This window comes from Acomys minous, assembly GCF_964271855.1.
Source record: "Acomys minous genome assembly, chromosome: 4".
Taxonomy (NCBI): domain Eukaryota; kingdom Metazoa; phylum Chordata; class Mammalia; order Rodentia; family Muridae; genus Acomys; species Acomys minous.
Genome location: NC_140486.1, coordinates 68,936,997 through 69,009,085, shown reverse-complemented (window position 1 = coordinate 69,009,085; position 72,089 = coordinate 68,936,997).

The window sequence follows — 72,089 nt, the reverse complement described above, 5'->3', positions numbered from 1 at the left end:
CTGTAACACCAGCCCCAGGGATCCAACACTAACCCGCTTTTAGTTTCCTTGGGATGTGGCATCCACTAACACGACACATACAGATAATCTACTTTAAAAGAATGCACATCTTATATATCTTTACATTAATTAAAAGCCAATTATATGAGGAAAGGGAGAAAGAGAGATATTAAAACCCATTGGTATAGTAAAATATGAAAAATGTCCTGACAAATTTCGATCAGTCCATAGTACATGAACCAAATTTTCTTACCACAATATAATTTAGCAGAAAATCAACAATGTTAAGTTATAGTAGGTGTCTTGGTTACTTTTTTATCCCTGTGATAAAATAACCATAACTAAAGTAAAGCCTTTAATTTGAGGCTTGCAGTTTCAGAGGGCTGTAGTCCATGAGGGTAGGACAAAGGCATGGCAGCTGGAGTAGCTGAGAGCTCACATCTTGATCCACAAGCAGGAGACAAGGAGAGAGAAAGAATGGGTAGCCCTCGAGGCTGCCCCCAGTGACGCACCTTATCCAATAAGGCCACACCTCCTGATCCTTCCCAAACAGTTCTGCCAGCTGGGAACCCAGCATTCAAATACACGAGCCTATGGAGGTCATTCTCATTCAAGCAAGCACAGAATACTAAGGAACACACACCTGAAAACTAAAAACTGGGCCTTTAATATAAATGGATTTTTTTTTTAATTAGAAAAGAAATCACTGGAAGAAACTAAGACCTTATGCAATATGGCTAAAGTAATTATTAAATTTAAATACATGTGTATCAATTAATGACCAAAATGCATTGTATAAATGTATGAAAATTTTCCAAAACAAAAATATTTTTTAATTTTGTTATCAATAATCTGCTTAATAACTAATCATTTAAATCAAGAAAGTAAATAAAGGACCCAGAAGTCCACAGTGAAATCCACAAAGAAGACAGCAAAGGCAGAAGAGGCCATTGTGGAGCAGAAGCAAAGTGGAGGCCTGCGAAAGGCGGACCGAAGGGGAGGCCTGTGAAAGGCAAGCTGGCCTTCAGGAAATAAGACCTTAAGATAATACTGAAACAAAGAGAATCTAACCACAGAAGAAAACGTCAAAAAACATTTAAGACATTTGAATTAGTTTATAATAGCAAATAATTTTATCCAAAAAAATTACTATTTCCAAGCATTAAAGAAACAGAAAACCAAGGAGAACCAATAAAGTCCATATAGAAGACAAAGAGGAAAGGTTGGAGTTGGGGGAGGGGAAGGAGGAGGAAAGAAAGAAATGGCCAAAATTTCACACCCACATTCTTTCCCCTCAAAAAGTGTAACAATTTTATAGATGACGTTCAATACACTTTCAACAAACTTTTTGTTGCCTTACATAGAAATAAACCCATGAAAGTGAGCCAATTAAATTCAGATTACTACACACACACACACACACACACACACACACACACACACATACACACAAACACAGCATCATAAAGGAAAGAAGAGCAAAAATGTGCAGGAACTCTTGACCATTTAGCTCATTAAAATAAAATATTTTCATTTGGAAAAACAGAAAACCCAGAATAGCTAAAACAATCTTGTACAATAAAAGATTTGCCAGAGGAATGAATCTCCATACCTGATCTCAAGCTGTACGATAAAGCAACAGTAATTAAAACAGCGTGGTACTGGCACAGACACAGGCTGGTTGATCAGTGGAATCGAATCGATGACCCAGATATGAATCCACACACATATGTCACTTGATTTTTGACAAAGAAGCCAAATCTATTTGATAGAAAAAAGATAGCATCTTCAACAAATGGTGCTGGTCTAACTGGACATCTGCGTGTAAAAAAAAAAAATGCAATTGGACCCATATTTGTCACCATGCACAAAACTCAAATCTATGTGGATCAAAGACCTCAACATGAAACTAGAGACACTAAGTCAGTTAGAAGAAAAAGTGGGGAAGAGCCTGGAACACATTGGCACAGGAGACAACTTCCTGAGCAGAACACCAACAGCCCAGGCCTTAATGTCAACAAATGGGACCTCATGAGGCTGAATAGCTTCTGTAAGGAAGGAGACACTGTCAACAGAACAAAGTGACAGCCTACAGACTGGGAAAAGATCTTCACCAACTCTACATCTGACAAAGGTCTAATATCCAAAATGTATAAAGAACTCAAGAAATTAAACACCACCAAACCAAATAACCCAATTGAGAAATGGGGCTCAAAACTAAACAGAGAATTCTCAACGGAGGGATATCGAATGGCTGAGAAACACTTAAAGAAATGCTCAACCTCCTTAGTCATCAGGGAAATGCAAATCAGAACAACTCAGAGATTCCATCTTACACCCATCAGAATGGCTAAGATCAAAATTTCAAGTGACACCACATGCTGGCAAGGATGTGGAGAGAAAGGAACACGCCTTCATTGCTGGTGGGAATGCAAACTAGCAGCCACTTTGGAAATCTCAGTAGAAGAATGGATAAAGAAACTGTGGTAAATTTACACTGTGGAATACTACTCAGCTATTAAAAACAAGGAATGTCTGAAATTTGTGGACAAATGGATTGAGCTAGAAATGATCATAATGAGTGAGTTAACCCAGAAGCAGAAAGAGTCAATGGTATATACTCACTTATATCTGGACACTAGCCCAAAAGGCATGTCCCAACAAAGTCTTCGCTTACCAGGAAAGTGGGACAGAGGTGAAAACTTCCTATTGGGACTCTAGGTGAGAGAGTCAAGGGAAAATGGAGAAATAGAAGGATCCAGATGGTCCTAGAAACCTACAAGAAGAACATTATGATGGACAGATCTGGGCCCAGGGGTTCTGCTCAAACTATGGCACCAGCCAAGGACAATACATGCAGTAAACTTTGAACCCCTACCCAGATCTACCAAATGGACAGGACATTCTTCACAGTTGAGTGGAGAGTGGGGTCTGACTTTCACACGAACTCTGGTGCCCCATATTTGACCATGTCCCCTGGATGGGGAGTCCTGGTGGCACTCAGAGGAAGGATAGCAGGCTACCAAGAAGAGACTTGATACCCTATGAGCATATACAGGGGTAAGAGGTCCCCCTCAGTCACAGTCATAGGGGAAGGGAGTAAGGGGAAAATGGGAGGGAGGGAGGAATGGGAGGATACAAGGGATGGGATAACAATTGAGATGTAATATGAATAAATTAATAAACTATATTAAAAAAATAAAATAAAATAGTTTATGTGTCAAAAGGTGTCATAAGCGAAATGAAAAATCTCTCCCACAAAAAAACTTTTGGAAGGAATTAACTGTGAGTCTACAACCTATAAGCAGTAACAGAAGTTAGCTGTGGGTTTATAAACAGTAACAGAGTGCACACAAGTCACACAGACATGGACAATAGGTAAAATCAGTACCCAAAGAAGCCACAGAAGAGGAAACCAGGATTGGCAATGTTTAATCTCATCACTCATCAAACAAAGGCAGAGCAGGGAAAGACGCCATTTCATTTGCAGCATGGCAGCAAACCTAAAGCTTTTGTGGTGCTGACCTAGAGGACAATATCAAGAAAGAGCACACAGAGAAGCAACCAACGGTCACACTGCTGTGGGGCAGCAGAAACAACTCAAGTGGCAAGAGTACTGGCTTTTCTTCCAGGAGATCCAGCTTTGATTCTTAGCACTCACAAAAGTCTGTAGCTCCAGTCCAGTGAATTTGATGGTATTTTCTGATCTCCGTGGGCACTGCACACAGGTGACACAAAAGATGCAGGAAAAATACCCATATATATCTCAAAAGTAAAGAAATAATTTTCAAGAAGAAAGAAAGATCATACCCTCTGCTGGTGGGTAGTTCTTCACCAAAGCAGCCCCTAGCAAGGACGGTGTGCCCACCTAGCAGTGCAGATCAATGGGGACGTCCCTAGCAAGGACAGTGTGCCCACCTAGCAGTGCAGATCAATGGGGCAGTCCCTAGCAAGGACAGTGTGCCCACCTAGCAGTGCAGATCAATGGGGACGTCCCTAGCAAGGACAGTGTGCCCACCTAGCAGTGCAGATCAATGGGGAAGTCCCTAGCAAGGACAGTGTGCCCACCTAGCAGTGCAGATCAATGGGGACGTCCCTAGCAAGGACAGTGTGCCCACCTAGCAGTGCAGATCAATGGGGACGTCCCTAGCAAGGACAGTGTGCCCACCTAGCAGTGCAGATCAATGGGGACGTCCCTAGCAAGGACAGTGTGCCCACCTAGCAGTGCAGATCAATGGGGAAGTCCCTAGCAAGGACAGTGTGCCCACCTAGCAGTGCAGATCAATGGGGACGTCCCTAGCAAGGACAGTGTGCCCACCTAGCAGTGTAGATCAATGGGGACGTCCCTAGCAAGGACAGTGTGCCCACCTAGCAGTGCAGATCAATGGGGAAGTCCCTAGCAAGGACAGTGTGCCCACCTAGCAGTGCAGATCAATGGGGAAGTCCCTAGCAAGGACAGTGTGCCCACCTAGCAGTGCAGATCAATGGGGCAGTCCCTAGCAAGGACAGTGTGCCCACCTAGCAGTGCAGATCAATGGGGAAGTCCCTAGCAAGGACAGTGTGCCCACCTAGCAGTGCAGATCAATGGGGCAGTCCCTAGCAAGGACAGTGTGCCCACCTAGCAGTGCAGATCAATGGGGCAGTCCCTAGCAAGGACAGTGTGCCCACCTAGCAGTGCAGATCAATGGGGCAGTCCCTAGCAAGGACAGTGTGCCCACCTAGCAGTGCAGATCAATGGGGCAGTCCCTAGCAAGGACAGTGTGCCCACCTAGCAGTGCAGATCAATGGGGACGTCCCTAGCAAGGACAGTGTGCCCACCTAGCAGTGCAGATCAATGGGGACGTCCCTAGCAAGGACAGTGTGCCCACCTAGCAGTGCAGATCAATGGGGAAGTCCCTAGCAAGGACAGTGTGCCCACCTAGCAGTGCAGATCAATGGGGACGTCCCTAGCAAGGACAGTGTGCCCACCTAGCAGTGCAGATCAATGGGGACGTCCCTAGCAAGGACAGTGTGTCCACCTAGCAGCTCCAGTCCTTCTCGTATGACTCTGATCAACTCTTTGGCACATGTGACATGCTCAAGAATGATCATTGCAGCAATTTTTGTTGTGCTGGGGAAAAATTGCAAACAATTTAAATGCCCATTTAGAGAAAATTGGATAAATAAATTTGTAGTATAAATATACAAAGGAATTTTCACAGCAACCAGAATAAATGAATTAAAGCTGAAATTACCAGAATAAATAAGTCTCAAAACCATTAGTTTTAGGCTTTAAAAAGTTGCATAACATATACAATATATTACCAGCATAAAAATTAAAATGTACGAAATAGCACCATTCATGATATATGTTGATATTCTAATAATAATATCAAAACACTCATAGAAATTTTTTTAAAAACAGTATCAAGATAGAGCATGTGAGATATAAAAACTAGGCTTTACTTGTGTGGGCATATCAATGGATGTGTAGGTAGGTAGGTTAGAGAGAGACATGGATCATAAAGGATGGATAGATAGTAGTTAGATAAAATATAAATAGATAGATAGATAGATAGATAGATAATAGATAGATAGATAATAGATAGATAACAGATGATAGATAGATAGATAGATAGATAGATAGATAGATAGATAGATAGATAATAGATAAATGAGAAAAAGAGAGAATCAATCTTTTATTTTCCAAAAAAGTAAAACCAATGCAAATGAGGGAAAATGTTAATACTTTGACGTTTTCATAGTTGGTAGAGAACTGTCTTAGGCATCACTTAGTCTCACTTTTCTTCATGCTTGGAGTATGAAGCTTCACGCTTCATAATAAGAAATGCAGAATGAAGCAGGTGGCAGGGAAATGGCAAGGTGGAGGGCTAGGAACTCAGCAGGTAGCAGAAGCAATGAGGTTAGAACTGCTGAGAAATTGAAAGAAGGAAAACAAAAGCACCTAAAGCAACCAGGAAGAGCTGAGGAGACAAGGAAAGGGCTCAGGAGAGAACAAAAGTGAACAGGGGCTGGAGTGTGCGGTGGTGAAGGAAAGTTGTGCCCTTCATTTTCCCTCCAGCCCAGACAGGGATGCTGGTGGGAGACAGCCATGTTGCTTCCAGCCCAGTGGTACCTCTGCGCTCATAGTCCCACCCATGTTGAGAGAAGGAACGGGGGAATGGAGAGTAGAGTTTACTGACATGCCTCTACCTAGGCACAATCTTGTCCACAGTTCCTAAAATTTAAACAACCAGGCAGAACCACAGCCCTAAGACTACTATTTCCTGGCACAGTGAATTGCTCCCTGAGAAACATCCACTTTAGAAAACTACCAACCATTTACTTCTCGGAAACAAAAGCTTTTATTTTTCCTCTTAGCAAAAATTGCTGTGTATTTGCACGCTATTGTGAGGTTCGCCATCTTCGGTTCAAACCCTTTTCCATTGCTCTTTTGCTGTGTGGTATCTTGCACCACCTCCCTCATTCTCCAGAGTCAATGAGTGGTCAAGTATTCTTATGTGTGTCCCAAAGCTCTGGTCAGTTGTGACAATCTAGCCTGAGCTGCTCCCTGGAACCAGCATCCGAGAAAGAGTTGGGAGAGCCCAGCTGATCACCTGTTTCCACAGGAAACACAAGCCATACGTGAACATGTAAAAAGAGCTCAAATCCTGTACTTCTGTCTTCCAGTGAAGCCTATTCTGGGCTCGCTTCCTGCCTTCAGCTGTCCTGCTGGCTTATCCTCAAACAGCCCGATCGGTTTTCCATCTCTGAACACTTACCTTAAGAGCTTCGTCTACTCATAGGAAAAAATCTTAAATTTTATATAGAAGCACAAAAAGCAAAGGGTAGCCAAAGCCATCTTAACAAACGGTACTGATGGAGATATTGCCACACCTTATTTCAGGTTATACTACACAGTGATAGTAGCAAAAACAGTAGGGTACTTGCCCTCAAACAGACATATAGATCAATGGACTAGAATAGAGGACCTGAATATAAAATTCATGAAACTAAAGCTATCTGAGTTTTGACCAAGATGCTGAAAGTATGCAATGGAGAAAAGACGTTCTCAATAAATGGCTCTGGAAAACCTGGGTATTAACGTGCAGAAGAATGAAACTCTAACCCTTATCTCTTCCTTCATCCAGTTCACATTCAAGTGGATCAAAGACCTCAACACAAGACCTGATTCCCTGAAAAAATTTTGGGGAGCATGCTTCAACACATAGACATAAGATCTTCTGCAAGGACCCCATGTAGAACAGGTAATGAGACCAACAACTGACAAGTGGAATCTCATGAAACTAAAAAGCTTGTCCGCAAGTGGACAGGCAGCCCGTAGAACGGGAGTAATAGTCATAGCCATAATTTTAGAGAGGATAAATAGCTAGAATACATAAAGAACACAAAAGGATAAACTCCAATTAAACAACCTAATTAAACACTGGGATATGGAACCAAGCAGAGATGTCTCAAAAGAAGAAGTACAAATGGCTGGAAAGTACTTTGAAAATTATTCAGTTTCCTTACTTCAGGGAAATGAAGATTATAACTACTTAAAATTCCACCTCACGCTGGTGAGAATTACCATCATCGAGACTCCAGAAGACAGCAAATGCTAGTGTGGACATGGGGAAATGGAACTCTTATATGCTACCTGTGGGGGTGTAAACCAGTGCAGCCATTTTGGAAATCAATCTGGACATTTCTCCAAAAACTAGAAATAAAAGTACCACATGACCGAGCAGTACCACTGCTGGCACTTACCCAAAGGAATTTGTAGCCAACTACAGAGACACTTGAACATCCATGTTTATTGAATCTCCACTTACAATGAGTAGTTTCTTACTTAGCGTTTCTATTGCTATACAACAACAAAAAAGAAAAAAAAAGAAAAAGGAAAAAGAAAAAAACACCATAAAAAGCAACTTGGGTCAGAGGGGTTTACCTCATCTACGCTTCCATAGTCCTTTGCTGAGGGGAAGTTAGGAAGGAACTCAAGCAAGGCGGGAACCTGGAGGCACAAACAGAAGGAATGCAATCAGCCTAAAGGTCCATCAAGAGATCAATACAAAATGAAAATCTGATATACGCACAGTGAAATTTATTCAGGTATGAAAATGAACTTATAAAACTCATAAGTAAACCTGAATAAATTCTTTAAATAAAAAAAATTCATGGGTAAATGGATGAAACAAGGAAAACTATTTTTATGGAGGTAACAGGCCAGGAATGACAAGGGCTGTGTGTTCTTTCTCATGTGCCTTAACTCTGCTTAGTTTGTGTGTTTAACTTGGAGTGTCTTCAGAAGACAGAAGGCTAGAAATGAGACAGAAAAACATAGACAAAACTAAAGATGGTGAGCTGGGATCCTGGAGGCAGCAATGTTCAAACAGGAAGAGGGGCGGGAGAGTGAGGGAGACAAGAGTCTGTATGAGGGTTGGCCAACCCAAAGAGGGGTATAAAGAAGGCACATGGAAACCTGCCACATGATAGCCCAATTAAAAAACATAAAAGAGAGCTTAGAAGCAGATTATCCCACAAGGCTAGACAATGCTAGACCTGGAAGTAACGGGTCACTAAAAAGAAACCCAATGCCATCTTCATTGGAGATGTTTACGGGGAGGTTATAGAGGCCATCCCAAAATACAGGCTCTTGAAATTCATCTTCATTACCTACTGGAACTGGTCAGTAAGACCCTGTTTCTGAAGATACCACACACCTTGAATGCAAGACATAAAGAAATCAAGCTGGAATGAAGCTGAAAGCTTCCTCCCTCCTGGCTGACTTCCATGGACTCCATGGTGCTAGCCATGCTCTTTGTTGGGAGAGTAACAGTGTCAATGTCGATAACAACTTTATGAACTGTGATACCAACTTTCCAAACAAAATGTGCCCACTGCCACCATAGCGGCAAAACTGTTATGGGGATGACCAATGGCTCTCTGATTGGCTGTCAGGCCTGCATGACAAGAGGGAATCTATGTTTAGCACAGTAAACCACTTTTAAAAAACTTGTGACTCAGGAAGTCTCAAAGTTAAGAAAAGAATCTACTATGCCTGCTTAGCTAAACTGGCATAATAACAATCACTTTTTAAGTATCTGTTTATAGACCCAAAGGCCAATAAAAGTCTTCATCAGAGAAGCCTCTTTGTAGTAAGTGGAAGTGAATTTAGAGACCCATGGCTGTTCAAGATGCTGGGAAGACATGATGGCTGAAGTGTCACCTCTAAGCAAGACATTTATACCACCACTTAAGTGTCAAGAAACATTGTAGAAGATGAAATGGACAGAATAGCTGAAAATTTGAGAGGAGGACTACAAAACGCCATCTTTTACGTCTGACACGTTAGGAAACTCATGAACTCACAGAATCTGTGCTTACTTGCATTGGCTCTACACAAGTCAGACCCACCTAATAATTATGGCTGGGGAAGGGCCATGGGGCCATACTACCTGTTGCTGAACTACCAGCAACTAACACCTTCTAGAACAGGGTGAGGTATAATATCTAGTTGTGTACCACTGTGTCCATGAGGCTCTGATATAGTCAAAAACCCATGGTCACAGAAAACCCTAGTTGAATATGAGGGTCATGAAACAAAACCAAAAGTCAAGCATGTGGTGAGATGTGTAAGGAAAAACAGGGCCTGGCGGTGGGAGGAAGTCAGAGACATAGAGAATAAGCAATAAGCATACTGCATTGCTTACACGTGAAAGTGTGAAAGAACAGAATTTAATATTAACAATAGGCTAGCTCCACCTGCTTCCTCTCTTCCCTCCCTATTTAGGGAGATCTAATCCAGCCTAAGGTCAGGCTCAAATGCTGCCCAGTCCACCATGCCCTCTCTCAAGCAGGCTAAAACAAGCCCTACCTTCCTTCCGACTAGCACTTCATCTTGCGATGTGGCTAGACAGGGATTACCAAGTGGGTGCTGTATCAATGTGATACACCCTGCCTTACACAGTACCTTACATATAACAGATGCCCAGCAATGACCAAATGAATACATGTAAACGAACACTTGTACTATACCTTTACAATGCAAAATGTGATATAGCTATAGCCTGAACTTGTGTAAATTACTGCATAAATGGGTAATGAAGGGGGAGGTGCTTTCCCCTGGCCACTCTCCAATAGGCTGAGATGTCATAAGCCACTGGCCACTACTACCAATTGCCTTATATTCTTGCCAACGCCTTTCTTCAAGTTCCTCAGAGTATATTTGTAAATTCTAAGAGTAATAAATGTTAATCCTACTTCAGTGCAGCTCTAAAGGAAAGACACAAACTCAAGAGTGTGTGCACATATGTACGTGTGAGCTGCACCTCACAGAGACACAGACAACGCTAATCACAAAATGTGACATCCTGTTCTTTCTTCTTTCACTGGCTACTGAGCCCTCTTGCCTGAGTTGATTCCTTTGGATTTGTTGAGAGCAAGCTGTTGAAAACGGCCCCTAGTGAACCACAGCCATTTGATTTAAGAAGAAAAACACATAGCCCTCCAACTCCTTTCTAAAGACTAATAACACATTTCTCTGCAAGTGACTGCTACTGGTTATTAATTCACACTTTCTTGGAGTGCTCTACCTTTCATTTATAATTTTTAAATTAACCCAAATATTTTTGACAGTGAGCTCTGAAAAGCCAACCAACAAAACAAAACATAAAAAACACATTTGTGTTACTTAATTTGTTACTGAAAGGAGTTGGGAAGGCATGCGCTGACAGAAATTGACCCTGAAATCAACATGTCCTCGGTGCCCTTTACAGCCCTTCTCCCAGAGGAGGCTTCATGGTGATGGGCATACAGAGCCTCTAGCACCCTCTTGCTTCTGCCTCTCCACCTGAGAAAATGACTCTGCAGAAACAGACCTCAATTTCTAACAATGTCAATCAACTGATATTACCTTCAACGTAATATTTTCACTCACACAGCATTAAAAATATATATGCACTAAGCCCTCAGTCGGCTTGAAAGGAAGCTAACAAAGTTTCACTCCATTTCAATAAGAGTGAGTCAATTTATGGGCCTTTGTTGTGTCTAGAGGCAAGATTTTCCTCTTGGGTTATCACAATACTGGGGGTGTCAATCAAAGAGCCACACTCAGAGGACCAAGAGAATATCACATGAGATCCATCAACGGGCTGAATTTTGGCCTGTATTTGTAAGTGATTTCCTGAGCTGGATCATCAATCACAAAGTCATCTGCATGGAGAGCATACTTCATTATTGTTCTACGGGGCTCCAATTAAAGAGGACATGACAAACAGTTATCAAGTTGACAGTTCATCCAAGTATTCAGCAATTACGGCAAACCATGGCCATGAGAGGAAGGGAACATGGGCCTCTCTGTTTCCTTCTCAGGTGAAGGCTGTCTTGGATGAAAGATTCCCTTCAAATAGGCTTCTGAGTGTCTTGCTCGTCAGTCAGCAGTGTTTCCTTGTAAAGCAATAATAGGTCCCTGATCCTACGTGCAATGCAAAATCTTCAGGAATATACGTTGATTTAAAATAACATGTAACTTATTATAGCCCAAAGCAACAACTCCTCCATGCAAAAAGGATGGTTGCACTGCTGGGGGGGATGGCTCAGTCAGTGAAGTGCTCAATGCACAAGTGTGAGGACCCGAGTTCTAGCCCCATGTAAAACATGGAGCATAGTGCCACAAGCTTCGGTAGTGAGGGGGCAAAGATGGGGTGGGGGTGGGGGGGATTCCTGGAACTCGTTGACCAGCCAGTGTACTCCATGTTCAGTGGGAGATCCTGTGTCAAATAACCACAAAGATAAACCACAAGCAGGGTGGGTAGCAACCAGGAAAATATCCAAGGCTGGCCTCTGGCTTCCATAGGGACACACATGCACTTGCACACATATGAACACATGCACACACAGAAACAGCAACAACCAAAAGATAATCACATATTTTATTCACTCCTACAGTTTTTGAGAAAACATGGTAAACACTGAGGAGATTTTTAGATCCAAGGTCGAAGAAGGTATCAGGTTTAAATATGGTCTTAAGTGAGAGTACAAATCATGGACTTGATTTTTTTCAGACTTATACAAGTGTGTCCAGTCCCTGTCAGGTCTAGGGGCCCAGGCCACTCCACAGGAATGATATTGGTCTTTGAATCTTTGGGGAGTGCAGCATAGTGGCCTTTAAGCTGCCTTTGATTGACTTAGGTGATTTGATTCCCACTAATAACTCACAAGAGCTGTTAGGGAAACTGGACGGTATTTATCACTGTAGTTTGTTGTACTCTGCAACTGTAGGAAACGGCATTGTGGTAAATATATTGAAATGTCAGGGTTATCACTTGCCGCACAAAGTTTGTTTCACTTTTCCCACACTGAACAAATGCCAGCAGCTTAGCCCGCTGAGCCCAAGCTTATGTGAACTAGTGATCCAGGCAGCCTTTGGCAGTTCCGAGTGGCCATTTGGCCCACCCCGGCGTATGCTGCATAGATTCCCTGGGATGGCCTCCAAGTTCTGGGTAGTGGGAGACTTTTCAGTGCTGCTGAGGCCCCGTGTCATCCCTCAGCAGCAGGCTGCTTCCTAAGAAGCTGGCTTTTCTGGCTGTTCCGGGAGGAAGATGAATACTGTCTTGGCATCTGTGCAGAAGCATCTTCTCTCTCCCCCACGGCTTCAGAAACTTTCACAAAGTGCTAGGAGCACTGGTCTGGAATCTTCATCTAGAACAACTTTGAGGAAAGCTGGCCTGGAATTTGGGACTGACTTCTCTGGCTAGCTCTACGAAGCTGGCAGATGCCATTTCTCAGTACAATGAGAATATTATGCATGTAGGGGATGTGACTCCAAGGACAGCATCCAGGGAACGGCATCTCAGATGGTCCAAGTTTCTCCCATCGACAGAACTTCACTCCTGTAGACCCAAACCTATCTGTGTTGCAACACAGTGACAGGCTTCAATCCCAAGATGCTGCAGGTGATGTCATTATAGTACATCTTTGCTTAAACACATTGGCTCTGTGAGAGATCCGTGTTACACTCCTATGAGATGCCCATTTCTGAAAATGAGAACAGGTGTGAAAAAAGGAAGCCGGTCAACCAGCCAAGACAAGAGATTTGGCCTTCCACAAGGCTTTCCCCCATCAATCGGAGCTCAGGCCCCAATGCCTTAGCTTTCCAGGTCTACACAGATCTGGTTCGCTATACCATTTCAACTTGAGTCCAGCTGCACTGTAAGGCAAATGTTATTTTGTTAATTTATTGTCTTCATTTTGCTTTTAATTTTCTCATTTTGTTTTGCTTCAATCTCGTGTTGTATATACATAAAGCATATTCACACCTCTAAGGTCGATCTTACAAAGCTGCTCCTGAGAGTAGCCATTTTGATTAGATGCTGTGTTGTGATTCCATTGTCTGAGTATAAACAAACATATTTGTATTTTCCTATCCTGTATATTTCTTTGGTGCAAAGTATTTTATCAGATACGATGCTTTTTGTTTTGCTATGTCCAGCTATGAAGATCTCTCCGTAGCAATGTATAGATAGTGGGCGTTTTTGTACAGCTTCCTTGGACTCCATCCTGTCCCTGGAAGATAGTTTATTAGTCTAGTCCCTTGTTGGCAGGCAGTGGGACTTCATGTATCCAAAATCGCAAGCCTTTCTACAGTAGACAGCTTTGTGTGTATCTGCTTTGATGTTTTTTTTTTACCGGTTTCTCTTTGAAATCGACTCCTAGACTGGGAATTGTTAAGTCGATGAATGATTATGTGTTCACATCCATTGACTGAGAAGCCCCACAGTAGGGTCGTTGTGAATATCGTTCAGCTAGGTCATGCACAATTCCCTCCTTAGGGTCCACACAGTCCTCCTTACCACCTGCTCTGCATGAGAATGCCCATCATCCTAGACTCACCAAAAGACTGGGTGATCAACTTTGGGGACTTGTTTGCCAATTTGATAGCAGTCTCCCTGGTCCTAGTTATCAGAACCAACTTCCTGATTCATGAAGAAAAAGCGTTGCTCTCACCTGAGTGTCCACATTTGAGAGAAGCTCAGTGGTGTCATTACCAAACCTTAAACCCCCCTTTCATCCAAGAAGCACCTTATCTCTGCAGGTCCCCAAGAGACCAAGATAGGAATCCACGAAGCTATAACCATCTGATTGTTGACAAAGATGCCCAAAATACACATTGGCAGAAAGACAGTCTCTTCAACAGTGGTACTAGGAAAACTGGGTGTGTAGGAGAAGAAAATGAGATCTCGAGCTATTTTTTTCTGCCCACACACACACACAAAAACAAAAAAATACCAAAAACAAGCAAACAAACAAAAAACAAAAACAAAAAAACCCTCCAAATGCATCGAAGACCTTGGTGTAAGACCTGCACCTCTAAAACTGTTACAGGGACATGTGAAAAAATCACTTCAAGATGCAGGCATAGCTAAGGGCCTTGAATAGGATTCTGGTCACTAAGGAAATAAGATTAACTGTTTACAAGCAGGACCTTTGGAAATTCAAAAGCTTTTGTTATAGCTAAGAAATTAGCTGAGAGAAGCAACAGCCCACAGATAGGGAGAAACCCTTTTATAGCTCTCCATATAGCAGAAGATTTATATAGAGAACACACAAAGACCTCTCAAGCTAAACAAGAGGTCACATAACCCAATCAATAAATAAACCAATGAAATAAGCAGACAGTTATCAAACGAAGAAATACAAATAGGCGATAAACAGAAGAAACTGCATGACTTGTTTTGGCATCAAATCGATACAAATCAAAACTACATTGAAATTCTATATCACCCCAGTCAGAATGGAAATCATTAAGAAAATAAATACCAGTGGGTGCTGGTGAGAACTCAGAGGAAAGGGAACCCTGCTACACTACAGGCTACTTCAGCCACTATGGAAATGAGTGTGCAGGTTCCTTCAACAGGAACAATAGGCCTACCGTATGGACTGGCTGTACCACTCCAGGGTGTCTACCCAATGGGCTCCAAGCCAACGTATCTCAGAGATACTCTCACATGGGTGTTTATTGCAGTGCTGCTCCTAGTGGACAACCTAGTCCAACAACAGTGTCACGGATAAATGAGGTTGTTTTTTTAAGCCACAAAGAAGTTATGTCATTTGCAAGAAAATACATGCAGCTGGAGATAATCATAATCAGTGAAATAAGTAAGTCAGTCTAAGAAAAATAAATATCATACAATTGCTCTCGTTTGGGGCTCCTAGATTTTGCATATATAAAACAATGTATGTACAAATGAGATGAAAATTAAGACTGTCCGAGGCGGGGAACAGGACCAATGGTAGGGAAGTGGGGAGGAAAGGAAGCATTGGGAGAATGTGTTCAATATACAGTATATAGTTGGATTCAAACACAACAAAATAAATAAATTGAAAAACCAATGACCTCAGGCCTGGGCTACAACTCAGTTATACAGCATTTGCCTAGTGTGGGTAAGGGCCTGGGTTCAACCCTTAGTAACACAACATTTTTATTTATTAATTAATTTAGAAGCCTCTCGAGTTATCCAATCCACCTTGTGTATTTACCCCTGATTATGCGCAGCTCCACAAACATAACGTCTGTGACGAGAGGATTGTCCCTGGCCACTTCTCCAGCTGGATAGAAACACAATTTCCCTTTGAAAGATACAACTGTGAGTCCTTACCGGGTCCCGTTTTCCCTTGAGGAAATCAAAATCAGAGCACACAAAAGAACTACGTGTTTACAACGCTGTTGCAACACAGGAGAATTCCTGTGGCCGGCCTTTCTACAGAGCCTTCTTCTCACCTGATCATACCCCTGTACACACTTTAAAACTACTGTTCCACTCTCCGTACTGCCAAGTGCTGAGGCCCTTGTTTGCTTTTGGCTAAGGTCCTAAAAGTAGTAAGAAGTACACCTAGCATTAATGTGTGGATGTTCTGCCTAGGACCCCAGCCAGAGAAACTTGTTCTCTTATTAAGACATTCTGATGTTCAAAAATCTAAGTTCAGTATGAACTTAAGGATAGGGATCTCCAAGATAGTGCCATCACTTTCTCATAGATAAATATTTCTTGTTCTGACATTCACTTCAGAATTATAACTGCCTCAGGTGTTTAGTTTTATCTGTTCTCAGGAAAGAGTAAATCTTTTATATCCCCTAGAAAATTTAAAACATCAACATCTTAGAGCCGCATGTGGTGTTGCATGTATTTGGTTCCAGTACTCAGGAGGTAGAGGCATCAGGTCTCCGAGTTCAAGGCTAGCCTAGTCTACATAGACAGCTCCAGGATACAGAGAAACCCTGTCTAAAAAAAACAAAAAACAAAAAAAAAAAATCACAACGTGTTCATGTCTGAACACAATATTCTTGGTTTAAATCTTATGTTTTTCTTCTTTTTTAATATTTTTTATTTTTTACATCTATATATATATATATATATATATATATATATATATATATATATATATATATATATATAATAGGCTACATACAGCAAGAAGAGCCAAGAAACAATCAGGAATTATATAAATGTTGCATTCTTAGTGTTTTGGTTATTTGTATTTGGCAACCTTAAAGAAAACATCTTTCCTATCTTGGTGAATCTAAAATTCTTTTTGTAAATCAATATCTATCATATCTCATCTCTATCAACTTAAAACATCTATCTAGAACTAAAAACATCTTAACCCCTAAGCAACTAAGCTTAATTGTAAAACTAAACTATCTGGTCTTCAACCCCATCAGAGACTTGAGAAGAAATAAAATTAATTACCTGAGTAAACAGGAAGTGCAGATTAACAGCTTCCAAATTGAAATAAAAAAATAACAGAGACAGTTTGCTGCCTGAACAGTCACCCAAAACTCTCTATAATGTTGGAACATCATCTTCAACCTTCTGGCCAAATATATCTGACAGGCATATTGGTGAGGCAGGAACTATTGAGGACTCGCTTACTCTGTCTTGGCAGAGTTTGGTTTAAATCTTAGTTAATATGTGGTCCGTCTAGCTTGGTTTGACTCTTGGTGTGTGGGAAAGCCTCAGAAAATGAACTCTTATGCTCTAGCGTAGGCCACGAGGTATGCATGTGTGTGTGAGTGTGTGTATGTGTGTGTGTGTGAAGTGACCCACTTCTGACCTCGGTCCCACTAAAGTGGACTTGATTAGAGTTTTGTGCAGCAAATAGCTCCACCAAGACAGTCAAGCATTAAAACCTTCATCAAAATCTCAACTGTAGCTATGACGATGAATGTCCAGTCTCAGTTTCTTGGTCAATACCAAAATCTGCCTCCAAATATATAGGTCTTCCTTGGTCCAGATGAGGCATCACTGGCTTGTCCCAACTAAATGTTTTTAACATCTAATTTCCCCTCAGATTCAAAGAAAGATGCAAGCATACTTTTTCTACTCAAAACAAACATAATTGGAAATTGTCTCTTCTTCTCTTTTAACAGCTGTTTTCAGCTCTATTTTAATTCCAATTAAAATCATTCTGCCATTATGATAAATTAGTGATACTCAGTCAAATGTGTATTTGAATAGTATTTTAGATAAGCCCCTTCAGACCTGAAATTCTAATAGATCTATGGCTGTAAAACCCTGCTTTTGTGTAATCCCCTACCCTAGTACCTCTGAGGGTGTTTTTAAACTGTTAACAGCTATCAAAGACTTACCCATTCGGAAAGTTTGATTGGCTGCATTTTCATTCATTTATATATCAACAGATGTTTTTAAGAATACCTACTGGTTTCAGGCACTGTGCTAGGAACCGGGGACAAATATGATACAGCCAGTGACCCCAAGAAATGCAGAAGAGACGGAAGGCAATGAACAGTTACAACACCACAGCTTGTATAGGGGCTAACCCAGATGAGCAGAGAGGGCACCAGAGAAAGCAGGGGGAAGTGAGAAATGCTGCACAGGGACCATGAATTTTGTATTAAACCTTGTTTAACATGTGAGGAATTATTAGGCTGGGTAGATGGCTCATTGGGTAAAGAGCTCGCGCAATGCGAGCGAAGAGCTTGAGCTGTCCTCTCCAGCATCCATGCAAAAGCTCCAGCCAAGGGTGGTGGGTAGGCCGACCCTTGGGGCTCCTTGGCCAGCCAACCTAGCCCAGTTGGGGGCTGCAGCTTCAGTGAGAGATCCTGTCTCAAAAAAATAAGGCAGAGAAGGGTAAAGACAGCTGTCACTGACGTCAGGCCTCCACGTGTATATGCGCACATCAGAATGGTAGTCCTTAAGGAGACAAAGAACAGAACCTTGGATGTGACTCAGCAGATAATGGCACTTACCACCCAACCTGACCCAATAACATGGATCCCATCCTCAGGACTCGTGTGGTGGAAGGAGAGAATCAACTTCTGCAAGCAGTCCTCTGACCTCCAAGAGTGCTCCATGCTGTGCACTACACACACACACACACACACACACACACACACACACACACACACAAAGTAAATGCAATGAATACACACAACACAAAATGTTGGTAAGGTTGTAGATACTACTCCAAAAGTGCACATGAGCACATGCCCCTAGGAGCACACCAGCACACGTGGGTGTGTACGTGTACATGGTGAACTCTGAGGAGTAACTGGGGAAAGGTCGTTCTGGCAGAGGACTCTACATGTAAATATGAAGAGAGAGTGAAGAATACCCAGTGTGTATATATGGTGCCATGTGCCAAGGCGTAGGTTCAGAGAGGGGCATGCTGGTACCCGAGGTCAGAAAAGATGGTGAGGAATGCGGAAGAGGAACTGCCTTGAGGGAGGCCCCGCCCAGACCAGATAACTCTTCAGAAAATATTCCTGTTAGACTGAGGACTGGGCTGGCCTGGGCCAGAGAGAAACAAGACAGGCCATGGAGGAAACCACTAGGAGTCTCTCTCTGCGTTAGTCCTGGTTGAGTTCATGAGGGTGTAGTAGACGCAAGAGCAGACAGACAGAAGGCTCCTGACAGACAACTAACAGGTGACATGGGCAGGACTCATTGATTCAGATAAGGGCCTGCAAGAGGAAAGAGAAGGCCATAACTCCTTTATTTCTCAGGACCTTGAGTTCTAGAAAATGCTGCCACTTACTATTCCTGACAGGAACGCATCCCTTTATATGGCGAAGCCCACTTTTGAGGTCAATGAACGTGAACAAACCATGACATAAATGGACATAAAGTGGACACTGGAAGTCTAGGGGGCAAAGGCATGTCGCTCCAGCACCAACTTGGAGGAGAATGATGTTATTAATCAGGCTAACGTATGAGGAGAGGAGTCAGTCTTCTGATGAAGCTATGATAACCAATGGAAAAGGGACATTGGTTATCATGAATTCCAATTTGAATGGCTTCCACTGAGAGCAATCTTTTATGTCCAGATGAAGACTCCCATAAGACGTTAAGTGGGTCTGTGGCTCAGGGGGGAGTTTTCGAACAGAGAGGTATAAGGTCAGAACATCAGTAACAGCTAAAGGTACAAGCAAGACCTAAAGCACCCATAGCTGGTCTTTAGAAGATTATCAAAGTGGGTATAAATCCCATAGGCATTATTTAGTCATTCAATCAATAAGTGCTAACCAAAACCTTCTGGTGCCAGACACAGAAGTGAACAGCTTGGAGAAGAACATGTTTTACTTGGGGACACCATGACCAAAAACAGCATGGAGAAGAAAGGGTCTGTTTCATCTTACAGCTTACGTCATGACAGGAAGCCGAGGTGGGCACTCAAGGCAGAAACTGGAGCAGAACACAGAAGCTTGCTCCTCATGGCTTTCTCAGCCTACTTTCTTATACCACCCAGGGCCTCCTACCCAGAACCGACTCTATCTCCTGTGGGATAGGCCCTCACACATCAATCATTAGTCAAAAGCATGCCTTACAGCAGTGGTTCCCAACCTTCTTAATGCTGTGACCCTCTGATACAGTTCCTCATGTTGTGGTGGCCCCCAACCACAAAATGATTTCTTTGCTACTTCATAACTGCAATTCTGCTACTGTTATGAATCGTAATATAAATATCTGCCAGCACTATAGCAAATTAGAGGGTTTCCTGCAGTATTCAGTATAAACTACCTTGAGGTAAGATTCAAATAACTGGGCAAGAAGAGAACATAAGCATTTCAGCTGTGAGAAATATGATATGTAAAATACCTGAGGCAAGGAGAACGGTGGTATATCCCAGGATGAGAAAACAAGCCAATATGAAAGCAGAAAAATCCAGAAACATGGCTAATTACCAAGTCAAGGTAGAAAGTACCTTGTTTGGTAAAACAGAAATATAGAATCCATACTACCTGAAGGTCAGGCCATTCGTCACAACACAGGCCTCAGTTCCTAGGGGAAGCGCTAACTTGGAAAGCACAGGTATATTCTGGAAACAAAGAAAATCAACACAAGTAACCTCTATGAATTCCACTGACCCCGAGTTCCACATAGACAAGCTCCTCATACAGAAGTCGGGCACCAACCCCTGAGATAGGCTTGAATGTTATACCTAGCTTGTAATGTGATTTACTGAAGAAAAGTGTGCTGTTTTCACAAGCACTTAATTGCCCTGTGCGCTTGAGTCATTCAAGGTTCAGGAATAAAAAATCATTAAAATTACTTCCCTACTCTGCCAGGGACCAAAAGGCCTGAGGCCGACTCCCACCCATTCAGTATTTGCAGCAAACATCCTGCTGGGCCACTCATTAGGTATGCAAGGCATCCGGCTTAGTCCTGAGAAGACAGCGATCTGATCCTAAGATATTCACAGAGACATCCTGCTTTGTCTCACCTGGAAGACCCCTCCCCTTGCAAATGTTCCCGGGGCTCAACCCAGAAGATTTTGTACTTTTCCACTACTCCCTTGCGTACCCCGCCCGCCCTAAAGCAGGTTTTAAAAAGCCTGCCCTTACCTTTAATAAACGAGCTCTTGACAAGCAATTGTTCGCTTGAGCTACTGTCTCTCTCCCGCCCATGTCTTTATGTACAGGTTGCGACCCCCCTCGATCCCCCAATAACTGACCAGCTGGACTGGTTGGTGGACTAATTATCGTTACATGGATTAATTTCATCTGGCGACCACGAAGGGACTCGAGGTGCGGGTTTCTCCCCGAACGGATTAAGGGACCGGTCCACAGGAGTTTTCATGACCAGCCGAGCTCGCCCGGCCGGCTTCGTCATTAGGTGAGTCATCCGTTCGCATATCTCAAGAATGGGCCATTCGCTGTCCAAGGAAGCAAAGTTCATAAAAGGCTTAAAGGACGTACTCAGAGAGAGAGGTATTAGGGTAAAAAAGAAACATTTGATTGAGTTTTTTGTTTTTATTGACCAGACCTGTCCCTGGTTCATGATTGATGGACCTACTATTCATTCTGAAAAGTGACAGAAGGTGGGGCGTGAGCTTAATGCACTTATTAAAAAAGATGGTAATACAGCGGTGTCGAACAGTATTTTTTCTTATTGGGGCCTTATACGGGACATAATTGAGTCCGGCGAAAACGAAAGCGGAGAGAGGCAGCTCCTCTCCGTGGCTGAACTCTGCCTGCGCGAATCTCTCCCTCCTTCTCGTGTTCCTTCCTGTTCCTCTTTGCAGGGTTCCTCTCTTCCTACATCCTCGGAGCCCTTAAAAAATCTTTCCCCTGCGCCTGCGTCCAAGCCTTCCCCTTCCTCCCGCCGTCTCTATCCGTCGCTTCCTCCCACCCATGAGGACCCCATTTCCGCTATGGAACGCGGGTGTTCACCACTTTGTGCCCCTGTTTTTCCCCCAAAAAGGGCACCCTCTGTCCGATCCGGTCCGCCAGCCTCTCCTGTTCCTTCTCCGTCGGCCGCCCCTTCACGCGCCTCCCGCCATTCCGCCATTTTCCTTTCTCAGGCCCCAGATGAGCCCTTGGATCCGGATGCTGCTGCCACCCTTGAGGAGGAGGCTGCTCGACATCATTCCGATGATGGCCTCCTCTGCGCGGCGCCAACCTTTCCCTCCTCTACCTTGCTCACCCTTCCCCCTCCCCTTACTAAGCCCTACCCTGCCTCCCGGCTCCCGCCACCTTGTTCCCTCCCAAACTGCTTTTGCCAGACGGAGGCTCATCTCCAACACCAGATCTCCCATGCGACGAAGATTCTTCAGCTTCAACAACGGCTTTCGCTTTTAACAACGCGCATTTCCTCCACAGCTCCGTTTATTTTCCCTGTCACCCGTTCCCAGAGCCAGCCCGCCCTGAGCGGGGCGAAAACTGAGGCCATTGATTCAGGCGCTGCTTTGGGAGACCCACCTGCCCCTACACCCTCCCAGTCGTCCGCGGCCCTTGTAGATTCTGATAGTGAGCATGATTCCTCAGGTTCGGAGGGAGAACAGAAAGGTGGTGGAACGGCTCCTGACCCTACCCCCACTGCTTATCATAAACTCAAATTTAAAAAGCTAGAAAAACTTAACACGGCTGTCCGTAGTTACGGACCTAATGCGCCGTTCACACTCTCCCTCCTTGATGATTTGGCAGATGGAGGTCATCTAACGCCCAACGAGTGGATCACCACTGCACAGACTGTCCTCACTCGAGGACAGTTCCTTTCTTGGAGGGCGGACTGGGCTGATCGTTGCCGTGACCTTATCCGAAAAAACGTACAGCAGGGACATCGCGAGACCCGTGAATGGTCTCTTGACAAACTCCTTGGCCAGGGCAAATATGCCACTGACGAAAAACAGCGTGCACTCCCCTTTTCCTTACTTTCCCATTCTAGTTCTGCCGCCCTCGCTGCTTGGAGAACTATTGCTTCCACGGGCTCCGCCCTGTCCCCTATTACCAAGATTCTTCAGGGACCTCAGGAGCCCTTCAGCGACTTCGCTGCGCGCCTCCTGGAGGCTTCAGAAAGATCCCTTGGTCCTGGCCAGACTGACAGTAAATTTCTTACACAATTGGCCTTTGAAAATGCCAACTCAGCCTGTAAGGCAGTTCTTAGACACAAATATAAGGGCAGGGATCTTGATGAGATGATTCAGCTTTGCCGAGAGGTTGATCCCCTAACTGATAAGTTTACCAAGGCCATTATGGCCGTCGGAGCCCTCCCTAGCGGGGCCTCCTGTTTCCGGTGCGGCCAATCGGGACATTTTGCCCGCGCCTGCCCAAATGAGCGTAATCGCCCACCCTCACAGGCTGGACAGCCACCGGTCGTTCCGCCACCCACTGGATTCCGGGGACCTGTGGCCCGGCCCCCCCCTACTACGCTCTGCCCTCGTTGCCGTAGAGGTCGTCATTGGGCGAACACCTGCCGTTCCACTGTTGATGCCATGGGTAACCCTCTCCCCCCGCGTTCGGGAAACTCCTCTGGGGGCCAGTCCCGGGCCCCTCACCCTATCCAATTCCAGCCTGCGTCGGGACCGGTGTCACAGGCTCCCCCCAATTTACAGACCCGCTTCCATCCACAGACCTCCTACCCCACCTCCCAAACCCAACCTCCTCCCATTCCAGCGGCGGCCCCTTGCCCTCCCCCACAGGATTGGACTTCCGTGCCACCACCTCTACAATACTGACGCCCGAGGATGGAACCTTGTCCTTGCCTGTCTCCCTCTATGGAAACCCTCCCCCTCTTCCCCTCCTGGTCCTCGGCCGCGCCTCTTCTGCCCTTATCGGGCTACTCATCTATCCCCTCATTCTAAAACACCCGCTCCCTTCTCCTACGCTCCTCCTTGCCGCCGCTACCCAGGGCCCTCTCTCCATCTCTCCTGGTCAGATTTTGGCCTGGGCCCTTCCGTTAACCCTGGCTGACTCTGTTGTCTCTCCTCCCGCCGCCCCGACTCCCTCCCTGCCCCCCTCCACTTTTTGGGTCCAACGCTTAACTTCTGATAGACCCCATCTTACACTAAGGCTTGATGGCCGCCCCTTTGAAGGCATCATTGATTCCGGGGCAGATTCGACGGTCCTGTCCCAATCTTCTTGGCCCTCGTCTTGGCCCTGTCAGCCCTCCCTTACTCACCTTCAGGGCATCGGAATATCTACCAACACCCTTCAAAGTTCTAAGGTCCTTCGCTGGACTGACCCTGATGGCCAGACGGGGACGGTACAACCGTTCATTGTCCCCGGGTTACCCGTTAATCTATGGGGCCGGGACATACTCTCTCAGATGGGGGTCTTTATCTATAGCCCCTCCTCTCCTGTCACGCATCAGCTTTTAGATCAAGGCTATTTGCCAGGCCAGGGCCTCGGCAAGCTGGGACAGGGGCGTCTCGAGCCCATTGTCCCTATGCCTAGGATTAGTCGCCAAGGGCTGGGATATAAACAAAATTTTTTATAAGGGCCACTTCTCCCCCTGCACTCCAGGCCGATAAAATTACTTGGAGAACTGATTCTCCTGTCTGGATCGATCAGTGGCCCCTTCCTTCCCGTAAACTGGCCGCAGCCTCAAGGCTGGTGCAGGAGCAACTTGATGCAGGCCATGTTGAGCCCTCTACCTCCCCCTGGAACACCCCCATTTTTGTCATCCAAAAAAAGAATGGTGCCTGGCGACTCCTCCAGGACCTCAGGGAAATTAACAAGACCATGATGCCCATGGGAGCTCTGCAGCCTGGTCTCCCCTCTCCTGTAGCTATCCCTAAAGGATTTCATAAACTTGTTCTCGACCTTAAAGATTGCTTCTTTTGCATTCCCCTACACCCTGACGATTCCAAACGTTTTGCCTTTAGCCTCCCTGTCGTTAATCATGTGGGGCCCTCACCCAGATTTCAATGGCGGGTACTTCCTCAGGGCATGGCCAACAGTCCCACTCTTTGTCAAAAATATGTAGCCCAGGCCATCGACCCGCTACGCCTTAGGTACCCACATTTATATATTATTCATTACATGGATGACATCTTACTTGCTGGCCCTAACACGGCTGAGCTCTCTCGTCACCCAGGAACTTGTTAAGAGTTTGGGTCATCTGGGACTTAAAATTGCCCCAGACAAAATACAACAACACCCCCCTTTTCTTTTTCTGGGCTATGAACTTGGGACCTCTTCGGTTAGGACCCAAAAGGTCCAGCTCCGCCGAGACACCCTTAGAACACTTCATGACTTTCAAAAGCTTTTGGGGGACATTAACTGGCTGCGCCCCTACCTTAAGCTCACTACTGGAGAGCTTAAACCCCTTTTTGATATTTTAAAAGGCAACTCTGACCCTTCTTCACCACGCAGTCTCACTGCTGAAGCTTCTGTGGCCCTACAAAAGGTCGAAGACGCCATCTTCCACCAGTCCATCTCCTATTATGACCCTACCCAGCCTTTCGCGCTCATAATTTTTCCTTCCCTCTTTGCCCCCACAGGACTGCTCTGGCAACAGGCCCCTCTTTTTTGGCTTCATCTCTCCTCCTCCTCCACTAAGGTCCTTCCTACTTATCCTACTCTGGTTGCGTCTCTCATTCGGCAGGGGCGGGAAGCGGCCACCAGGCTTTTCGGAAGGGACCCTCACTCTATTATCACGCCTTACTCGGCCACACAAATAAGGTGGCTTTTTCAAAATTCAGATGATTGGGCGGTCTCCTGTATTTCTTTTTGCGGCCTATTAGATAATCATTATCCCCCAGATAAACTAATTCAATTCCTACAGCGACAACCTGTCATCTTCCCGAGAGTCACCCGCTCCAGACCCCTCCCCCAAGCTTCCCTGGTTTTTACTGATGGCTCCTCTACCGGGGTTGCTGCCCTTTCTGTGGACGGAGCTATCCTGCAAAAACAAACCCCCCATACCTCTGCTCAGCTTGTTGAGCTGGAAGCTGTTGCACACGCCTTTACATTGCTTCCCCATACTCCCTTTAATCTATATACTGATAGTGCCTATGTCGCGTCCTCTGTTCCACTCCTCGAGACGGTTCCTCGTATTAAGCCTGCTACTAATGCCTCTCCTCTCTTCTCCCGTATCCAACAGCTTATTCTTTTGCGCTCTCAGCCTTTTTTCGTTGGTCATATTCGCGCTCACTCTACCCTGCCAGGGCCTCTGACTACACTTAATGCCCAGGTGGACTCAGCCACGCGCCCCCTGCTTTCAGGGCTGGCCGTTCCATCCGCCAGTGACCCCGTTGCTATGGCCAGGGAGGCTCACGCCCTCCACCACCTTAATTCCCAAAGCCTCCGCCACATGTTCTCCATCACTCGGGAACAAGCCCGGGCTATTGTTAAAGAATGCCAGGCATGTGTCACCTTTCTTCCCGAGCCACATACGGGAGTCAACCCTCGTGGCCTCATGCCTGGACAGGTCTGGCAAATGGATGTTACTCATTTCTCCTCTTTTAAGAAACTTAAGTATATTCATGTGTCTATAGATACTTTTAGTGGATTTATTTGCGCCTCTCCGCACGCTGGAGAGGCTACTAGAGATGTTATTGATCATGTTTTATATTGCCTTACTGTTGCCCCCAAACCCTATACCTTAAAGACTGATAACGGCCCTGGGTATACAAGCTCTGCCTTCAAGTCCTTCTGTGCCCAACTACAGATTAAACATGTTACGGGGATACCTTACAATCCCCAAGGACAAGGAATTGTCGAGAGGGCCCATCAGACACTTAAAGCAATGCTTAATAAATTACAGTTTTCCAAAGGAATCCTATATCCCTCTACAGCAGGGCCTCGCCTGCTTCTCAATCATGCATTGTTCGTCCTAAATTTTCTACAAAAGGATGATCTTGGCCATTCGGCGGCCGATCGCCTTTGGCACTCTTCCACCTCCTCCACCTATGCCAAGGCTCTGTGGAAGGATCCACTGACCCACCGATGGCATGGACCTGACCCAGTCCTTATTTGGGGCAAAGGTCATGCCTGCATTTATGATCAAAAAGAACAAAATGCGCGCTGGTTACCTGAGCGCCTAATCAAACCTTTTAACCCCCCTCTCCCAGGGAACTCCCCTGAGGAAAAGATGTAATTGTGCTCTTTTTTAGGATAAAAAAGATACCGCCGATTCATCATGTTGCTACTCACCGCGTCGCTCCTTTGCCTCTGCCTTCCTGAAGTGATTCTCGCCGCATTCCTGCACCAACCTCAGCCTTATACAATCTATAATTTTACCTGGGTCATTATTAACCAAGCGGGAGATATTGTTAATTCCTCCTCCTCTCAGGGCATTAACCCCCAGTGGCCCGATTTACAGGTTGACCTCTGTGCCCTGGCCCTGGGAGGCCCCTCTTCTTGGGGCGTGGAAGACATTTTTTGGCCTAAGGCTCCCGAGGAGATGCCCCCTTTCTCTCGCTCGGTTGGTGGTCCCAGCCCCGGCTGCCGTAATGACCTGGAGCGCATCATGCTCCACAAAACCTTACACCAGGATGGGATTGCTTGGGCCGGAGGACTCTATGTTTGCCCGGGACCCTCTCATCGGCCCCGTCCTGATAACCACCGCTGTGGTGGGGCCCAAGATTTTTACTGTGCCTCTTGGGGGTGTGAGACCACTGGCGACACGTACTGGAAGCCATCCTCTTCTTGGGACTACATCATTGTTGATTCCTGGGTTCATCCTCAGCCCTATGGTGAGGCCGTTAAAGACCTTTGCAATGCAGCTCGTTGTCACCAATGGCTGGTGCAACCCCCTGACCATTCGCTTCACTGAGCCCGGTAAACGTGCCAGTTAGACAGGTCGTGGATTTGAATGGGGCCTCCGTGTTTATAAATCAGTATGATTTTGGACTTACGTTCAGGTTACACCTCCTGAAAAAGGTACCCAATAAGGGCACTGCAGTGGTTGGGCCTAATCATATTTTCCATCATCCTGTTCCCGTTCCTGCTCCTGGCCCCCCGCCTAAACCCGCCACCCCCATGCCTCCCTCCCCGCCCAACCCCTCGGACGTCCTCCTTCGGTCCATTTCACCCCCTCCCTTCCGACCTACCCTCCCCGTGGGCCCCCCCCAGTTCGGCTGATGTCATTCTCCAGTTGGCAAATGCCTCCATATGGGCCTTTAAAAATGACTCCTTGTTGTTTCCTGAATGTTGGATGTGTTTCTCCCCCTCCCCGCCCTTTTACGAGGGTATTGCTCTTCTTTCCACCTTGCTCTTTACTAATGTTACCCCACCCTCACCGGCTTAGCTCCCGACAATCGCATTACCCTCCAGTCCGTTTCCGGCATAGGTACTTGCCTCCTGGGTCCCCATATGCTCCCTCCTCTTCCCCTCAGCGGCGTTCGCGCCCAGACTGTCATTCCCGACCTCTCCCTCCCCTACATTCTTGCGCCAAATAACACCCATTTTGCTTGTTCCTCTGGTTTAACCTCGATCGTCTATGCCCCTACCTTCCTTTCCTCCAAAGACTGGTGTGTCCTTGTTATTCTTCTTCCCCGTTTTACTATTCATGACCCCGACTCATTTTTAAATTTTCTGAAAGGGGGAATTTCCCCAACCCTAACCTTGCCTCCCCCTGGCTTACTACCCTTCTCCTCACCCTGCTCGGGCCCCTCGTTGGTGTTCTCCTTCTATTATCCTTTGGCCCATGGACTTTAAACCGTCTTACAGGGTTTGTTAAAAGTCAGGTTGAAGCTGCCACCAAGAATATCCAGGTTCACTACCGCAGCCTGGAGACTGAGGACTCAAATGAGACTTCTATTTCCATCCAGGAGATTTCACCTACGCCTCAGTCGGTTAACTACGGGCAGCCTTTGCAGTTCCTATGGGCGGCCTTTGCAGTTCCCGAGGATGCAGAATGCTGGATGGTGAGCCTGGTTGTGCCCTCGGTGCCTTTGGTAAACCTGTGCAAGCCCTCCCCTATATCTTTTGGCCTGAGCCCACCTTGACCTGACCCGCGATAGTGCCTGGTAAGTCAGAGACGGAGCGATCGAATAAGTCTCGGTTATCAGACGTCGGTCGGTCCTTGGTGGGAGGACAGACCATAGGCGTGGTAAGATTGAGCATCGATCCTCTAGCAGGCTCAGGCCATCTCGAGGCCCCCTCTCCTTGGGAATTTGGCTGGTCCAGAATAACTGTTGTCCTGAAACATTGGACATTAGTGATTCTTAAATATACCGCCATCCTGTAACAATGACTGGTGACCTCCTAAAGGTCATTCGCTGGGCTGTAAGGTCTCCCTCAGGCCAAAGTAAACAAAAGGGGTGAAGATGCCAGGGACCAAAAGGCCTGAGGCCGACTCCCACCCATTCAGTATTTGCAGCAAACATCCTGCTGGGCCACTCATTAGGTATGCAAGGCATCCGGCTTAGTCCTGAGAAGACAGCGATCTGATCCTAAGATATTCACAGAGACATCCTGCTTTGTCTCACCTGGAAGACCCCTCCCCTTGCAAATGTTCCCGGGGCTCAACCCAGAAGATTTTGTACTTTTCCACTACTCCCTTGCGTACCCCGCCCGCCCTAAAGCAGGTTTTAAAAAGCCTGCCCTTACCTTTAATAAACGAGCTCTTGACAAGCAATTGTTCGCTTGAGCTACTGTCTCTCTCCCGCCCATGTCTTTATGTACAGGTTGCGACCCCCCTCGATCCCCCAATAACTGACCAGCTGGACTGGTTGGTGGACTAATTATCGTTACATGGATTAATTTCACTACTCAAATTCAAAATAGGCATGTGCATTCGTTCTGGACCCTGTAGCCTTCTGATTTCTTTGTCATCAATACCCAAACTCTAATGAGACACAACTATTAAAACATAAGATATCATCTATAATCACTTTCAAGAAAACCAAACTCCGAGATGGAAACTGCAGAATGCCAACCAGAATAATTAATGCAGCAACAGACATCCCGATGTCTGTGGCTTCCACGAGCACTTATAGCATTTTCTCAATAATTACTCAAGTCTTAGCTAGCCTGTGTACAGTGAGCCCACTGGAGCAAAAGGTGACAGCCATTGTACATCTACAAAAAGCTTATACACTGTTGAGAACATTCAAATTTGCTTACAAATGAAAAATAGGATACAAGACAATGTGTGGCTGGGCGTGGGGGCACATGCCTATAATCCCAGCACTCGGGGAGGCAGAGGTAAGTGGATCTCTGGGAGTTCGAGGCCAGCCTCGTCTACAAAGTGAGTCCAGATCAGCCAAGGCTACACAGAGAAACTCTGTCTTGAAAAAAAGCAAAAAACAAAACAATTAAAAAGAAGAAGAGGAGGAGGAGGAGAAGGAGGAGGAGGAGAGAAGGAGGAGGAAGAAGAAGAAGAAGAAGAAGAAGAAGAAGAAGAAGAAGAAGAGGAGGAGGAGGAGGAAGAAGAAGAGGAAGAAGAAGGAGAAGGAGAAGGAGACCATGCACCATGCCCTCAGCTTCTGAGAACTTCTATAAGGTCTATTTTCACTAATGTCTACAGAGGACATCATGTCAGCGCCTCTTGTCCTCATGACCCCACGTAGACTAGCTGCATCTCTCTCCCCTGTTGCACCACTAGGCAGTTCTGGGGTCTAAAAGTTTCCCACGGACTAGTTCTAAAGAGTGACAAGCCCCAAAAGGCAAAGTATATGAATTGGCTGGGGCTCCTCCTCCATATCTTTGGCACAAAACTATTACATCTGTAGCTGAAAAATAGCAGAACCTATTGTAACGGGATGCTTAAGGTTACCCCTAAAGTAACCCTGGCGGCACTGTGGGTACTAATTGCCAGCTAAAAGTGTGACTAAAGCCTAAGTGCTGGTATCAGACAAGGGTGCATTCTGTCAAATGTAGTTTGGCCCATAATTGAAAGGATCATTAATAATTTACTTAATGGGATACAAGAAACCCTTAGAGGACAAAAGGTGTGTTTCAGTCTCCAGCCACTGTCAGTGGTGCCGCACCGAGTCAGAAGCACCAGGGTCTAGATAGGAAAGAATGGATTTGAAAGCAAAAGCACAGAGAGCCTTCTTTACTTGAGTTCCAAGTCCAAGGATGCCTGATTTCAAGCCGTGTCAACCACGCTGTGATGAAGCACTGGCTGTCCCCACATTTCCCACCCAACAAAAGTACCTACGGATCTACATCTTATGAATATTTCATCTGGCTACAAATTTGAAAATAATCACCAGTCTCTGAATTATTGAACTGTTTTTGCCAAAGTCTTAAATTATTTTTCCTGTAATAAAATAGAACGTATTCCGTGGAAAACAAGAGTCTGAAAAGGCAAATAGCAAGCCGAGTCCTAACAGCTGAGATTCCAGCCAAGCTGATTTTCTTTACGACATAAGTGGTCCACTTGGCTGATAGCAACAGAGACTTGGGTCAATACTGTCATTCCTGCCTGGCAGTGCTTTTGACTTCATGCATTTTCTGTTGAATTAACTTGACCACAGGCTATTTCTTGCAGGCCATAATGAAGAAATTGGCCAAAGTTCCTGCAAAAGGTAGTCTGTTGACGTGAATTCTTTAAAGCATTTAAGTAAGCATTCAAGACTAGAAAGGTCACGGTGAACAAGGCAAATGTCTTTCCCTTAAAATTGATAGAAATAAAGGAATCCAAGTCTGGGAGGAAACATATGAACAGTAGTAATAGGTCAGGGACATGTGTCAGAGGCGACCACATAACAGGTCACCACTCACTGAGAAGATCTGTGAAATGTGATAGGTGACCTATGTATGTCCACGGGTATATGTATATATGCATAGGTATATTTATGTGAATTTACTTTGTATATGTATATGTGAACATATGATAAACTAGTAGTAAAAAAGCATTATCCCAGAGTTTCTGGTATGCTCAGGACTCACTCAAGAATAGATATTAAATACCAGAGAGAGATGACACAAAAAAGTGGTAAAAAGAAAAGTCAAAGGTATTCCCATGACAGGTAGAGGAGACTCTGAAAGGGACATCTCCAGAGAGCTAAAGAGTTTGTGTTGATATTCAAAAGCATGCGTGTGCCAGCTGTACTGTAAAATGGCTTCTGTAGTTCAACCCATTACTCATGTCCTTGAATCATGCCCTCCCATCTGAAAGGAGAAGCCAGCCAAACTGTGCCCAGAGTACTGCCCTATGGACACTGATGTAACAAACCCATGCTGTTGGAACTGCCAGGTCTATGATAATATTGCGTAGCAGCCAACAGCAAATATATATGCCAATGACTCTGAAAAGGCTTCTTTTTCCATGAGAGAGTTTCCTTCACACAGTGTGCTTACCATTCACATGTACTACAACATATATCTAAGGAAACCTCACAGGGATCCAAAGAGAAGCCGACTTATGTCAAGAAATCACTGAGCAGAACTACACGGACCGCAGAAGAAGCAGTGGCGCTCTTGGTAGGCATCTCGTGCACTCTCCAAGGAGAACGAATTCTGATTTCCTAAAGATACAGTAACATTCTATATTTTGTGGAACATAAAATAAAATAGAGATGAGTTAGTGAGTGAGAGTAGTTACTTGTTGTAGATTAGAAGGTGCTTTAGAAGAAGATAGACTGACTTATAGATTTTGATGTCAAGTTTCAGCTTTGTTATTTACTACTTTGGCTCATATATTAAACCTCCATGTTCTCATATGAACAATTGAGTAATGGGCAAAATGCAGAACAATTGGGCCTAAAATATAAGAAGTACTTAATAAATATTAGTTCTCTTTCTCTTTGAGTCATAAAAGTAGTATATCTTGAAGTATAGCTGGTGATAGGCATAATTAGATGATGATGATAGATAGACAGACAGACAGACAGACAGACAGATAGATAGATAGATTTCAACTGTGTCCCATGAAGCCTTGGAAGACAAAAAATAAAGATCTGATTATTATATGGAACAGTATGGCAACCGTTCCAAAGAGGCACAGTGGCTATTTGGGGTATCTTCCAACAAGTACAATTTTTTGTTTGTTTTTTGAGACAAGATTTCTCTGTGTATCCTTGGCTGTCCTGGACTCACTTTGTAGACTGCCTTCTGAGTGCTGGGATTAAAAGCATGCACCACCATGCCTGGTCCCAGCCAGTACAATTTACTTAGGCAAATTAATGAAAAAGAAGGGAATAATACCAAGAAGAGGAAGAAAAGGAATAAGAGAGTAAGAAGCATTTGAAAAGAGGAGTACAAGAGTCCTAACCTAAGCAAAGAGAAAAAATAAAATAAAGTAAAATAAAAAGTCTTATGTAATCCAGATGATGCACAGTGGGGGGAGGGGGTCAACCTTGGGCTGTACCTCAAGAGCGTGTTTCAAAACAAAACTTACTATGCCGTATTTAAAACAAGGATGAGAGAATAAAATGGAAGATGCTATCTTTATTTAGAAAGATGGTGCAAAATCTTCCACAGGTGCAACACAGACGCCTTTTACTTTATGATCACCTTCACCAAGGAGGGTGATCAGCAAACAGAAAAGGGAAGAGTAAACACAATTAAGGCACCAAGACTAAGAGCCTGGAGATGATAGGAAAACTGTGCCTTGGCTCAGGTAATTGCCCTCAGGAGGAAGAATTTGCAAATACAGTTGGAGAGCCACTGCCGGTAATTCTTGAATAATCTTGCAGAAGAAGTAGAGGGACCAACGAGCTGCAAAGGGGTAAAAAAAAAAATGTAACTCTTAAGTAGCAAACACTTTACAGTGAAACTGATGGCCAACCCAATTCTCTAATGTTAATTAAGTAGATGGTGATGAGCACTTTGAAAGGAAAACAGTTGTCACCCGAAGCTAAGATGGACTCTCTAAGACAATAGTCAACCACCCTCATTCACTTCCTAACAAGGTGGTTTTATGATAAATTAGGAGGTGCTAGAGGCATACCTACAAAACCTATGAATAAAAATGAAAAGAACTGTTTTATCTTTAGCTTAGGAAAAAGTGACTAGAGGGAAGTGCTGGATTCAAGGTGACCGTGAGATGTTGAAATCGCTGTCATGTCTCACTGTCTTTAGTGTGAGGAAACTCTCTGACCACTCAAGTGGGAAGTTGACACCTCTTCTTTCTGCTTTTATCAAGCATCTGCATGCCTGCTACCATGGGGGTGTCAGAATGCATTGTACTTTTCTGGCTAATTGTCCATCTCTCTAGCTGACCATAAAATGCACCGGATCAGGACAAAGTTATAGACCTAACATCACACCTCATTCAGGCAGGATGAAAGAACTGTCACAGAAATGTAGCTTCTGCTTCAATACAAGAAAAAGATATTACAAATAAGAGACATTGGGATTTCCTCAAGAGTAATAAGTTACTTGTTCTGGAAGTATTTGAGAAAAGCTTGCAAGTTGGATTCTCATTTGGTATTCTACAATGGTATTCTACAATGACAACTTTGGAGCTCTAAATTCCAGCCATGAAGCTGCTTTGCCTTTTATTATGAGATGAAGTTGGTTATTAAGAAAAAGAAAAACACACTGCCTTAAAATACCAGAAGAAAAGTATCCATGAAAAAAACTAAGTTTTGGAAATCTAGCTTATTGCTTATTTTCTTATTCCTTCATTCATTTTTGGTATTTCCTATCTTGCCCAGAAGAGGGCGGTAGACAGATGGATAGCTGGTAACTTGTTGCTAAAACAATGATCACAGCAAAACAGGTTGTTTCTTAAGTGAAAGAACAAGCAGGACATTCAATTCAACAGTTGTGGTTCACAGGAAAGAGAAAACAGCTCTGAAGCTCAGCGGGATCTATAAAATGCCTGTGAGCTCTTTATGGGCAGACTGAAGCCTCACATGCTCTAATGCGCCTTCCAGCCCTTGGTGTTGTCCTCGGGGTTGTGTAGAGACCCCTGGAGAGAGGGAGACTTGGGTCTCAGGACCATGAAGGTATTTCAGACACAAGAAACATCTCTGTAGTCAAAAACGAAAGGTTAGGCAATAACTTCAATGATTTCCAGACAGATTATGAAGGAAAATGTAAGGAGACAATGCATAGAACCAGTGGGGAAGAAAATCAGCTTCTACCCTCTGCACTGAACCAGTCATGTTTCCCAGATCATGTACTAACAATGTGTTTTAAGCTGTGACCTGAAAATACAGCTCTAAATGTACTTAAAGGACTGAGTAAACTGATTAAAATTCAGTGTCTATGATTCTACAACATGGATGACAGTGGAGTATTTTTCACCATTTATTCCACATACACGTTCTGGGCATATATACACATATATGCATATCTATGAATAATAAGTCCAATATGGCAACAAATTCAGGAGTCATGTCTTACTTCTCTCTGTGGATCTATATGGGTGTAAATAAATCACCACAGAATCGCCAACCCAACACAAGCTTGCACTCTGTGGCTACGCTCAGAGGTACAGACCCGACAAAAGCCCTGCCCAGCCATACCTCTAAAACAGCCAGCTCTCTTGTTTCTTTTAGCTGGTAAAATGGCAACCAGGCTGCCACTTTTATCATTTTAAATGATTTCAGGAAGGTGCCCTCAGGATGGAGGCCATTTTGGTGATATGTATTGTGAGGAACAATCCCACAGTCAAGAAAACCACGTACCACATGCTCTGCTAACTGCTCCGCTGTAGGCACTGGGCTTACCAGAGGAGGTAATCCTGGCGACAGCCATGCTACATCAGCAAGGGACATGGTCAGGGAGGAATGACAGACTGGTAGAGCTATAAGTGGTAGTCCATACGAAGCCAGGGATTTCATACCCTGGCATTTTATTTTATTTGGGCCAGGACAACAGAAATGACAGATTTTTTTCCATTCTTTTCATTCTTGTGGTCACTACTTTATGTTTGGCCCTCATGGACTCTCTGGAGACAGTACAACTTCTCTCTCTCTCTCTCTCCCTCTCTCTCTCTCTCCCTCCCTCCCTCCCTCCCTCCCTCCATCCCCAGCCAATATTCATCTTCTCCAATCTAAGGAACTTAGCTTTCCAAAGGGCAAATCCAGCCATGTTGTCTCCCTTCTCATGTTTGTTTTGGAATTGAAACATTCCAGACTTCTAGGTAAACACATCACATCCTGGCCTTTCCGATACGGCCGCCTGCCTCTTTCCACCTCTCAAGTTTAAACGTAGTAACAGTTCTCCATGTGTTCTCTCGCACTCTGCCTCCCACGTTTTGAACATTTATATGCCCACCTTGCCTCAAATGACTTTATATGAGGGAAAACGCAATCTATGCCCCGAGATGCTCTTGGAAGGGCCTTTCCTTGCCCATCCATGAAGGTATTCCTTCGTCTTCCAACACCTTTTCACAAATACCTACGACATCAATGCATGTACTGAATTGAACTCTCGCTATGTGACTTTCCTACCCCAGAGAGTAGACACACCTCAGTTTTCGTGGGCTTTTCATTACCTTTCAGGACTACCCTCTGCCTGGAAACAAACAAGAACAAAATGAAACAAAGACCATCTTCTCAGAGGCTACTGAGTGAACAGGTAAGTCTTTCTCTCTTTTCACTAAAGTTTGAAAATCTCTTTATTTTAGTTGCTTGTTCAAATTTAGCATCTCTGTTTCTGAAGACAGACACACGGTTCATCTCTCCCCTTTCCTCACACCCCCTTTATAGGCAGCCCTTGCCTATGGACTACCAGCAAATTCAAGGCCACAGTTTCCAAAAGCAAGGGACATGTTTCTAAAGGCAACATATGAGCCCCAACCCCTTTGGAGACTTTCTGCAGTATGAAATGCCCAACTACTAACATTTGCAAACACTTCTGTTGGAAATAATCTGCATATGTCTGATGGATCTGGTGAAATTCACACATGGAAATTCTAGGTTGTTTGAGGGCTCATGTTCCTGTGAATCCACTTTAAGGAATGTACTTCTTAGCCCTCCAGTGTATTTCCTCCCCTGGGATAAGCCAATGTGTGCAATAGGAGATGCCAAGAGTATCTATCTGTGTGTGGTCAGTCCCCAAGAGCCCTGGCCCTTTGTCCATAGGAACCAAGAAGAAGAGCTGAAGCCAAAGTCTGTGTTTAATTCCTGCTTCACATGTGACTTGGCCCAGAATCCCTCCATCCTTCAAAAAAATGTGTGTTAGGGAAAGAAGAAAATACACACGAGATTTCTGTCATAAACTAAATTCAAAAGTTAAACCCTCATCGAATAGTTGTCTCAGACTGTCAAAAAAAATACACTGATGAATTAATGGTTCTAAAGACTAAATGACAACTATAGAAGGCATCTGATACTATGAAGTAATACATACATACACACATTCATCTACACAGACTCATATATGTGCACGTATATACAAACACACACACACACACACACACACATATATATGGACACACACACACACAACCAGCCTTCTCACAACTACTTCATGGTCGTGGGTTTGTGCTGATGCAGGTTAATCAGCCCAAGGTAGATTACACTATGTGTGTTCTAAATAAGAGTGTTCATGTTCAAAGGTTTTCCTTTATTTGATTGTGAAAAAAATTATTTGATGTGGTAGTGTGGGAATCTCTGATACATATCAAAAAGCAATCAGCAAACTCTTTGAATATATCTAGCAAGATAATTTAGGTGGCTTTTAATCAGGATTATAAAAACATAATTAGATGGTTACATGTTTGTTGGTGACTTGTGAAAATGAAAATGACTCTCCAAACAGAAAAATCTGGACAGTATTGCATGAAACCACAAGAGATCTATGTGTGTGTGAGGCACAAGCTTGTGTGAGTACACACACACATATACGCACCAAAGAGATCACTGACACTTTTTCTTCTACATATCCCTGGCTCTCATATTTAAAAGTAATATCATTACCTTCAAGATGCCATAAGAACTCCTATTTAATAAACTGATTGTTTATAAGTAGGTAGACAACATAGTGTTCAGATGTTGCATACCACTGCAGACAAATCCTCCCTGCCTTGGCCCTGCAGGAAAAAGCAGGGCAGCCTCAGCAGCTGGCTAGCAGGTCATGAGTCATCGGTGACCACTGGGAGTCAGCACAGCCATGGATCTGCACGGCTAAATGATTGTGCACTCGTGGCCTTTTCTAATCCATTTGAAATAAACCTGATATTTATCTATCTCCAATCATCCAGTCTGCAAGTGTGCGCGCAGAAGGGCAAATCGCTCTGTTTCATGGCAAACTACCCAAGCATCCCCTTCTGGGAGAGAAGACAAGAGACATTCTGCCACACCTGTCCCAGAGGGCTTTTCTCGCTGCAGATCCTTCTAGTACAGTCTCCCAAGACACATTTTTCTGTTCCCACCATACAGCCAGAGATGACTACTGGCTCTATTTTTTTTTTTAATGTACCCTTTCTAGTCCATCTTGGAAATCATGTGCAAGACCCTGGGGTTTTGCTTGGTAGTGATTTGGTCACCAGCAAGCTGGCCTCTTTTGTTGGGAAATTCAAAGATTTGCATGACCGTGACTTGACAGAGGCCACACTTCGAATGGCTTCCTCCCTGCACCGTGTGTAGCCTGCCTTGCTACGGAGGCACGGAGTTGCTGTCTGCACGCACAGTTTTAGCATTTCTGGGTTTTATGTCATCTTACTTACAAGAAGCTCCCAGCTGTTATAATTTGTCTCATCCATCGCTCTCTTGTAGAACCAGCCTTTGTTCCTTTTCTGCAGTGCCAGGGACTTGCTGGGCTTCACCTGATGTGATTTGTCCAAGCATTAATAATGCATCTTCAAGATGCAAGATGCATGAATTCCTTTAGTAACAGATCTGCTGGCAAAGAGCTGCATTGTATTGTACAGCTTTGCTGGGGGAAAAAAATAAAAAATAAAAGGAAGGTAAGGGGACAAAGGGAAGGTCACACGCCTCAGAGGGGACAATGGTTATTTCGGGAAGTCGTTTTCATCCAGCCCGTGGTGATGGCAAGGGCACAAAATGGATAACAAATTCTAGACCAATAATTTTCTTTTTTTTAAAGAATGCTTTTTACTAAATCTGAAACTCCTCCCCAGAGATGACAGGGACCTGAACACACAGATGGCAGTTCCTGAAGTCCTGGGTCCTGGCCAACTTCAGAACTCACCTGGTGTACATCAGGGGTTCTCTTCCATCTGTGGGTCCTTCTCTCTCTCTCTCTCTCTCTCTCTCTCTCTCTCTCTCTCTCTCTCTCTCTCTCTCTCTCTCTGTTTCTCTCAGGCCACACTCCAGTTTCCTTCTCTGTGGTCAATATATATCATCTTAAGTGTCTGTGTGTGCAGGTGTGTGCATGTGAGTGCAGTTCCCCTCTGATGCCAGAAGAGGGAGTCAGATGCTCTAAGCTGGAGTTACAGTGGGTGGTGTCTCACCCAACATGAGATTAAACTTGAATCCTCCTCCTCGTCTCTCTGAGCCACCTCTCCTGCCCCCTTGCTGGTCTTGATACTGTCACCATACACATGTTCTATATCCTGCATTGTGGGGAGCTTCTGTTTTCTGGATGCTTTATGGCCACACATAAGTTACTTCCTACAATGATCTTGAAAAGAGGACTAAATTGTCTCCTCGAGATACAGGTAAGAGTTTAAGAACTGGGCAGACAAGTTGTCATGGGGCAAGTTCACAGTGAGTATGTATTCTCCACTTAGCATAAAAATGCATGTGGAGGCCTATTCTGCCCCTAAAGCAATCTCTACAATGGTCGCTCGAATCACTGAAGACATAACAGGGGACTCAGCTAGAAATAACCAAATACTGGGTGCATGCAGCCAATAACCCCTGTGGGGTGATACTCCTGCTTCCAAGGAGGGACTTTTAACTCAAAGTAAGCAATACTGCCCACCTTCAGCCTCTAAGGTTTTCTTAAGAAACAATGGATTTACTATACAATGTTGGAATCAAGAAGTTCGTCCCAGGGACGGTGGTAGCCTGTGCAGGTGATCTCTTTACTTCCAGTTTCTATGAGGAGTCCTGACAAGACCTGTCAATAGACAACCACACCAGACTCTCCACGCGCTCATTACCCTAGGTTCATCACCCCCCCTTCTACTCCCATTCTCATCACTACAGTCTCTTCTCCTCTAGTGCCCCCACCCCAAGAAAATCTCATTTAATCAATAGTATTTGCTTTCAGGGCAGCTCTCCTTTGCTGCTGTTCCATCTCTGTCTGGGTTACCATGGCAACTACTCTCAGAGCAGTGTGATACTCAGTTTATACATTTCAGCCCTGTCACATGACTGACTACCTGCTTTTACTTTAATCATTGCTGGAGGGAAACACTCCAAAAAGTGGCTGCTTCCTGCTTCCTGTTGCAGGCCCACCAAACTGCTGGAGTGTTTCGCATTTCCTCGCTCCACCCAGAAAACATGTGTTAATTGTGCTCCCTTCCCAAGCGCAGGGGAAGGAAGGCTGCAGGGGACTAAGAGGGCCCAAACTGCTGGAATTAGCAGAGCCCTCCAAGCCCTGCAGCCAAATTCCTCTTTGTCTCTGGAGAGATGCTCACAGATTTACAGGGCCTCTTTGTAAGATCTTAACTGGAGACCAAAAAAAAAAAAAAAGAATGTCTGACTTCATCCTGGCTTGAGACCCTCTTCCAGGCCCCATGATGTCCATGGCTTCGTGTAGCCATTTGTGAGCATCCTGCCAGGCCAGACGGGGTACTTGTGGCTCTCAGGAGCCCTCCCTTTTCGCAGCATCGAGAGGTTTGTTTAAATCACATTATAAACCTAATGAAACATAGCTAATGAAGCACAGATGTCCTGTCAGATCTGGAGATTGGAGTCCCAGTAAAACCACATAAAAGGAGCCGTGACTCCGTGGAGATGGACTGTCCCTCCCCTTCACCCACATGTACTTTCATTGCCCTCTCCAATTCCAGGGCTTCCTTGGTACTGTGGCCTTTAGGCCAGTCATCTCCTGGAAATTCACAGCAGGCTAGGTTTGACCATCCCTGGCTTCGGCCCTTTCTTCAGACACATGGAATAGAAAGACTATATGTTTAAAACTAGCTGCACAAGCTCCTGGCTGCCTTTGTTTTCTGTTCTCAGGTGAGTCCAGAGTCCCGTGCTCTCGTGGAAACTAGAGTCCTTCGTGACCTGCCTTCGCGTGCGTCAGGAAGGCCCGATGGAAACTGGGTCAGGAGGTCTCTGAAGCCAAGAAGTGCTTTCTGTTCTGCCCCCTCCCTAGAAATCAGCACTCTGTCTGTCACCAGATGAGGTGACACTCCCAGCCATGCTTAGAGCAAGGACATTTCTTTGACAATGTCATGAAAGAATGTCCCAAACTAGAAGAGAAGGTTCAGTGGAATCCAGTGTTCAATCCCTTCCCTAGCTAAGCCATGCAGGGAGTGCTGGGGACACCAGCAGGACAGAAGCTGTCCTGTCTGCTGCTGGGGTCCCTAGGATAAGAGAGCATGGCACGGGAAGAGAAAGAGGCCTGGGAGACGGCTCCGTCAGTAAGTATTTGTCACACAAGTCTGAGGACCAGATTTTGATACCTACAGCCATTTTAAAACAAAACCAGCACTGGGGAGGCAGACACCGCAGGGCCCCTGCAGATTGTGGGCCATTCAGGCTAGCCTAGAAAGTGAGCCTCACTCAGATAAAAGAAGGTGAACAGGCCCTGAGGTTGATGTTTGGCCTCTAAACAGGCGAGCACACACACACACACACACACACACAGAGGCGGGGGGAGGGAGAGGGAGGGACAGACAGAAAGACAGACACAGAGACAGAGAGAGACAGAGAGACAGAAACAGAAAGAGAGACAGAGACAGAGAAACAGAGAGACAGAGACAGAGAGAAGAAAAAGTCTTCTGCAACAAACAGCGGCACCTCCTTCTGAGATTCAGCTGATGACAGCAGCTAAGTGGCTTCTTTGGGATATAGAACACGAAATAACAGGCCCCTTCTGCCCATAAGAGGCCTGATTTCTCTTCTAGCTTGCCTAGTTCATCTCTTTCTAAGGTATTTGCTTATAGCAATAAGCAGTTTCTGTTAGAGCCAAAGTGGTTCTCTAGGGGAGGTCCTTTGGGGAAATTCTCTGTGTTTTATTTCGAGGTATAATTTTTGAATTCTTAAATTCTCAAAGATGTCTTCTGAAAGGAAAGCATACATGTTCTCAATTTCAAAGTAAATATCGGGACTGGGGCTTTATCTCTGTTGGGAGAGCGCTTGCCGAGCATGCAGGAAGCCCTGGGTGTGATTCCCCCTGGCACTACAAAAACACAAGCATGATGCCACTTGCCTGCAGTCCTAGCATTAGGAAGGTTTAGGCAGGAGGATTTAGAAGTTCAAGGTCATCCTAAGCTACACAGACAGCTGGAGGCCAGCCGGGGCCCCAGGAGACCCTTCCACAAACAAACAAGAAAAGTAACAGCAAGCCACAGAGTTCTTCCTTTAAAAGACTGACTGCCATTCTCTGCCACTTAATCAGTCCCAGTCCACGGTTGAGATGTGTTTTACACAAGGAAACTGAGGCGCCAGCATACAGGCTTTCTAGTTAATGGGAGCAGTAGAAACAGCCCCTAGCAGTGTATTTCAGACTCCAAGTGAAAAAGCGTTACAAGCCCTAGACATTTTTTCTTCAAAAACAATCAATTCTGTCCATCTTCATAGCTGTAAGATGAATGCTTGAAAAAAAAATATGGTCCAAGAAATTAGAGCTGGGCTTGCGATTATTGCAGTTATTTGTCAACGGCAGTGCATGATTTTGGAAAAGCACCAGCTGTATTAGCAAGAGGGTAAGAGTGAAGTTCATTTTTCATTTGCCTAATATAGATATCCTTGCCTCACCAAAGAAAGGGCTAAAAAGAAGCGATAAAGCATCAGAGAGTAAGCAGCATAACCGACTTCACAGAAAATGATTTAAACCTTTCGCTGTCTGCTAACACAAGAGATTTTACTGCTGATTTATGTGTGGAGCTGTCAGAGCTGTCAGAAATTGAAACAACCCTCCAAAAGGCAAAGTTATACGGGCAGCTAAGACCTGCCACTATCTTCTGACTCAGGATGAGGTGTGAGAGGAACACCACAAAAACTAAACACAGTGACTTACATGTTGGCGGGGCAGGGGCTGAAAGAGCCTTTTGCCTACTGACAAATGGGGCGTATGCTTCCTGGTTCAACAACCTGATGCCTCAGAACTTCCTTTCTTAAGTTAAGGTGAGTAGGGGAGGGGTGGCCCTGTCAGCCATGTTTACAGGATAGAGCCAGCTAGACAGCTGTCCTGAAATTCCTTGCTCCCTCCTCCTGCTTCTCCGCTCCAGCCAGATTCCCCCTCCCACCATCCCTCTAAGGAGACTGTTTCTGATGTAGTGAGTTGGTTCAAACACATAGAACATTTAGCAATTTTAGATGCTTAAATTGGGACAGCTTCATTTCAACAATACTAAAAGCAAAAGGAAAACGATTGCTTTTGAATCCGAGAAAAACTTGACGTTGTGAGTTGAGAGATTTCCTACCTACACTTGACAGAGCAAATGCTGTGAAGTAAAGGGGCTAAGCATTTAAAGTTTCAGAGGACTGAAAATTGACTTTCATTCTAACCAGATAGCAGTGTATATGACAGAGGGGACAGTCCAATAAGGGTGGAGCCGCAGCTTCATACCTTACCTTTTCCATAATAAGTCTACAAAGTCCACGTCTGTTGAAAAATCCTCTATTTGATAAGATTAGATGGATGGATGGATGGATGGATAGATAGATAGATAGATAGATGATATAAATAGATTATATAGAGAGATAGTAGGTAGATAGATATATTATATTAATAGATTAGATAGATAGATAGATAGATAGATAGATAGATAGATAGATAGATAGATATCTTTGCATTTGGAGCTAACACTCTTGGGAACACAGCTGTGTTGGTTATATTTTCATCACTGTAACAAAAATACCTGAAATCAACTTTTAAGCAGTAAAACTTTATCTTGACTCAAGTTTTAAATATCTCATGGTGACCTTGTTTGTTTTGGAGTCTGTGATGAGGCAGGAAGTGGATCCTTGATGATTCTAGATCTATCAAATTGTCCGTCAGTAGCAAGCATCAAACACCCAATTGCATGCTCTCTGCCACGGTGGAGGTTGTAGAACTCCATCTACAAGCACATGCTCAAAAGTACAACCTAGATGTCCCTCACGTGGAGAATGGATAAAGAAATCATGGCACATTTTCACAGTGGAAATCAGCTATTAAACTCAGCTATTAAAAACAAGGAAATCATGAAATTTGCAGGCAAATGGATGGACCTAGAAAAGATCATGCTGAGTGAGGTAACCCAGACCCCATGCATGGTATAAACTCACTTATAAGTGCGTATTAGCCATATAACACAGGATAACCATACTACAATCCACAGACCTAAAGAAGTTCAATAACAAGGAGGATCCTAGGGAGAGTGCTTAATTCTCATTCAGAAGGGCAAATAGGATAGACAACAGAAGTGTTTGAAGAGAAGAAACAGGAAGGGAGCCTACCATAGTGGTCCTCTCAAAGACTCCACCCATCAGAGCATCAAAGCAGATGCTGAAACTCACAGCCAAACTTTAGGGTGGAGCACAGGGGGTCTTATGGAAGAGTTGGGCAATAGAAGGATCCAGAGGGGACAGGAGCTCCACAAAGGAGACCAATAGAGCCAACAAATTTGGGCTCCGGGGGTTTGCAGAGACTGATGCACCAACTAAGGACCATGTATGGACAGGACCTAGGCCCCCTGCGCAGATATAGGCCATAGGCAGCATAATCTCTATGTGGGTTCCATAATATGAGGAGCAGGGGCTGCCTCTGACATGGACTCTCTTGCCCACTTGTTGATCATTTGCCCCTGGTGGGCAGCCTTTCCAGGCCACAGAGGAAGAGGATGCAGGTAGTCCAGATGAGACTTGATAGGCTGGGGTCAGATGGTAGGGAAGGAAGTCTCCCCCTTTCTGAGGACTAAGGGAAAGGGGAGGGAAGAAGAGAGAGGGAGAGTGGGACCAGGAAAAGATAAGGGAGGATGCTACAATCAGGGTGTAAAGTGAATGATTTTTTTAAAAAGAATAGCCCACAACCACTTGCCCAAGACTAACACATCCCACAATGAGCTGTGCCCACCCACACCAACCGTTGATCAAGAAAATCCCCAACAGACATGACCAGCAGCCAATCTGATGGAATCAGTTCCTCAGATGAGGTTCCCTCTTGCCCATTGCCTAGAGTTGACAAAACAAAACCCAACACAGCAGGTAAAAGTACTTGCCACTAAGCCTAACAACCAACTCCCACAAGTTGTTCTCTGATCCCCATATATGTGCCATTGGCCCATGTGGTGCACCCAGGCACACATACACATGCACAGACACATTAAAAAATAAATACACAGATATATAATAAAAATATGTAGCCATGTGTCAAGAGATTTAGTGAATTCAAAATCAAAAGCATTTATATGTTTGTTGATACAAGATTAACTTTAAAAAATGACTGTAATTGATAAGGCGCTACTTAAAATAACTGTACATACAAATCATGGGTTTGTATGTCTGCTGGTTTACAAGAGTTATACCAATTAGAACTGACATACAATTAAGTCATTGATTGATATGTATAACTTCATATCACCTACAAATAGCTCATATGTACTTGTTTATCCACTCAACAGCAGCAATACAGTGAATGCCCACTGCATGCAGGAACAGTTCTCCCTAGAAACGATGACACGGTAGGCCAAAGAGACAGTATTGGTCTCCCTTGACATTCACTGTATGGTGGGTAGCCAAACAACATACAGCAAACAGCTGGGGGATCTGTTACCACACCTTCGGTGCTTTGAACAACACAATGTATTAACCCACACATGCCTACACCCAAAGTCCACCCCAACTCTCACTAGAAATGACCACATCTTTTCTGGTGACTCTAGGGAAAAAGCAGCTTCCTTGGATCCTTGGATGCTCTCTAGCATTCCATCCCTGTGGTTGTGGGACAGAGAAGCCCACTTCCTCATTAGGTTCGCAGAGAACCAGTCCTCCTTTCCAGTGGCCACCTGTGTTCTTTTCCTGACACCTCCTTCATCCACCTTCAAAGCCAGCAATGGTGGGTCAACCACTCTCCTCGGCATCTTTTTTCCTTGTTCTTATTCACCCAGGGATGACTCGACCTTTAAGAACTTGGAGGATTAGGTTTGACCTGTGAGAATAATCCAGGATTCTCCCCCAAAAACTCAAGCTAATCATGTCATATTTAATCTATTTAGCTATTAATGCTAAATGCCTGGATAGGTTTGTGGGGATGAAGGCATGGATTTCTTACCCATGAAAATAAATAATACTATGATGTAACCAAAAAATGCTGATAAGGAAAAAGTATATAGAATGGGAATGATTTAGGCTGGAACATGACACAATCCTTGTGTGTTGGTCACTTTTTGTCACTGGGCAAAACTCTCCATAAACAGCTGAACAAGAAAGATTGCTAGCCACGGTGGTGGCACAAGCCGCCAGCTCTCAGAATGCTAAGGTGGGGTGACAACAAGTCCCCGATCAGACTGGCCTGCATGGTGTGACTAACATCTTTGAGAAGGAAAATGAGGGGGGCGGAGAGAATTTTTATTTGATGTCAGTTTTAAAGGACAGGTCCATGATTGTCTACCTCCATTGCAATGGACCATAGGCAAGACTGAAACGTCAAGGCAGACGCTTATACGGGGAAAATTACCAGGAGTGAGACATGAGGAAGGGACCTGAGCCTTGCTGACACACCCTTAGAGACCTGCTTTCTCCTCTTAAGCTCCAGTTTAGTGTAATATCACTAAATTATGATTCCACACATGGAATCCACTGCTCAAGTCAATGCCTCCATGTGTTTGAGACCTGAGCTTTATGGAGGACACTTCCTCTTCAAACGTGAGTGCCGTCCTGGAGAAATGGCCTCTACACAGTGACCAATCATGTGGCTATCTGAGTAGCACACTACAGAAATATATGAAATATACAGACAAGGGTACATAGATCTCTATACCAATCTATTCCTAAGTTACCGCCAGAGAGAGGCACCAAGTTCGAGGATGGAAGAAGACGACAGCCTTTTCTAGTGAGCCTATAATGTACGATTGACTATTTTACCTAGGATTTGTTTTTTTTTTCTTTTGTTTTGATTTTGGTTTCATTTTCTTTTGTTTGGTTTCGTTTGGTTTTTCGAGACATGGTTTCTCTGTGTAGCCGTGGTTGTCCTGGACTCACTTTGTAGACCAGGCTGGCCTTGAACTCACAGAGATCTGCCTGCCTCTGCCTCCCAAGTGCTGGGATTAAAGGTGTGCGCCACCACTGCCCAGCCTTAGGAATGTTTTTCAGAAACATTTAAGCTTAAAAGGTCAACCTAGTATGCTGCTCACAACTTCAGTCTCAGACTCAGAGGCTGACACAGTAAGATCACTGTGGATGTAGGGTGAACATGGGTTACAGAGTGAATTTGACACCAGCTTGGGCTAGAGTGATGCCTTTTCTAAAAGGATAGCCAGGGAGGCAAAGAGACAGCTCAGCTGTCAAGAGCATGTCCTGTCCTTGCAAGTGCTGTCCCCCATACCCGTGTCAGCCAGCTTGCCTTAACTGCAGTCCAGGGCATCCAGCGCCTTCCAGCACTTGTTGACACCCACATACACTCACACAGACATTTACATGTACGCTAAATACAAAGAAAAAATAATTCTTTTTAAAGCAAAAGCCAGAAGAGAAAGTAAAGAAAGATTTTAAATAGTGTTGCAATTTGGGCCTGTTCTAAATTCTAACACATACAAAACACAAATAAAACCTTGTCTTAGACTCCTTGAAAGGACACGTGCTAGAGGGAATTCATAAATCAAAGCCCGTTCTCTTCTCAGTCTTCAAGGAGACCATACTCGCCGATTAGATGTTTTTACACATCAGCAACCTTGGAAAGTTCTCGTGGCTATAACCCCTTTATTTTGCTTCTAAGTCCTAACTTGGTGCTCATTTCCTGAGCTCTGGCCCTGGGTACCACACATCATTTCATGTGCTTTTCCAAGGAGGACACTAAAAGCCGCTCTCAGAATGAAGGCAGGCAGAAGAAAAGTTGCTTGAATGGGCCCCGTGGTGTAGCAATCTGTCACAGCAGAAGGGTGAGTCTTGCCGGTATGCATTTCTGCTACCCAAGACGCAGACAAGGGAGACATCACAGGAGGCTACGTGGAAGTGCCTGCCACTGAACTGGACTGGTGTAGTGCTCAGCAGGATGACAGGATACCGAAGGGTTCTCCCAGGACCCAGGAAAGCAAACTTTCAGCAATTTGCTGGAGTTTCACAACCCTGGACACAAACGTAGAAAATTGGTTGTACGAGTGTATGGGCATGCATCTGGAGGAGTGACATTTGTGTGGGAGTGCACATGCTTGCACACAGGAGTTATTCCTCAGGAGCCATTCATCTTTACTTTCTTGTGGGTGGTGTGTGTGTGTGCTGTGTGTGTGTGTGTGTGTGTGTGTGTGTGTGTGTGTGTGTGTGTATGTGTGTGTGTGTGTGCGTGCGCGCACGCTTATATGCATATGGATCTGTTTATGTGAACATGAGTGTGTGCATGGAAACTAGAGGTTAGAATATGCACATACAGACACACACACACACACACACACACACACACACACATTTTCACTTTATTTTTGAGACAATGTCTGTTACTGAACCCAGAGTTGACTAAGTCAGCTAGCCTAACTATCCAGCTAGTTCTGAGAGTCTCCTAGCTTCAACTCCTGACTACTAAGGTTAGAGATAGGCCACCATGCCCCCCCACCCCCCCACCCTGACACACATGTAAGTGCTAGGGTTTGTGTGGCGAGTGCTTTATGCACTGAACAGTCTCCCCAGCCCCGCCTTGATTTTTGGGAAAGGATCTCTAAATGGGATCTGTGGCTCAGTAAAGTTAGGCTGGCTGGCTAGTGATCCCCAGGGATTGCTGTCTCTAAACGCCCAGCACCCAGATTGCAAGTGTGAGCCATCGCACCAGGCGTCTTGTGTGCATGGCAGGGATTGAACTTGGGTCTTTGCTTGAGCAGCAGCAAGCACTTTACAGATGAAGCCTGCTCCCAGCTCCCGCACACATTCGTGATCATCAAAATTACACTTCATTTGCAACTCAGATAGTACAGTGAGAAGCCAACATCTCCTGCTTCACAGTTTTCAAATCTGTTTGTGCGCTAATCACATAGTTTTGTTTTTTCAGGCACTCGACTTACAAAAGATAAATTCTCTATGTAATAGGTTTACAATAAGCTAGTAGTTTCTTCTACTTGAATGTCCTTTCATCACCTCAAGAGGAACAAATCCAAACCGGAACACATCACTGTCTGCTCAGAGAGGCTGTCTCCTCCCAGCCCTTCCTGCCTGAGATAGGGGCCCCTCTATTTCCTCATCACTCCCAGCTGAGAACTCAGCGTCACTCTCAAATCATCCCGCACCTACAACTGGTCAACACCCCTCCCTTCAAATCTTTCTGGGAATTGGGTGAGATATAAGTCGTAAATACCAAATATGTCACCCATCATTAGGTAACTTCCATTCCCACCGCTGAGCCTGTTCCTCCCAAGTGTGTAGCTAAAGTGTTCCCCCGGGGAGCCTCTCTCCGCCCACTGCCCATCATTAGCAGCCCAGGCTCTGCGTTCTGCTCACTGGTGGGCACAGCCACAGCCACACTGTCACGCTATGGCCAAGCAATTCCGTGAGCACAGCCACAGCCACACCGTCATCCTCTGGCCAAACAATTCTGTGAGCCTCTTTTGGGTTTCACTGTGATTTTAAAGTCCATGGAGGTCAGCTCAAAAAAAAAAAAAAAAGAAGAAGAAGGAAGAAAGAGGGGAGGGGAGAAAGGACAGCAGAAAGAGAGGAAAGAAGGAAAGAAATTTCCAAGAACATGGCTCTGAAATCTCTCAAAGATGTTTATTCCCAAATGAAATTTTAAGTTTATATATATATATATATATATCTTTTGAAGAAGAGCTTTCCAGTGTCTATTGTGTGCCAAGCAGGAATTAGACAGACACTCAGGCATAGAAAATAGATATTTTTTAAAAAATATCCACCCTTTGAGCAAAGTGAGCAAGACTGTGGGGTACAATAAGAAGGCCACGAAGAGCTAAAGCAGTGCTGTGGGGAAGACAGGACTAAACCCCTGTCACCGACAGGTAAAGCACTCTTGAAGGCATCGCTTAGTGATGACACCTGGGCCATCTGTCAGCTGAAAGAAGCATCTGCTAAGACTGTGTAGTTGAGTGGGCAGCGAATCGCAGTTGCTCCAGTATAAATAGGTGATCATGTGCCGTTTGGCTGTGTTCATCTATCAGGGTTGTCACAGCAGAGGTCTACAACAAGGGCAGCTTCAAGGATAGAAAACTTCCCTCCCGGTTCAGGAGGTCAGCAATTCTAGGCCAGGTACAGCAGGACTGCCCTCCCACCCAAGAGCGTGATGTTTCAAAGAACTGGTCCGTGACTGTCTTGTGTCTCTGAGACTCCCTTGGTTTGTGGCAAAACTCCAGTATTTATGTGGCCTTCCCCCTGCTTCATCTCTTCCTCCTCTTCCTTCTTTTCCTTTTCCTCCCTCTCCTCCTGCCCAAATTTCCATTTTTGTGGCTTTTGTTTATTAGTCTATTTTCATATACACTAATAACAAATATCTCCAAAGATATTGAGGTTGAGTTTTTTTGTGTGTATTGGTTTGGTTTTTTCAATTTTGGGGTTTTGGGGGGGTTAGTTTGGTTTTGGTTTTGGTTTTGGTTTTTCCAGACAGGGTTTCTCTGTGTAGCTCTGGCTATCCTTGACTCACTTTGTAGACCAGAATGGCCTTGAACTCACAGCAATCCACCTGCCTCTGTCCCCCCCAGCCCCACCCCCCACCCCCACCCCCGAGTGCTGGGATTAAAGGCGTGAACCACCACGCCCGGCCATGCTTGAGGGTTTTATAAAGAGGTTCGTTTAACTCATAACTGAAGCCTAAAAGTCCAAACGACATCAGCCCTGGTGAGGACAGTCCCGACTCTGTCACATGCTGGATGGAGTGGAATCAGAACAGGACTGTAAGCAAGAGGGCAGTCACGTGATGAGACCGGAAGCCAGTAGGAAGAGCATGCCAGTCCTCTGCTTATAATAAGCCCCGCCCCCCCCCCACAGGAACATCAGTTCCTCTAGTAAAAATGTCCCCAATGACCTAAAGATCTCCCACTAGATGTTGCTGTCACCTCAGCACTGGACCAAGATTCTAGCCATGAACCCCTGAGGCACAAACGATAGCCAAACCATAGCAAAGGCTACCCTACTACAGGATGACATACCTCTCAAAGAACGGCACCTGGAGCAACCTACTTCTAAATAAAGACTCATCTTTATTCAGCACTGCTAACCAGGACCTCTGCAGATGAATTCCTCAAGACACAATTCAACCAGGACAAAAAGGCAGTGATGAAGGAGGCCCTTCATCATCATGAAGGTGGGCTACAGGAATAGCATTACCCACAATGCTCTGGGCCAGCTTCTGTGAGTAGAGCAAGCTTTCCTGTCTCTTGCACATTGCCGAGCACAGCATGCAATAAATGAATGAGTACTTGTTGATGGTTGATTAATGATACATTTTACGCTAAAATTTAAAATTGTGTATGTTATCCTGTGGAGGTAGTTTGGGATTTGTCTGTGTGCCAGCAACACATCTCATGCCTAGCAGATAGGAAAGGCTTAAATCATTTCAAGGTCTGATACGATTAGTAACTGTTCCCAGAGACCATGTGGAAGGAGAATAGCTGGCTGGCATCTAAAGCTGAGCCAGCCTGCTTTGTCTCCGGGCCTGGGTCCCAGAGGCTGCAGAGCCGAGAAACTCAGGAAAGGCTGGCAAGGGGTCACATTTGTAGAAGACTCAAGAAGTGGTGCTGGTGAAAGAGCTGCCGAGAGGATGCATCCGTCCAGGCCTCGGGGCAGCTCCCCCCCCCCCCCCGCTTCGCCCAGCCCGGGGACACACAGCTGCCCTGTCCAAGCTCAGAGGGGCAAATTCCCCCACATCAGAGAGGCAGCCCTGGGCCGCTAAACGGAAGCCTGGCCAGCGAGGAAGCAGCTGGTCTTGGCAAACAAAAAATAATGCCCCAGGCAAAAACAAAGCAAGAGGGAGCCTGGAAAAGATTCATCCTGAGAAGCCTTCCTTCCCTCAGCCAATTTTTTTTAGTCCAATATAAAATTCTAAGCTTTTTCAGGAAACATGGCAGCAGATTATTTCAGTCTAAACTCTCTGTAATTAGAAATTCTAGAAGGTTCCTCCTTTTCTTTTCAAGATACTCAACAATTTTTTTCCAATAATACATGCATTCATGTTGCGGCCAGCTATTTTGATATCCGGAACCCTGCATGAGTGTAACACCGACAGTTACAAGGCTCTACCTTGGCAGAACTGCTTTGTCAGGCATTGTTTATTGTTTTCGTATCTCGTCATCTCACGAAGTGAGCTACTAATGACAAGCTATTTTTCATTGTTTAAAAAACCTATTTGTGTATACACACATACACACAGTAGCCTCTTCTGAGATGTCTGCTTAATTCATGTGTTAACTTCCCACTGTGCATAGGAGCTCGTGGTCTGGAATTAACGATGCATAGAGGGTCTTCTGAGAAGAGTCACTTCATGGATGCAGAGGTACCAAAGTCAGGTGACATTTTCAAAGAAAGATTTAGTCATAGTTAAGGTCAAACCCAGAGATTTTGACATTCTTATTGGCAATAACAATTGCCAGAACTGACTATAGGCTATTTATGACCTGAAAGCCGGTATGTTTTCTCTTTTGAACCCACTGCCTCTCATGTCCTTTCAGTTCTGTTTAGACTCTGTTGTTTAAGCCAGGCGTGCCGGTGCACACACTTACTCCAAACATTCCAGAGGCTGAGGTGAAGGGATGAGGGGCTGGAGTCTAAGTCAGTGAGCTGATGCCTGCCAGGCTGTTAGTGAGACTCAGTTTCAAGCAAACAGTTATTGCTTCAAGACAAGCGTGTGTGCTACACAGTTGCAACTAACTTATGTACTGTAACATCACTTTCAGTTATATGTAAAGAAATAGATTAACTAAAAAAAAAAAACCACCAGTGTGTGACTTGCCTAGAATCAGAGCAAGTCCTGGAAAGAGTTGGGATTCAAAGCCACTCTCCTCGGAACCGTATGCCCACTCCATTATCCTGCACAGGTTAAAAAGAGGGAGAGGGAGAAAACATCAAAGATTGGGTGTTAAAAAAAAAAACAATGCCACTAGTGTATGCTTTTATTTTTTTTAATGATTTATAAAAATATCCTCCCTAAAAAAGAAAACCCAGATCTAAATGGTAACCCCTGGTGTGAGTCAGGCAGCCAGAGCATCAAGAACTCACTCGGAGACAGTTGTGTGCACGGCAACTATCACCTTGCCCAATTCTGAAGGAAGCTCTTGAAGCACCAGAGTTGTAATGATAAAAATTACATGGTAGCCTTTTATGCAACAGTCTTGTTGAACACCACATTACATTAGCAATGCTATTCTAAGGAAATCTAGTCATGCTGGGCTAAATTTTCCAAGAATGCAATTTGAACCCACAGTAAGGTGTACTATAAAATGAGCGGAATGCTGTGGTTCAGACACAGCCCTCCGAACGGTCCATCTGTGGACTTTATCTCACGGATTCTCATTAAAGGGTGATTTCATTTCTCCACAACATCGCAAGCTCCACTCCTGGGCAGCCATTCAGCTGCCTGGTTGGTCTCACAGCACACGCAAATATGAATTAAAGGCAGCAATGCCACAAAACTACAGAAAATTTGCTGATGCCCTTCTCAGTGTGAGCCTGGAGCCCAGCAACAGCCCGAGGGAAAGGACTTGGTCCCGGCAGGCTTTCCCTTTATTACCCCCTTAGGCATTGTGTGGAGTGTGGCAGTCGTTCGCACTTGCACTCTCAGACCTAAGTCAGTCACTGCCTCTGCCCCCTCACATCCCACATACTTATAAGGTTAAAGATGGGTTAGACGCCACAAAAACAGTTCGAAAACTTCAGATATCTTGACGCACATTCTCTTCCTTCCCCAGTCAGACATGTAAAAGGTGTGTTTCTCTCATTTTTCCAGGGAGGCAAATTAAAGTGTGAAACATCACAAGCCGTAACATTGTGCCGTTTGTCTCTTGCTAAGAGAATCAAAGACAGCGCATAGGAATGGAAGCCCTCTCTTTTTCGACCTCCTCTAATGCAGTTTGCACCTTTCTCACAGCCTGTAGTAGTTTCCAGAACACAGTCAGACACTGCTCCTGGTTCATAGTCAGGTCCCCACCATACTTTCCGAGGAGCATTCCAGGGTCAGTGATGAGCTTGTTGCACCAGAGCATGCAGCGCAGAGATGTGGATGGATTTGGGGAACACTGGCAGCTATGGCTGTCACATGACTTAATAGCTGAGCATTTTCCATCCAAGGGCATCTTATTCACCACGGATGGAGGATTAAGAGCATAGAAGAGAAAGGACTTGTGTCAATGGTGGTTACTAAAGGAGCTGGTGAGAGTTGAATGAACAGAGTGACATGACATCATTAAGTTCCTGGGTGTCCTAGAGCTTTAACTCCTGATTACACTATATTGTTACCTAGAAGGAGACATCACAGGAGGCGTGTGTCCATTAACTGTATTTGCCTCATCCTAAGAAGCCAAGATAGAGATCTCAGCCCATACTGAATTATCCAGGAAGATAGGGAGGGCTACAGGTGCTTCTTAGCCTGTGTTAGAGGCCTGGGTTGCAGATACCGATTGCCAGCCACATAGTGAACTACTTTGGACTTCCAGCCACTCCAAGTGCTGGATTACTGTAGCCTCAACCAGTACCAAAAAGACCAGAACAACCCCAGGACCACGGTAAGAGGATGACAAATTACTTTGACATGTTGTTTTAAGGTACTTTATTGTGCAGCAACAACTAACCAGAGCATCAACCCTGCAGCCAAAGGAGGGCAACCTTTGAGGGAGGAGAAAGTTCTATGTAGAGGCTTGTAAAATACATGAGGTATTGTAAGTAGTGTTTTATTGTAAGGTGACTATCCTCCAAAGTCAGCCTCACTCTAGTAAATGACGTTATTTGCTATTCAGAACCTTACATGGTCCCATTTCCCAGAGAAACTGTGACTAAGACAATGTGGCAGGGATTACTCAGTATGGCTTCCAAACCCAGGTCCCAAATGATCTTAGGCACTTTGCAGGTCTTGCTCCAGGAGAGGCCGGCCACTGCGTAACAAGGCCAACTCTACTGTGAGAAATTGGAGAGAGTCATTTGAAAGAAAAATGGGAGGGAGAGAGGGAGGGAAGGAAGGAAGGAAGGAAGGAAGGAAGGAAGGAAGGAAGGAAGGAAGGAAATAGGACTGGAGAGAGGACTCCGTAGTTGAAGGAATGTACTGCTCTTGCAGAGGACCGAAATTCAGTTCCCAGAATGCATATTAGGCAGCTCACAATAACCTGTAACTCCAGCACCTGGGGACCTGATGCCTCTGGCCCTCTTTAGACATCTGCACTTAAGTGCACACACTCCCATATAGACACGCACACACATACGTATAATTTTAAACATAAAGTAAATATTTTGAAAGAAAGAAAGTCAGAACCAAAGCGGGGGAGGGAAAAAAGTTGGCCACGCCCTCTGAGCTGATGTGCCCAAGATGAACATGGAGAAACTCTTGATAGTCTGTCTGGATTAGCTTTCAAGTGACTCCCACCTCCAACTCTCCTTGACTCCATACAGGATTCATCTCCGGCAAGAATCCTTCAGCTAAGCCTAAGTCTATACAGTTCCTAAGTCTATACAGATGGTATTAAAGTGTTGTGAAGAAACGTAAGTTCAGGTTGGCTTGTTACATATCATTGGGGTTTATAATATTAATCTTTTACATTGTATGCATTTCAGCCACTTGTTGTTTGAGGTAAATGCACAATCTGGACTGTCCTCTGAATGACCAAAATGCCAATGGATAATTGCTATACAGAATCAGAGAAAGAAAAATAATGGTATTTGGTGCCATCCTAACTTACAAGGAAAGAAAGCAACCAATAGTCCTACCCTGCTATCACACCTACACACCACAATAAGAGCCAGCATGGCACAGTAACCCACGAGTGCAATCATGGTACACATAAACTGGTGGTAACCAACGCCTCTCTCCAATTGTATTTAAGACCTGATCAATAAGAGGAAAATCAAGCCAAGTACTGGAAACCTAGCCAACTATTTGGGGCTAGTGAGATCTTGGACAAGAGCCTCCAGCTGTCACTTTACGAAACTGATATAATTCCCAAGTGCATCCTAAATATTTATCCTTAGATCCACATAGAAGTGTAGCTCTCACTCCATATGAAAGAAACTTCTCTTTGTAACTGATGAAGAGGATTACACAAAACCAGAACTGACCAAAATGCAAAAACAAGAAACAAGAGAGAAGAAGAGAGCACCTCATGCGACTGAGCCAAGGATCTAAAGAAAGATTTGCTCTCCTGGAGAGAGAAAAGAAATGGGACCAGAGAAGGAAAAAACAGCCGCCATCAATAGTGAGCCTGTTCCACAGAAATGCTATCTGGCTGTGACCAAATAAGCCAGAAATCAATCTAAAGGAGAAAAAAATTGACTTTGGGTTATGATTTTGGACCATGGTTTTTGGCTCCATTGTTTCTGGACTAAGGTGAGACAAAACACCATGGTGGACAAAGCTGCTCGCCTCATGGTGGCCAGGAAGCCAAAGGAGAGGAAGGACCTAGGATCCCAGTATATCCTTCAAGGGCATGTCCCCAGTGACCTGTGACCTCCCTCTAGGCCCCACTACCTAATTCCACCATTTCAATATCGCCACCTGCTGAGGACCAAGACTTCAATACATGAGCATTTACAGAACATTCCAGATTCAAACTGCACTACAACCCAGCATCTCATTCCCATTCAAGTTTCCAAAATGACATCTTGGGTCTTAGAAGGGGCACTTGGCTGACTGACAACAAAAGAGCTTGTGGCAAGAGCATGCAGGCCATGCTTCTCATGTGGGGATCAGGCAGAGCCCGTGTTGTTGTTGTTGTTATTGTTGTTGTTGTTTCCTTGCATTTTGTTTTCTTTTTTTCCATTTCTGTAAAGTATATAAAGAAAGGAAGGAAAGGAGGGAGGGAAGGAAGGAAAGAATGAAGGAAAGGAGGAAGGAAGAAAGGAGAAGGAAGGGAGGGAGGGAGGGTGGAGGGAGGGAGGGAAGAAGGAAGGAAGGAAGGAAGGAAGGAAGGATGGAAGGAAGGCAGAAAATCTCTTCACTGTCACCTACCCTGGTGGCATCACTGAGCTTCCCTCCAGGCCAGGCTGTGCCTGGCTAAAGTGAGCTGACCAGCCGGGCCTCTCATCAGCCTTTCCCACCTCCAAACTTTAGGCAGCCACACTGGGCAACACCCCTGCCTCACAGGAACTTCAAAGACTAAATAAATAAGTGAAGAAGGAATAAGTGTTCCTCACAGAAGAATCTCTGATAATAAATCTATTAAGAATGAGAAAATAGGACATCACCATCCGAATGCTGTAGTAATAACCCTTTCAGGCGAGTCCTAATGATGAATATTAAAACTAAAAGATGAAATGTTAAAGATAAAAAATGTTTGTGTTGCCTCAAATTATCTTTTCTATAACATGCATTAATTAATCATTGTGGAGGCTTTGACATATGCCCATCAATTCCTTGATAGTCCTCTCTGCAGGAAGTTGAGCTTAGTTCTCCTGCCTGGGGGTGTGGACTTGGTGACTTGCTTCTGAAGAATGCACTATGAGAGGGGACAATAATGCAGCTATATGGAGAAATCTGTTGCATTCAATCCTAACCAAGTAGCCAAAGTTAACATCTCAAGACAAACACTAGGCTGATGCTTTCCTAACAGAGTGTATGGAAAGAACATGTCACCTCCTCTAACCACTAAGCTTCATTGTCAACCTGACTGGGCTTGAAGTCAGGGGGCTTGGAGGCACACTTCCCAGGATGCCATGAGGAAGTGTTGTCATGTTTCTAGAGAGGTTTGAATAAGGTGGGAAGACCTATAGTGGATGTGGGTGGCACCATCCTATTCTATGAGGTCTCAGACAGAATAAAAAGAGAAGCAATAAAGTCAGCACATCCCTTTCTTTGCTTCCTAACCTAGTCATGTGTGAGCTGGCTGCCTTACACCTGACACTCCTCACTATAGTCTGCAGTCATTCCTGGACAGAGTGATGAGGGTGGGGGTGGGGAGGGAGCAGAGAGGAAAAAGGGGAAGGAGGGAGGGAGGGAGGGAGGGAGGGAGGGAGGGAGGGGGAAGGGAAATTTTCACACCAATATTCCTCTCTTTGCGTCTTGCCTTCAAAAGCAGTGCATCCAGCTTCTGCACATGCATGCTGCCAGAGCTGGAGCCTCGCTCACTACCAGGCCTGTCCGGCCATAATGAACACTCAAACCATGAGCCAAATTAATTCCTTCTTCCCTTAAGTTGTTCTTGTGGGGTATTTTTACCTCAGCAATGGAAAAAAGCAAGTGTTATACTCCCTAAACATCTATAATTCCAGTTGAGTATTGCAAAACAGTGTCAAGGGAGTGCAAAGTCAAGGATATTCTGTATGTGCCTGACTCACACTCATGGAACATGCCAAGGTCACGGACAAGGAGTGAAGAATTGTCACAGACTGAAGAAGAGTAAAGAGGTGCTCCAAGTAAACACAATGCCGGGTCTTGAGTTAGATCCTGGAACAGGACACTGGTGGACAGAATGGAAGAAAAAGAGGAAGGGGAGGAGGAAGAGGAGGAAGAAAAGCTTTGTTGAAAAACAAACAATGAAAACTTCCATTGTATAAATAATAAGTACAACCATGAATGGGGTATTGAATATACTTTCACCAACACACACTCTGTCTTCTTTTCCATCAGTATGAAACTCGGTGAGTGTCTGATGCTAAGCCAGAGACACTTCCTGGCTTTCACTGTATCTCTCCTCTTTTCTCTCTCTCTCTCTCTCTCTCTCTCTCTCTCTCTCTCTCTCTCTCTCTCTCTCTCTCTCTCACTCACTCTCAATCTATCTTTCTCTTTTCCTGGACCCTTCTCCCATTTGTTCTGCACAACTACTCACTTATCTGCTCAGTACCTTTTCTGAGACTCAAGTCAACAATTTTCTTCGATGAGTTTCCCCTGCTCATCTCTACATCCTAGAAGCCCATATTTCTCCCTCATCTTCTTCTGACTGGTTGACACTAACCATCTCATACCTATGTCAGCACCTATAACACCTTAGTGTATTTACTTAAGTGACTGTGCTCCTCTCTTCTAGGAGAACATGAAGCTTGGATGAAGACTGATTTTTATTCATCTTGTATAGACTTAGAATTTAACCCAGACTGTGTCCATGTTGAACAAGTGGCTGAACTGACAAGTAAACTAATGAGTGAGCAGCTAATGAACTAAACCACACTTGACAAATAGACTAGTTAGAAATGAAAAATGAATAAATGTGTCTCAGCTCTCTATGTTTGAAGAACACTTGCTCCAAAAAAAATTAAGTCCTTTTTAGGGCACATGAGTCATTTCCAGAAACTCATTTTGAATTCAACAGCCATACTTCCCAAAAGCTAAGAGCTGAAAAGTGAGTGAGCCTCAGGAAATGCCTAGGCCATGGGGCTCAGCTCTATATACTTCCTCTTCTTGGCTACTCAAGCAGTTATATTCAAATACCCTCAAGCACACCTACACTAGGCCTCCTTTAAATGCACAGCTTCAGTGCAGGCAAATCTACACCTTAGAGTAACATACAATACAAAATCCTGTCATCAATTTAATCACTTCCTAGCATCCTTGCAGTCTAAAGTTACCTTTGTCATTCTTCAACAACTTCTTCCACAAGCATTAACTCCACTGCTCTTTGCCTGGGCATCTTTATGAATTCTCCATTCCCTCCCGAGCTTAAGTGTTTGTCCATAACTTGAGTGATTGTAGGAATTTCTACTCTTACCTGTTATGTAGGCGGTTATAGCTCTTTCCCCTTCACATACAACCTCAGTAAACAAAGCTAGATGGACTACACTTCTTATCAGGGACATATGAATAGAGCCTGGCCTATGCCAGTGTTCTCCATCCATAATGATCACTAAATACACGTTGGCCGGGAAAGGTGACTTGATCTATCACCAACAAATTAGTCTGTTAGACACTTTCCCCTTCCTACATTGACAACTCTGTTCTCAAGTTATGGTCAACTCCAAAGCCCTGAGATATGGTTGCTAATCAGAGGAAGAGCAATCTAAGGAGGAGTCCACCTATGTATCTATAAAAGATGAGCAACACAGAAAAGAACATAGCTAAGGCCCAGCCTCAGAGAGATCCTTCTCTAGGGAGTTTATTTGTATCCTGTCCAATTCCCTTGAACATTCTTAAAATTCTTTGTCTTGAGTTCCCTCCAATTGTCTCTGGAGTAAAGTGCTCACTGCAGAAGCAGTTCAGATTGATGGAGAGCCTCATTAATAAGATTTAATGGCGATTACAGACAATTACCCATCAATTCCAGTTGCTTTTGGAGAATGAAGGGAGAGACATGGGATGGACTATACTGGAATATTAGTGGAGGTCAGTAGGAGTGGAAGGGAACGGAACTAGGATTAAGAATGGGGGAAACTAGGATTTAGAATGAGAGTACTCTAGAAACAACAGAAAGCAAGGGGGTATAAGGTGGGGTGAAAGCTATAGTGTGAACAGAGCTTAAAGCTTATTAAAGCTATAACAAATTATAATTAAGTATGCAGATAAAGGCACAGAGAGAAGGAGAAAATGAAGTGCGTATGAGTAGAGTTGGGCTGTGAGTACAAGACGTAGGAAAACAAAGTAAAATGGGCACAGACGCTGACAGGACTATCACATAGCTCAATAAAACAATACAAAATAAGAACGAGCCAATCAAATATTCATGCAAGAGTGGAAATTCACAAGTATTGCTATCATCGGGCACAAATGTCCTCCTTATTTATATTGCCAGAGACCATGCCTCCTCCCTGGGGACTCTGTGCTGGTGGCGGGGCCTCAGCTGTGTCTTCAGCTCAAACCTATTTGGCCAGATTTGTTAGCATGCAGTGTCTCTGTGGAAATAGGCGCTTGTAGAGAGTTGACTTCCCACACCGGAGTCAGCAAGGGTCCTTCCTCCCTTAGGAGTTTTCCAAGGTTTGGAACGGATTTTAGAACACTTCTATTTGGCCAGCTGATGTTTTCCAAGAGTGCTGGGTGGCCCTGCTCTTCCTGAGTGGATTTCCAATTCCAAGGCCCCACCCCCACTTGCAGTTTTATTTGCCCATGGAAATTTTCACCTTACCAGGACTCCTCAGAGTCATAGTTCAAGTCAGCTCTCACGGGGTGTCCATTTGCTTGTGGACCTCTGCCTCTCATATTTCTAGTGGGTAAGAGGGGGCTAATTTGGAGTTTGGAAACACACAACTGTCTTTTCTATGCTCCACAGCCCAGTGGTTGAGCTCAGTATTTCTCTTAGGTTTAGCCGCTTCCTTGCCTCAGCAGAACAGATGGAGACCAGGCCCGTGTGACCACTCCCCGCCTGCTTTATACGGCGTGTTGGTCTGGTGTCTATAATTTTGCTTTTATTGTTTTTACTTCTGGAGAGTTTGTTTTCTCATTTGTTTCTGAATCCAGAATGGTAAAATTACAAACCATTTTTGTTTGGCTCAGTTACACTCCATTACTTCCCTTCCAGATCTAGTGTTCGAAATTTCGTATTTTGTCTAGTCCAGTGGTCCTCAACTTGTGGGTCATGACCCCTTTTTCTGGGGGGAGGAGGGTTGAATGACCTTTTCACAGGGGTCACCTAAGACCATTGGAAAACACAGAGATTTACATTATGATTCATAAGAGTAACAAAATCACAGTTATGAAGTAGCAACAAAAATGATTTGTGACTGGGGTCATCACAGCATGGGGAGCTGTGTTAAAGGGTCAAAGCACTAGGAAGGCTGAGAACCACTGCTCTACTCTCTTCCGTTCTGCTGTGCACTGCACGTCCCCATTGTCATGTTTCTGACCTTTTTACGTCATCAGTTCAAAGTTTCCCTTCAGGCTCCTGGAGATACAGGAGAGAACTACTTGTTCCCTACCCCACCACTTGCAAAAGTTGTTCTTTAGAGTTGAAGGAGTTTTTAGCCTAATTTTTATTTATTTATTATTTATTAATTTTACTTTTATTTATTATTTTACCTTTTCAAGACAAGGTTTCTATGTGTGGCCTTAGCTAATTCTGGACTCACTCTGTAGACCAGGCTGGCCTCACTCACAGAATAATCTGCCTGCCTCTGCCTCCCTGAATGCTGGGATTGAGAGAGTTTTTATTACTAAATGGATATCATTATTGGTTATTGGTCTATTTAGGTCTTCTGTCTTCATGATCTAATTTTGGTCCACCCATTTTTTCCAGTTTCATCTACTGACCCATAGTAGGACCTACAGGTCTCTAATGACATTTCCATTTCTGTGGTGTGGGTTGGAATGGCTCCTTCATCACTTCTGATTATATTTAGTCTTAATTTTTTGCTCCTTGGTCTAGCTAAAGAGTTACTGATTTTTCTTAGCCTTAAATATCAATTCTTCATTTCATTAATATTTTATATACTTTTCCATGTCTATTTCATTTACTTCTGCTCTTAACTTTGGTATTTTTTTTCCACAGATTTTGAGTTGCTTGGCTGAAAACTTCTGCTTAACATGGATTATAAACTGCAGTGAATTCTGTATTTTTCCTGCTTTGGATGGATACTGTAGGTCTTGGTTAATATTGTCTCCATACATTTTCCCTTTGGTTCCCTTAATGACTGAGCAAGATGCTTGATTTCTGAGTGTTTGCACAATTTCTAAGGTTCTTATTTATTTCTACATTTATTCCATTATAACCAGACAAAAAATGTAACGATGGCGTTGATTTGTTTTTAACTTTTGACTTGGTTTTAGGCCTAACTAAGCCTACTAAAGAATGTTCCCGCTATTGAAGGGAGGAATCATCTGGCTGTTAACGAAAATGCTCCACTGAGATCTGTTAGATCCAATTTGGTGTGCGGTCCAGTTTAACCCCACTGTTTGCTTGTTGGTATTTTTGTCTGGATGATTTGTCCAATAATAAAAATGGAATGCTGAAGTCTCCAAGTATTATTGGATATATCTTTAGGTCTAATATTTGCTTCGTATAATTTAGTGCCCCAATGTCCAGTATAGAGAAATTTATTACTATTGTATCTGTCTTACACTTTTTACTTGAAATCTACATTATTTTCTATGTACATTTCTGCTGTTTTCATTTTTCAGCATGTATAAGTTCTTTTTTCATCGATTCACTTTCAGTCTGTGTGTCATTACTAGTGAAGAGTTTCTTGTAGGCAGCACGTCATTGATAACTATAGTTTAAATGCATCCGGCAAGTCTTTTACGTGGGGAATTTAATTTATTTACATGTAAGGTGATTGTTGGTTTATAGATTACTCTGTCAGTTTCTTATTTTTCCCTGGTTATTTTATATAATCTTTGCTCTTTTTCCTCTTTTATGAATCTTTGTGATTGAATTTTTTATCAATGGTGCTTGGCTTTCTTTTCCTCTTTTGTGTAGTTGCACTTTCAGTGGATTCTTCTACATTAAAGTGTTTCCACTTGGTAATATTGCCCTCACTAGTGGATGTAGGCCTCCTTTATGAATTTCTTGTAGCTAATTTGGTAATGATAAATATTCCCTCTTTTCCTGTAAATGCCTTTTTTTATTCTTAGAGACTTGAGGAACACTTTTGTCAGTAAAGTATCTTTACTGTGTGGTTGGCTTTTGTGAGAGGTGGACTGGGGAGATTATTTTCATTCTAATAGGACTTTGAGTTTGTCATCCATTCCTCCCTGACTTGTAAGGTTTCTACTGAGAAATCTACTGCTATTTTAATAGAAATTCTCTTAAGTGTGATTAATGCATTTCTCTTTCTGACTCTAGAATTCATTCTTTGCCTTAGATTTTGGATAATTAACTATGATATGTTGCAGTGAGACTTTTTCTGGACAGCTATATTTAGGAACTCCTATTTCTGCCTATCCAAATCTTTCAAAAATTTAAGGAATTTTCAACTATCATTCAACATTACTGGTTTTAATGCCATTTTTCTTCCCTTTTAAAGCACCCCTAATTTGTATATCCATTTGCTTAGTGGTATCTCATAAGTTTTATAGCTCTCTTTTTTCTTCTTTATTTTTTCATAGCTATTTTAAAAGACTTGTGTCTGGGTTCAGAAATTCTTTCACTTAATTTAGTCTGTTGTTAAAATTTTCAGCTGTGTTTTTTTTTTAATTCGGCTTCTGTGTCTTTTTTGTACTACTGATAACCCAAGAGGAACATCAGACATTTTCCTGCTCCCCTCATACTCCTAAACCATCAAGATAGCATGCCACCTCTTCGGTGACAAGACCTGTATTCAGGTTTAAATGTGAAGTCAGCACACCTCAGAGGCTAACAGAGCTTTGGCTATTTTCCAGAGACTTCCATTCCAATCCCATCGAGCTGCCTTGCTCCATCATCCCAGCCATCAAAGCTGTCATCAGGTGATGCTCTTCACTCCTCGGGTCCTCTCTGTTTCATGTCATCTTTAGGACATTATAAATTGCTGTGATCTTTTGTGGAACTATCTTCTTCACTCAGCGTTATTTTCTCTGAAGTATAGATTATCCCCGGCATCTGTCCCCAAAAACCTGCCTCTTTTGTTTCTTTGGGTATAGAAGTTCTTGGCTACCATTACCATAGATGTGGAACTATAAATAAGTTCCTTCGCTGTCAGCCTTGGCCATCTTCCTAATGTCTCTTCATTCAGTAGTTTTCTTGTATTCTAAACAGCTGCTAACCCTCTGATTATGTTCATAACTTTCATTGTTGTCCTTTATTATTATTGTGGTGGTGGTTTGAATGAGAAATATCCCACACAGGCTCAAGTATTTAAACACTTGGTCCTCAATTGGTGGAGGTGTTTGGGGAGGTTGTAGAAGTTTGGGGAGATGGAACCTTGCTGTGGGTCACTGTGGGGTGGGATTTGAGAGTGTATTGCCTTTCTCCCACTTCTATTCACTCTCTGCTTCCTGTGTGCAGCTGGAATGTGATCAACCAGCTCCCTGCTGCAGCCACCTGCTGCCGTACTTTCCTGCCTTTATGGACTCCACTTCTTGAACCGTAAGCCAAAATAAATTCTTCCTTCTATATGTTGCTTTTAATCACACTGTTTTATGGCAGCAACAGAAAAGTAACTGATAGTTTGGCACTGTTTTTTACTTAAAAGTCACCAGCGTAGTTGGAATCTATGCCTGGGTGTTGTTGTTTATTCCAGTCCAACCTAAGACTAAGAAGACAGGCTTCCTTAGGGTTCAGTGTTGGAGTAGAAGGCAGGAAAAGACTGCCACATACTTATTTCTTAACTCCTGGAGTCATTTAAATTAATCCTTTCTTCTCCTCTAAGCCATTGACTCTTCAGTGCTGTTATAACTTTGATTCCTGCTGTTTTTCAGAGAGAGAGAGAGAGAGAGAGAGAATCCATCCAAGATGTGAGTTTTCCACAGATAAGTGATCCTTTTCATATCACCTGCTCAGTTCTAGTGTTTACAAAAGAACCTTCAGGAAAATAGTCTACATCTTTGACAAATGAGAGCTAAAGGCACCAGTAGGTGGAACCGTTCATTCAAGGAGAGCTTGAGTCCTCCGGTTAGCTTTGAGGGACGTAAAGCTTTCAGGTGATGACGAGAAGGACAGTTTCTGGGCAGGCAGAACTTCGGTCTGAGCTGGAAGGGGTACAATAGAGTCATGACTGTGCTCTTGAACTTGCTGGAAGAGCCGCGGAAAGCCTAGTACTGGCTACGGAAGTCCGCAGTGCCAGGAGAGGGACTGACTTCTGACAGTGTGGCAAGTGACAGCTATGTTCTGAAGCATTTTAATGTGTCCCTCAAGGAACTGTGGGTGGCTGTTTCCCCTCCTTGTAAGATATTTAAAAGGTGGGGACTTGCCGGATGAGGTGGACCATGCCTTTAATCTCAGCATGGGAGGCAGAGGCAGGCAGATCTCTGAGTTCAAGGCCAGCCTCTTCTACAGAGAGAATTCCAAGACAGTCAGGGTTACAGAAAGAAACCCTACCTTGAAAAGAAAAAAAAAGTGGAAACTAACCCAATTTTTGTATTTAAATATGGAGCCTCTGGAAATTCATGAGATGATCAAAACACACCATCCCAGGACTGAATATTGTTGGCTGTGTATACAGAGAAAACGAGAACCAGAGAGACATCCGTACTGCTTCTGTCCACGTGATGAGCTACACACCTGGGGACCCCACCCGCCCTTCACCCTCAGGCCACAGCAGCAGCATGTGTAGTATCTTCTCTTTTTATTAAGTTTCAGCTTTGGATACTTTGTTACAACAGCATAAGCGGCCTAACCCAGAAACCGTTTTCAATGTCATGGAGAGAAATGTTATCTTGAAAGCGGTAGCTCAGAAAACAGAAACGTGTCCAGAGAATGAGACAAGGAGACCCTAGATGAAAGGGGAAGAAAGAAGGTATTGTAAGGAAAAGCTGTAAGAGAAAACTCATTAGGAAACATGGCTTAGAGGAGAAGAAAGGGGCGATAAGCAGGTTCCCAGGCTACCAAGATGATACCACAAAGCCTGCTGAGGAAACTGGCAGAGTCTGACTCTCTTGGCACCTGTGCCACCTGAGAGAGATGACTCAGCATTTGCCTGCCTCGGATTCAGCCCATCTGTGCCATAAGGTTATTGTGATTTTAAGTGAATTAACACATGCAAAGCTGATTGCATAGTGAGAACCTACAGTTCTCTGAGAATAACCGAAACCAAGATACATGCTTTAAAATTTAAAATTATAAAGAACGCGGGAGGAAGCTCAGTCGGTAAAGTGTTTGCTTGCCTCACAAACATGAGGACTGGGTTTGATCCTGAGAACCCATGTGAGAAAGACAACCTTAGTGACAATCATATGTCACCCCAGGCTTGGAGAGGTGGAGAGGGCCAGATCCCTGAAGCTCTCTGGCCAACCAGCCTAGCCTGCTTGGTGAGAAAGACCGTGTCTCAAAAATCAAATTAGGAGACATCTGAGAGACAACACTTGAGTCCGCTCTCCAGCTGCCTTCACATTTGCATGTACCCTACACATACAAGCATACGGGAACACATGCCTTGGCATGCACACCCCAATATGTGCGCACACACACACACACACACACACACACACACACACACACACACACACACACACACAAACATTAAAATAAAACCGTGTAAAGCCCTGATATAGGGCCTCACCACCCAGTTTACAGCAGGGCCTTAAATGCCACCCTTGGAGTTACTGTTATTGTTGTTATGCAAAAGTCAACACTGGTAGCCAGAGGTGGGAGGGAGCCAAATCCCTCCAGAAACAGCTCTGGCTGAGAATGGAGACATTAGCTTGGAGGAATATATTACAGAAACACATTTTATATTCACCAATAGGATATGAAGTCCCCCATTCCTCTCTCCTGTTGCCTGAAATGTATTTCCCCTGCCACCTTCAAGTATCCAGACCTCGTAGCACACCCACCCTTAAGTTTCTAACCCTACTGCATTTGAATGGAAGCAAAATTTCTCTGGGAATACTTACTGATTGAAAGGGGATTTTAAAATCATTTTTTTAAGCAGAGAAACACGGTTTAAATGCACTGAGAGAGCCAAAAGCCTCCAGGAGAGACACTTTCCAGAGGACATTGCTCTGAATATTATATAATCTGGGCATCTAAGGATGAAAATAAATCCCAAGCACACTTGCCTCTTACCCTTCCACAGACAGGGGCATTGCCAAAGCTCTCAGCCACCATTTCCCTATCTTCAGAGTGAAGATAAAAGTCTAAACATTACTCCAGATGGAATTGGTCTTGTTTAACAGAAGAGGAGCAAGGGGAAACGAGTAAATAAAGAAAAAAAGGATGTTTATTTGGAAGTCATTGCATACTATTAGATGGGAAAGGAGGAAGAAATACCTGAAGCCTGGAGACAGGGCGGAGGCTAGAATTTAGGAAGACTGACCTCAGTGTCTCTCTAGACCTGGAAAACGTTTCTGTATATTCTGGGCCTTGATTTGTGCTGGGTTTTGATGTCATTTCCCCAATGCCTGATCCCTTAGGTTCCTTGAGTGATGGGCAGTTGAGGAAGTGCATCATTTCTAAGCACTGGCTGTGATCTTCCATTTGAGCACAACCACAATGACCAAGGCAGTAATCTACTGGCACACCGCCATGGTGAAGGTGCTTATAGACACTGTCACTGTACGTTGTGTTGCTGTTGGTAGGGTCTCTTGATAGCAATGTACTTATCATCATAAAGTCTCCTGGTGACTTCCCCAGGGAAGAGCATACCAATTGGCTGTTCAGGGCCAAATGAGCAGCCATGAAAATGTACATAATAACATTATATGGGCTGATCAGGTTATATTTGGGAGAGAGACAGACATACAGAGAGCCAGAGACAGAGAGACACAAAGAGACAGAGAGCCAGAGACAGACAGAATAACAGTATAAAAAGAGGCATGGATCTGAAGAAAAGTAGGGAAGGGCTTGGAGACAGGAAAGGGGAGGGAGAAATTTAGTTATAATCCCTCACCCTCCACAAAAGCTTCCTGAGGACAGACATTTTATACCTGTTATTATGGTTTCAAAGAAAAGTCTTTCAAATAGAAGGAAGAACTAAAATAAAATAATGAAGTTTGAGGTGGGTGGACACATGGCTTTTGTTCTAAGAAGAGTTCAAGGTAAATACACATTCACCATATAATGGACAACCAAGCTTTCTATGTCCATATAGTCTCCTCCTCATATCTCCAGGGATGGTTCTGACCTCTGCTGTCAATGTCACTCATTTCCAGACAGTTCCAACCTAATTGCTGACCTACATCTGTCAATCATCTCAGCCTGCAATGAGCATGCTCATTCTAACCAGACCAACTATAGTCGTGACTGTTGAACTCAACGTTGTCCCCAAAGCCACTCCTGTTGCCTCATCAGGCTCAGTCATTCAATTATCCAAGTCTCCAGTTTGATAATTATCAAAATATCATGGTGTCTGGTTTGTCTGGGTCATGGTGCTATGCTGAGGCCCTCTGCCTGCACAACACACCAACTCTATGGTTCCCACAGGTCCCTCTGCCTGCCTCCCATGGGCACAGCACACCAACTCTGTGGTTCCCACGAGTCACACTGTCTGCCTATCCAGGCACAGACTTGAAAGTGAGCATCTAGCAACTACATTGGAGAACTTTTCACCAACATCCACCAGCTTGTCTATGGCTTAAAGTTGTGTCAATACTCTAGAATATTCTCAAGGTACTAGAGAAAAAGGAGCCCTTAAATAGTTAACTTCCCTACAAACTCAGTGAGATATAAATCTAATCAAATTAATTTATAAGAAATAAAATAATTTCACATAAACAGAACTTGCAACTGACAAACCATATGCCTGAATCCATTCTCTTAGGACCTGCCTACTCCTCTATATTGGCTGAAGCTCTTTTTCACACAGGTGACAGCACCTCAGCTGACTCTATGTTTGAAGCCCTCGAAGCAGGTCCTCCTACCACGAATACCTCCAACTGTACCACCCATCTTGACCAAACAACATCCCTCGCATCACTTGGCTCTCCCCCAGAATCCCAAAAGAGTTTGCATTAGCCCACAGACCCAGGAAAATGCATTTTGGCTCCAGAGGATTCTGACAACCACCCCTGAGAGGTTCTACATTCTCAGTTGTGATGGATAGTTCAACACACATTCAGACCAAGTTTCTTACCAGAAAGCTAGAAAAAGATGGTACTCGTCACAAGCAGAAATACTCAAGGCATCCACCTAGACTGGATGTCCCAGAGAATAAGAGCTTTGGACATCATTTGTGAATTCTCATGAGTAAGATTTATGGCTGCACTTAAGCATGAAATGCTATAAAGGAAATACCCTAATCACTCAATAATCTATAAACAAAAAAAGTTCAGTGAGAGCTGAGATGGTTGAGAATCCCAGCTAATACTGCCCAGAGTAACCCCGCAGCACTGAGCACAGGAGCCTGCCTAGCCCTCCCTGCAGTGTCCCAAGGCTTAAGGTGAATTCACGAAGGAAATACTCTGAGCCACAGGTTGTGGCTTTTATGGCCTAGTTCCAGGAGCAACAAATAGCTGAGGTACAAAACACTGATTCAGTTTAAGCGGAGATGGAAATCAGCGCCCCCTTTCCTACCTTTGTTCTGTGCGAGGGTTTTGAAGCAGGGTAGAAGTGGCCTAAGAGCAATAATGTTTTCTTCCCTCTCCTCTCTTATCCATAGCCCCCACCCCCACCATGGATGGTCCTATCCATGAGTGTTACTGAGCCAAAGCTAAGACTGTATATTATTGTGAGAATATGTTATTAAATTTCCTTATTTCCTATCCCTAAAGCATATAGTGTAATGATAATACGTAATCACAAAACCATTGTTGACAAAAATCATTTGGTCTCCTAGAAGAAAGCATGTCACTTGTAAATTTATTTCCTTGGAGAGAGGCCTCAGGCTTGCTAGGGCCCAGATGTAGAGGTCGGGTTTCAGGGACCAGATTTGGGTCTACAGGCTTTGCCCATCTGGTCAGTCCAGTCACTCCTACTCTTTAAGATCTTCCAGAATGATGACTCCCCAAGTTCTGAAAGAATATTTTATATCCTTGAAAGTCAATACTTGTCATCCATATACTGTAAGGCAAGTTTTTCCTACTTTTAGGAGCTGCAGTGGACTAGGAAGCCCAAGACCTTCCTCACATCTGCCTGAACCCTATTCTGCATCCTCGGAGCCACGGTTCCTCCTTCATACACATATGAAGAAGAAATAAATGTCCCCTTTGTTAAAACTATGCTAAAACAGGTACACTCGTGAAATCATCTCTTATTCTTTCTTCCTTAATGTTTTCCCCCCAAGGACATTTTTCCTCCCGTTCAGTAATATCTTTGCTCACGTAGCGCAGGCTTCACCCTCCGTGTAGCACGGTGTGGCCTCGGAGGCACTTCCTCCCCGGTATCACAGCAGCAGCACAAGGCCCCAAGGCACTGTTCTGGGGCTGCAGGGGCACCTGGACCACTTTACACTGAGCCCTCGTTGGAATTTTATTCCAGGTTCTGTGGAGTCATCTTCTCAGTGAGCCAAGGTCATTTTGAATTTTATTTTTGTCTTATATAGCAGTAGAGATCTTGCAGCATTCAGTGCCACCTAACTTCATGCACTCAGTCTTTTTTTTTTTTTAAGATTTATTTATTTATTATTTATACAGTATTCTGGTTGTATGTATGCCTGCACACCAGAAGAGGACACAGGATCTCATTATAGATGGTTGTGAGCCGCCATGTAGTTGCTGGGAATCGAACTCAGGACCTTTGGAAGAGCAGCCCAGTGCTCTTAACCTCTGAGCCATCTCTTCAGCCCATGCACTCAGTCTTAATTCCTTCATCCCTGCCATCAATATAAGCATCGAGTAGGATGCAGCCTGATGCCAATGCCTCCGGACAGGGTCAGTATGTGCCTCCCTGTCATTGATGTCCAGCTATTGATAGTGCCATTGAGGTGCAGAGCCCCAGCCTGTGTCCCAGGTCCAAGCTAAGATGTTGCTTGAAATATCCAGATCGTCACTAAAATTAAGATAGATGACATTAGTTTTTTTTCTGCTGACCTACGTAGCCTCTAGCAGCCATGAGAGGACATTAAAATGACGTGGCACTGTCATCTGTTTATGAAACTTCAGTGGTCACTGATTAGAATTTATGCATTTTAATCCATATATATATATATATATAAATATAATATTAAAATATTTAAGTATGAACTTATACTATATGTAATATAAATGTATTTTATAGTTTTAATCAGTTAATTACTGATTTATTATAAGATGTTCCCAGGTGTTGATGGTAATCTCAGAGGTCTGAAATTTGCACACTCATCCTGTCTTTCTCTCACAAATGGGCTCCTTCTTACCCTGTTGCTGTCCTTAGGGCTATTTCCATTTCTCTGTGATTTGAGGAAACACTAGCTAATAGTCCCAAGATGAGAGCTGAAGATCCATTCAGTACCCTACAGGGCAAGCCATCAGGTCCTGCTGGCTGCAACATATTAAGTTTCTCCAAGTGTCCGAACTCTGTTGTCCCCTTGGCCTTCTAGCCTCCCATTATAACCAGGTCTTATTTCAGGCAGCAGTTTATAATGGAGATTACCTTCCCCTGGGAGAAAGGAAGTGAGGAGGACATTGCAAAATATTAAATAAATAAAGTAGAAACGCTGCTGTTTTACTTTCATACCTCCGGCAGAGACAGCAGCATGGGTCCAAATCCCATCCTGCCTCCCTTGCAGCCGCACTAGCGGACTACATTTCCCAGCAT